General features: G+C 37.5%; 3 protein-coding genes across 6 annotated transcripts; 1 reads left to right on the forward strand and 2 right to left on the reverse strand.

Annotated features, from left to right (window-relative positions):
• Positions 1-2,770: 2,770 nt before the first annotated feature.
• Positions 2,771-3,172, reverse strand: GLYATL3 (glycine-N-acyltransferase like 3). Its single transcript, XM_036868144.1, is given in 3 exon segments — positions 2,771-2,919; positions 2,922-3,046; positions 3,048-3,172. Coding segments are annotated over 3 exon segments (399 nt in total).
• A 1,572-nt stretch (positions 3,173-4,744) lies between these two features.
• CENPQ (centromere protein Q) lies at positions 4,745-20,519 on the reverse strand. 2 transcript variants are annotated; one of them, XM_036867715.1, is made up of 9 exons: positions 20,431-20,519; positions 16,187-16,327; positions 15,370-15,424; positions 14,187-14,307; positions 13,533-13,601; positions 12,853-12,982; positions 7,420-7,539; positions 7,191-7,265; positions 4,745-5,670 (listed from the first exon to the last, which is right to left on the reverse strand). In XM_036867715.1, the coding sequence occupies exons 2-9, from the start codon at positions 16,286-16,288 to the stop codon at positions 5,539-5,541; spliced, it is 804 nt and encodes a 267-aa protein (XP_036723610.1). In that variant the 5' UTR covers positions 16,289-16,327; positions 20,431-20,519; the 3' UTR covers positions 4,745-5,538. The 2 variants fall into 2 exon arrangements, with proteins under 2 accessions (XP_036723610.1, XP_036723611.1); XM_036867716.1 differs by having other exon boundaries at positions 7,429-7,539; positions 20,431-20,518.
• Positions 20,520-20,594: 75 nt separating this feature from the next.
• Positions 20,595-48,542, forward strand: MMUT (methylmalonyl-CoA mutase). 3 transcript variants are annotated; one of them, XM_036868848.1, is made up of 13 exons: positions 20,595-20,773; positions 24,458-24,882; positions 26,085-26,452; positions 29,944-30,101; positions 30,618-30,789; positions 32,068-32,316; positions 35,380-35,491; positions 36,579-36,694; positions 38,555-38,670; positions 40,270-40,401; positions 41,556-41,703; positions 44,088-44,255; positions 48,065-48,321. In XM_036868848.1, the coding sequence occupies exons 2-13, from the start codon at positions 24,498-24,500 to the stop codon at positions 48,191-48,193; spliced, it is 2,253 nt and encodes a 750-aa protein (XP_036724743.1). In that variant the 5' UTR covers positions 20,595-20,773; positions 24,458-24,497; the 3' UTR covers positions 48,194-48,321. The 3 variants fall into 3 exon arrangements, with proteins under 3 accessions (XP_036724743.1, XP_036724744.1, XP_036724745.1); XM_036868849.1 differs by having other exon boundaries at positions 20,622-20,797; XM_036868850.1 differs by lacking the exon at positions 20,595-20,773 and having other exon boundaries at positions 24,873-24,973; positions 48,065-48,542.
• The last annotated feature ends 23,547 nt before the right edge of the window (positions 48,543-72,089 follow it).

Raw genomic sequence — 72,089 nt, forward strand, 5'->3', positions numbered from 1 at the left:
CAGAAATTTAATTTATAGTTCTTTCATGTTTTTTTTCTCAAAATTCAAATCACCCAACAAAAATCCGTGATGAAAAATGCAAAATGAGTAGAAACAAAACTTGTGTTATTAAATGAGATTCTATTCTAGAGGATGTCTAAATGTCCTCCGAAACTGCCCTGCCTTGTCCTGCTCCCAAAGTTTGAGCAGACTGAAATCTCCATTCTTCCTCTGTATTTCCCCTCAGTGAGTCTTAGGCAGAGTGAACATTCATCCTCACTAAATACAGACAATTGCAAAACCCAGTTCGCATCCACCCAGAGCCGACAAGTACATGTCTCTGGAGAGTTGAGCATGTTGCCTGTACTGAGTCCTCAGAGAGTTCCTAGCTGCCTGAGAGGCCAATTAGCATAATAATTCAAAGTACAGGCTTCAGAATCTGACAAACTCAGGCTCTGATCATGACTTAAAATCTGCATAACCTTTGAAGCCTCATAAAACCCCCGAGCCAGAACTCCGACAATAAGATAAATCACACACTCACACACACACACACACACACACACACACGTACACAAAAGTATATATAAAATTTGGCACAGGGCTTCCCTGGTGGCGCAGTGGTTGAGAGTCTGCCTGCCAATGCAGGGGACACGGGTTCGAGCCCTGGTCTGGGAAGATCCCACATGCCGCGGAGCAAATGGGCCCGTGAGCCACAACTACTGAGCCTGCACGTCTGGAGCCTGTGCTCCGCAACAAGAGAGGCCGCGATAGTGAGAGGCCCGCGCACCGCGATGAAGAGTGGCCCCCACTTGCCGCAACTAGAGAAAGCCCTCGCACAGAAACGAAGACCCAACACAGCCATAAATAAAAATAAACAACAAACAAACAAACAAAAATGGCTCTAAGAATAAAGTCTTAAAAAAAAAAATTTGGCACAATTATCAGCATGTAGTTAAATGTTAAGTAAACAGTAGGCACATTATTATTAGTAAGACAATAAGGCACAGGGCTATAATAATGATGCCATGTACCACCTGGGAGTAACCCTCAGTTATCAATGCTAAAGATAATGAGAATCCCTGGGGCAGAAACTAGACCACATTCTCCCAAGAGATTTATGGACTCCAGTTACTTAGACCTCTTCCCTCTGGCACCAAGGATAAGTCTCTAGGTAACAACTGGCTCATGGTGACCTAAACATATTGTCACTCCCAAGGAATCATACTTTTTTATTAAAACAAAGCTCTCCTTCAGCCAGTTTGTTTACTTTTCTAAGAATAAATACCTAAAATTTAGATTTCCTCTAATCTTTGTAGTTGGGATTTTTGTGACCTCCATGGGGTAAGAAACCAATATTTTCTATATGGCTAAGTCAACTTTATCCAGACTAGATAAATCCAACCATTGTGTTTGTGTCTGCTTTTATTGCAGATAGAAGAAAATAGCTTGTGATGTTTATCTCTTCCTTTATTGTCCTTGAAAGATATGCATACACAATCAATTGGAACCCAAATTAAAACAAAAATTCTGACAAGGATAAAAGACTAATAAGAGTATTGATTTTAATCATTTAATCAATTTAATCATTTAAATTTCCTTTACGAAAAAGATACGTGACTTAGAAAAAAATAGGTTGAAATCAAAATAACACTGTTCTGGCTCGTCCTCTAGCACTGATTATCTATATGATCTCGAAGAAGTCATTTATTTTCTTTGGCCCGTAAATGTTCATATGTAATGAGAGAATTAAAGTTTATCTTATCAAAATTCTCTGAGTATGTACATATGCATACAGAAATATGAAATAAATGTAAATATATGTGTATGTATGTTTACACGTGCATTTGCATATCCAGATTCACACCTACATATGCATCTTAGTTTCCCATGAGAAAGCAGATTATAAACAAGGGGGCTGGAATAGGTGATAGGCAATGTCCAGTCCTATGCCGACATCATCTGTTTTGAGCTTTTTTAAAAAAATTTTTATTGATTTATTTGTTTTTGTTGTTTTTTTGTTTGTTTCTAGCTTTTAAAATGCCCATATCTTCATTCCTCCATCCAAGGCAACTGAGAAATGGAAACTTGTTAGCAGTACAAATTCTCAGGCCTGACCTCGGACTTACTGAATCAGGGGCTGTGGGGAGAGGTTCAGCCATCTGTGTTGCAACCTGCCCTCCGGGTGATTCTGAAGGGCACTAAAAGGTGAGAACCACTGCATTCAAACATTCCCAGGGAAGAACTACAGGCTACAGTCCTAGGCAGAAGTGGAGAGACAGTAATTAAAGGGAAAAAAGCAGGATATTCTACAGAGAACTTGAGTCACAGGTGGTAGGAAGAGTTTGGGGAAACAGCAGTGGCAGGCACAGGGGAGCATTATTTTGGGTCATAGGGAACTGGCGTGGTAGTGGGAAAACCAAGCAGAAGCCCAAGCAGCAATAAGGAAGCAGTAGCCACATGCTCCCATGTTAAACCACTTGTTCTCATGCAGTCATTTCTGCTCCTTTGCGAAGACCCGCTGACTTTAGAACCTTCTTCCTACAGTGGATCGCAAAGGAGGATAATTATCTTGTTTTTAGCCATAGCTGTCTCTGACCCCTATAGTCATTACTGTAGAAACTTGAGACAGGGAGAGTTAGGCATTCCCAGCCTAACCCTGCTTGTCTTCTGGTCCTTTTCAAAAATTTAAGGTTCTCCTGATTCTAGTTTTAATTTTTCCCCTCATTGACAGCTAAGGAGCATGTGTTATGTTCAGAAAAAGGAAGAAAATTCCTGGAGTTCTAATGGGCTAGGGGTGAACTTGCCCAGAGAAAGCTGCAGGGGTGAGAACAAGCCTATAGAATCGACAAGGCAAGAACTCGGCTTGGATGCTGTTTAGGAGGCTAACGGAGAACACGTTGTCATCCAGGACATTGCCCTGAGAGGGGAATCCAGCGTGAGGGCCACCAGCCAGCTGTAACCTTTCCTGCGAAGCTCTGGCAGGGTGTAGCCATGGCACATGGTGGCAAACTGGTCTGTGACAGACCAAGACACGGAGTTCCCCTTGTCATCATGGACACACACTCGGGAAGCAGGAGAGGAGGTTGGCAATATACCAACGACACTGTTCATTGCCGCCCCAAGACCAAGTCCGGTTGAGTAGATAAGCATCAGCAACTCTCAGGTAGGTTAGTCGTGGGGAAGAACTCATTCTCGAAGAAAATGACATGAGAAGAAATATGAACTCGGTATCACGGGACCACAAACAACTACTTCTCTTTTTATACCGACTCAAACTGAGAAATCATCCTCGAGATAGTGCCTTGCAAATACCAGAATATTTTCAATGAATTAGAATCAGTCACTCACCACTTATAAACATCTTTTAGGGTTTCATTTCTGATAAGACACAACACTCATTATATTAGATTTAAGTCTTTCGTTCGAATTTTATGCCCCTTTGTTATTGTCCTCAGAATAGATGAAGGTAAGTATTTCATTTTTCTGTAAAACAGATCTCAGACTTGATCTTATTAACTCCTGAAACTGCTGACACCCTCTCTGAGGGCCTTAAACAAGTCCAGATTCTTGGGCCCCTAATCGTTTCCTTGGTAAAAATAAACGTTTTAGGATAGAATTTCTATCTTTATGCATCTGTGACCAGAAAAAGAAATACAAATTTCTTAATATTCTAGGCATACGTAGATGCTCAAGAAATGCCAGCTCTTCCAGACCTTTCCCTAAAAGGTCTGGAAAAAGGTTTAAAAACCCATGACATTAAGATTAAAAAAAAAAAAAAAAAAAAAAAAAGAAAAGATAGAAATTGGTGCAATTTCTGAGAACTGAGATGGATTACTTAGTTGCAAGTCTCTGGGGCTGGTTGTGCTTCCGAATTTGCTTTCATTCTTGAAATTATCAGTATCCTAAGACCATCCCCACGTAAAAGACTGGTAATGTCATTCTCACTATGTCCTTCTTTATAAAGAACACGTTTGTGTTTTCTTTTTATTAGCGGTTCTGCAGTGTTAGCTCACATTCCAGGCATTCCGTGGACTCTGGCACTGGGTCACTCATCTAACAACTAAGCAGGGGGAAAGAATAAATAAATTAGAGCAGAGCGACTAGGCCCATGAGCCACAACTACTGAGCCTGCGCGTCTGAAGCCTGTGCTCCGCAACAAGAGAGACCGTGATAGTGAGAGGCCCGCGCACCGCGATGAAGAGTGGCCCTCACTTGCCGCAACTAGAGAGAGCCCTCACACAGAAACAAAGACCCAACACAGCCATACATACATAAATAAATAAATAAATAAATAAATAAATAAAATTAAAAAAAAAAAAAACACAAGGGTTTTTAAGTTTTAAGACATTTTGTGAAATCTTTTTCCTTTAGTTGCTTTGCCTGGCATGTAGCAGACAGTCCAAAGTATATACTGTAATGTTCTCTTTAAATGTTGCACTATAGGTTTCCTTTCTCAAAGACTTTCTTTCCCTTAAGATCCATTAATGTCCTTTTTGACCATTATTTCCTGAGACCTTTTTTTTGACCCTTTTGCTGAGCTGCCCAGGGTTCCCCATGACGTGTGGTCTCCCTCACTGCAGTGAGCACTAAACCCAACTTATTTAACCGAAGCTGTCTTCCTGGTGGTCTCAGCCTGGAGGGCATTAACAGAATTATAGCACTCTCTAAATTAACTGACAAAACATTCTAGGTTAGACAGAAAAGTAATTATTTTATTTTATAAACAGATAAAAGCAACCCAGACAATATACTGTGGTTGGTTAGAAATGATTTTTAATATATTTAAGTGATAATTTCTTCACGTGTATATGCTTATTATCACAATGAGAAAAGATTTAGAAAGGGATTTTTTTTTGGTTTGGTGTTTATTTTAAGGGAATAAATGAACTTGGGTTCGTTTTTAACAATTTTATGAAATAAAGGTATGCTCTGATGAGAGTAGAAAATAAATATTCAACATCTATTCACTAACCTAACCAAAGAAATAAAATGTTCATGCTACCTCTAAAGTTAAAGACACCTGGCAAATCTTAATTATGCCACAAAAAGTCTAGGGAGTTATGTAAAAGAGCAAAGGCATTTGGGGACTTCTAGAGTTCCACATGACCAGACAGAAAATGCAAGTCATCAGCCAAAAAAACAATACTGATACCAAACACTTACATTTTTATGTGCTAGGCACTATAAACACTTTACGTATGTTAAGTCACAGTATCATATTTCCTCTGCACTAACCAACAAATGAACTCTATTCAGCCATTATAAACCATTACATTGTGGCTGTTCTCATTTTACGGTTTTAGGCAAATAACTGGAAATACAGCAACATAAATGTGAGTTCCTACACGTGGGAATTGATAAAAACAGTTTTCAAGGCCTACGTTAGATGTATAGAGGTTAATGGTAGATTTATAGAGGTTAATTTTAAAGCGCATATTAGGAGAATCCTGAAGAAGCCTCAGCCCCGGCAATATCACGTAGAATAACATTTCTACAAATTCATAAACATTAAACTCATATGGAACAATCTACAAACAAAACAAAACAATAAACTCTTTAAGAGGCATCCAGTCTTTTATAGACTTCTTCAATGAAAGTTAACATGTTCTTCATCTGGGGTGAATTATGGAGAACATCTAAGTCTTTCAGAAGAGCGTTCTGGTTTGGAATTAGCATCAAAATTTCTTTCTGTGGGCATGACAATAATTCTTTTTTAAATTTTATTTTTATTTTTTTTGATATATAATTGACATTAACATTATATTAGCTTCAGGCACACGGCATAAGGATTTGACATTTGTATACACTGCAAAATGATCACCACAGTAAGTCTAGTTAACATCCATCACCAAACACAGTTACAAACTTTTTCTTCCTTGTGATGAGAACTTTTAGATGTACTCTCTTAGCAACTTCCAAATATACAATACAGTATTAACTCTAGTCACCATTCTGTCCATTACATCCCCATGACTTATTTATAAATAACTGGAAGTGTGTACCTTTTGACCACCTTTACCCATATAATTAGTTTTTAATCTTTCATTATGAAAAATGTTATATGTATGTTATTTAGAGAGAATGGTATAATAAACCTCATATAATCTTCACTCAGCTTCAATTATCATCAACTCACTGCCATTCTGCTTTTAAATCTATGGTATTCTGGTTTCCCTCTGCCCATTCCCATTCCTCTCACCCTAGGTAGATTTGAGACAGGAAAATTTTGTTACTTTCTGGGGAAACGTAAAGGCTTTCTACCACTGTGAACACTTACACTATAATACCTATGGGGGTCCTTTGCAAAGGTAAGTTAGCAGTGTGCTGTGTACGCCCAAAAGGGACACAGTACTGTCTTAGGAAAAGTTGCACGCGCCATTATCAGAAGCACAAACAAAAGCAGCTGTCAGGATCTGCTTCCAGAAACCCGTCCTACAGCCATGACTGCACAAATGTGGACACAGCACTATCTTAGGAAAAGCTGCACACACCATTATCAGAAGCACAAATAAAAGCAGCCGTCAGCATTTGCTTCCAGAAACCCCTCCTACAGCCATGACTGCACAAATGTGGACACAGCACTGTCTTAGGAAAAGCTACACACGCCATTATCAGAAGCACAAACAAAAGCAGCTGTCAGGATCTGCTTCCAGAAACCCGTCCTACAGCCATGACTGCACAAATGTGGACACAGCACTGTCTTAGGAAAAGCTGCACACGCCATTATCAGAAGCACAAACAAAAGCAGCTGTCAGGATCTGCTTCCAGAAACCCGTCCTACAGCCATGACTGCACAAATGCGGACACAGCACTATCGTAGGAAAAGCTGCACACACCATTATCAGAAGCACAAATAAAAGCAGCCGTCAGGATTTGCTTCCAGAAACCCGCCCTACAGCCATGACTGCACAAATGTGTAAAGATATATGCGCAAGGGTGTTCCTAGCATTACCTGTACTAGCAAAAATTATATATTTCCATCATTTTCACAAATTATTACATCATGGCACATCCATACAATGGAATGCTATACAGCTATTGACAAGAATGAGATGTTCAAGTTATACTGTCAAATGAGAAAAATAATTTTGCCTTACAGTTTATATCATGGATTTTGTTTAAAAAAAAAAAAGGAATAGCATATAATGTTTTTACATATATACAATTCGTAACTGGTGATGCAGTTAATATGGTAAATTGGTACTTACCTGAAGTATGGGTGCTTTGAGACTCTTCTGAGAAAGTTCGGGAAGAGAGAGTACCTCACTACCTATTTGAAACATCTAAAGTAGAAAAAGAAAGCTACAGATTATTTCATAAAGCTAGATTATTTCAAAAGGCTGACTTCTCTTATTACATTCAAAAGCTGTCTGGGTAGAATCTAATCATGAAAAATTATATCCAGATTCTAGCGATACTTTTTTTAAAAAAAATTACCTGTTTTACCTTCCTTTCCTCTTCTTCTACCTCACTGCTCAGAACATGAACTTTGTTCTTTAAGCTGTGAATATCCCCAGTCATTGACTCTATGGTCTCCACTATTTTATCCGTTTCTTCCTGCATCAGAGAGAGAAAGCTAATGTTTTAAATTAAATATATTATTAAATGAAACCCAAACAGCTATTAATATATACATACATATTTTAAAAACACCTTATATATTGAAACACTTCTGGAAGAAACTGATAATTTTCATTTTTCTTTCAGAAAACAGACTCCCTAGAAATTGATTTACCAACGGAACAAAGATGTATGTGAAGCTTTCCTCAAAAACTTACGAGAACTGCAGGCATCAGATAACCTGGAAGACCTGTGTGAATCTAGCAGAGCCCAAGGACTGATGGCAGCAGGTACAGGAGCATTCCTTAAGCGGTATGTAACAGCAGAGAAACTCTAACTTTAATTTAGGAACATCTGAGTGCTATTTTCATTTGCCAAAAGAAAGAAATGCTGAACATTAGGGCAGAGATAGTAATAGAAAATGAGTGGCAGTTTCCCACCTAAAAAGAAAATATAACTTACGGGGGAAAACAAAGAGAAAATAAGAAATGAATGAAATGAGTATAATGATATCAGGGGTGTACTGATTGCAGGCCACACATAGAGTTAGCCAGCTTCCAGGTTTCTAAATGGTATTAAGTACTGTACTGCTTTCAAATCTAGTCCTAGCAACAGCCAAGGATAGCACTGCCCCTGGGGATCAGGGAACAAGTAAAGAAGCCACACAGAAGTCATACAGAAATAATAACTCTTAAATCCTGAGGAGTGATATGGTTGATACTTACATCTACATCATTCTCCAAATACTGGAAGCTGAATTTTTACCGTCAACTATAGTAATTTTCCTCAACAAATATATTATGGCTTCTAGTAACCATTAAAAAGGGTACCTGCAGAGGTCTGCAACTGCCCATAGGCTGTTTTTGATCAGTCCAAGAGCTGTGAATGGTTTTTACATTTCTAACGCATGGTTAAAAAACAAAACAAGACTATGCAACAAAGACCATACATGGCTCACAAAGAGTAAAATGTTTATCACCTGGCCCTTATAGGAATAGTGTGCTAATCCCTGAGTACCCACGACTTTGGGTCTGTGAGCTACACTTATTAGACCAAATAAGGTCACATTCATGGGTTCCAGGCATTAGGACTTAGACATATCTTTTGGTGGGCCACCATTCAACACACTACAAAAGGGAATGAATAATAGCACTGAATGAAGGAAAGGGTTAATGTAATAAGAACTAAAATTTTTCAGTATAATTTAAAAAATTAATTTTGTTTCATTGCTTTGGTTATCTTCTTTGGGTATTCATACCATATCCATGCTGTATCTTTTTTTTTTTTTTTTTAAATAATTTTTAATGAACGATCTCTAGGTGATTTTAGCATGTAAGTTGGAAAGAGTTTTTTTTTTTTTTTTAATTTTTATTTTTATTTATTTATGGCTGTGTTGGGTCTCCACCTCCGTGCGAGGGCTTTTCTCCAGCTGCGGCAAGCGGGGTCCACTCCTCATTGCGGTGCGCGGGCCTCCCACCATCGCAGCCTCTCTTGCTGCAGAGCACAGGCCCCAGACACGCAGGCTCAGCAATTGTGGCCCACGGGCCCAGCCGCTCCGCGGCACGCGGGATCCCCCCAGACCAGGGCCCAAACCCGCGTCCCCTGCACTAGCAGGCAGACTCCCAACCACTGCGCCACCAGGGAAGCCCTGCTGTATCTTTTTTGCCAAACTTTTATATTTGTCACTTTTCCTCAATACCTTAAAAAAATGTCATTCTTTCTTTTTGAGTCTTAAGATTTTCTCCTTACTTTACCTTTTATTTAAGTATTATTTGTTCTGTTCATTTGCTTATTGCTCCTTCTAACTTAGTCTGCATTACTAAAAGCTTTTTTTCTTTTAGCTCTAATTCTTTCCTGAATTCCATAACTTCATTTTTTAGTATTTCTAATATTTATGACTTTTTTCATACCTTCTATTCTTTTTCTAAATTTCTTTCCGCTCGCTTGGGAAATTAGGTTAGCATTCATCTGTTTTGTGAACACATATTTTTCGCATGCTTTTGTTGTCTGTAGAAATGTTACTTTTTGTCCTTCTTCTAATATTTTCTTATGCTAACTCTGGTTGTAAGATCAGAGAGATTAAAAACTATGCCCCAGGGCTTCCCTGGTGGTGCAGTGGTTAAGAATCCGCCTGCCAATGCAGGGGACACGGGTTCCAGCCCTGGTCCGGGAAGATCCCACATGCCGTGGAGCAAATAAGCCCGTGCGCCACAACTACTGAGCCTGTGCTCTAGAGCCTGCGAGCCACAACTACTGAAGCCTGCACGCCTAGAGTCCATGCTCTGCAACAAAAGAAGCCACTGCAATGAGAAGCCCGCTCACCGCAACGAAGAGTAGCCCCCGCTCACTGCAACTAGAGAAAGACGGCACGCAGCAACGAAGACCCAACGCAGCCAAAAGTAAAAAATTAATTAATTAATTAAACGAATGAAAAAACAAACAAAAAAAAACTATGCCCCAGCAGGTCCTATACCATCTTCTCGGTATCTCTGAAAGACTTTGTTCACCACTGCCTTTCCCTAGCAGCAGCAGCGAGAGTTCAATGAATGTGTCCTTATTGCATGAACACAACTTCTCTTACTGGTAACTGATACAGGTTTTGGAAAGTCATCACCAGCAGTAACTCTAGGCTGCAGTGGGAAAAAGCCATTCTAAGTAAGGCACATTGGAGAAAACTAATAGACACAGATAACACCTACAAACTCCTAGTTCAAAGACTCTTATGCCAATGAAGAACTCTTATGCCCAAAATGCCAACAGTGCTTCAACTGAGTAACTAACTGACTGTGAAGCAAACATTAGGCTGTTGTGATGTTATAAGAAATATACATTTGATTTTCATCCCTGATTCTTGGCACAGAGCTTCCAAATCCTTGGCATTTTCTGAATGACTGAGGTGGGAGGAGCACTTTTTGTGATTCATAATCAGCCCCTTTCAACCATACCTGAATTTATGCTAATGAATAACTCATAGAGGATGGAGGCTGGTTGCCAGAGCAACCAAAATCCTGTGATCAGAGGGTTGGAACTTTCAGCCTGGATCCTTGATCTCTGAGGAGGGGAGAGGGCCTGGAGATTTAGTTAATAATAGATATGCCTACATGCTGAGGCTTCCATAAAAACTCTAAATTACTGGATTCAGACAGCTTCTAGGTTGGTGAACACATGGAGGTGCTTGAACAGGCATGGGAGTTCCGTGCCCCTTCCCATATACCTTGCCCTATGCATCTCTTCCCTCTGGCTGTTCCTGAGTTGTATCCTTGTTAATAAACCTGTAATAGTAAATAAAGTGCTTTCCTGAATTCTGCGAGCTGTTCTAGCAAATTATCAAACCGGAGGAGGAGGTCATGGGAAGCCCCGATTGATACTTGGTTGGTCAGAAGTACCGGAGGCTTGGCCTTGCATTGGCATCTGAAGTGGGGGGCAGTTCTGTGGGACTAAGCCCTTACCCTGTGGGGTCTGTGCTAACTCCAGGTAGTTAGTGTTAGAATTGAATTAAATTGTAGGACACCCAGTTGGTTTCCACAGAGAAGTGGAGAATTGCTTGGTATGAAAACCCCACAAATTTGGTGTCAGAAGTGTTGCGAGTACAGAAAAACAGTTTTTTCCATTTAATTCTATTTATGCTTTTGGCACATGGAGATCCAGTTTTAGGTGTAAAAGAGAAATGCCTCCCAGTGTTACAAAAATCACACTATCATTTACTGTCTCTGATCAAAGACTATTTACTATCTCTGATTTAGTACTTTATGCAAATATTAAATGTTAAAATAACATTTACCATTATTATACTTTAAAACCTTTTAAAATAACCTTTAAAAAAAGTCAAACTCAGAATCAGAGAGTACAAAAGTGGTTGCCAGGTGCTGGGGGCGGTGGGGGAAATAGGGAGAAGTTGGTAAAGGATACAAACTTGCAGCTAAAATGAATAAGGTTTGCGGATCTAATGTAAAACATGGTAACTATAACTGATATTACATAATTGAAATCTGTATTATATAATTGAAAGAGAGTAGAACTTAAATGGTCTTATCAAAAAAAAAAAGTGAGATGACAAGGGGAATTAACTAGATGGGGGGAATCTTTTCACAATGTATAGTTATATTAAATACCATGATGTACACTTTAAATATCTTACAATTTTGTCAATTATATCTCAGACAAAGCTGAAATTTAAAAATTAACCTATATTGTTATCCAACTGTTCATTAAGTGGGGGAGCTAGTGTCAGTACTGAGAATATACTCTTGCAAAGTAATAACATTGGGATGAAAGTTAAATACAATCTCATACAATGAAGAAAGTGAGGCAACCACTAAAAAATACCACTCTCTAAATTTACAATATATGTAGAGCTGTTGCTCACACATAAATCCTTCCATTGTTATTCTCAATCATATGGAAAATCTGGAATGACCTATTTGTGAATGGTGAGTTATTAGAAATCGTTAGGGATGCATTCCTTGCTTAAACTACCACCACCTCGTATTTACTAACAAAGGTTAACAAACTTATTGATTTACAAAGTTGAATTGCTAACAAAGACCGTATCTACAAACTACTTCAAAATGGCAAACGGATATATGGTTCAATCTGTTTTAGTTTTAATAATTATTTAATAAGCCCCCTGAGGTTGCTTTTCTTAATTGTTCAAGTCCACTAATTAAAAGCCTGCAGTTTATCATGACAGCTAATATTATCTCCCACTGTCTTCTACAGAATAATGATTAAGAATCACTTGCCCTGAAATCGGACTAATAGGTTTGCATCATAACTGTGAGCAGTCTGTCTAAGGTTCAGCTAGAAATGCCCATATGTCTCTTTTTCACACTTGCAAAATGTGAAATATAGCACAGGTCTCTTTAAATCATTAAGGGCTATAACTGTAAAGTGCTTAGAACAGTGACTAGAACGCAGAAGGCCCTCATTACATGTTATCTATAATGACTATAACAGTAATGATGATGATTGTGTTCTTCTTTCCAATAAAGTAGCATATACAGGACAGAAAAACTAATATAATGTGTTTTGAAATGCTACAGCATTTAGTGATGAATTCCTATAATCTGATATTTAAAGTCCGATGAAAAGAATAAGACTGCTACTTAATTACAAATATATTAGAAATAGTCTTAACTTTAGAGGCCCAAAGTTCAGGCAAAGTTTTTGCTTTGTTAAAAAAAAAGTTAATGAAAAACCTGGTCCAAGATCTAGTATTTGTTATTAGAAGAATATCATGACAATTTTTAAAACTTTTTGGTCTTTTCCCCCTTCCCCTCTAAAGATGAACTCCCTGTTCAAACTTCATACCTGCAATAATGCCAGACCCTCTTCATTAGCTCTGTGCTGTGCCCTTTCCATTTTCAGTAGACTTGACACATGAGTTAAATCTTGCTGCTTTTTGGGAGGGACTTTCAGGGTTTCACACAGTTGCAGCAATCTTATGGATAGAATAAAAACATAACTTTATTTTTGAGTACCATTAGTATCATTTTTGTTTCTTGTTTTGAAATACTGTCATCCTCTCTTTTCTTCCCTCATACTCCCAAGGGCTGTAATGTTCTTTTATTTTAAATAAATTTATTTATTTTATGTATTTGTTTTTGGCTGCATTGGGTCTTCGTTGCTGCACGCCAGCTTTCTCTAGTTGTGGTGAGCAGGGGCTTCTTTTGTTGCGGAGCACGGGCTCTAGGCACGCGGGCTTCAGTAGTTGCGGCACGTGGGCTCTAGAGCACAGGCTCAGTAGTTGTGGCGCACAGGCTTAGTTGCTCCGCAGCATGTGGGATCTTCCCTGACCAGGGATTGAACCCGTGTCCCCTGCATGGGCAGGCGGATTCTTAACCACTGTGCCACCAGGGAAGCCCTGTAATGTTCTTTTATTAACAGTGGCTAATCTTAGCAATAAGTCGCCCCCCCCCAAATCCCTGACAAATCATCGTTTAACCTTTCAATTATATTTCAATCATTTTTTAATTGCATAACTGTATTACCTTTTCTTTAGGAAGTTCAGATGATATTGAATTTTTTCATTTTCTCTAACACTGTTACTCAAAACTGCTCTAGAAGAGAAAAAATAAGGATTGAATAAATATTAGTTTGAAACATAACTAGTATAATCTGTTTACTTTTTCTCTCTGATTTCTTTCAAGTACCCCTTTTTACTAGCCAGGCAGAATCAATCACTTTTTCTTTTATGTTAAATACATTTAAAGCAGAGGAATAATCTAAGTTCTTTTTATCACATTATATTGTTGTAATTAATTTATAGGCCTGACTCCTCTGATAGATTTCAGCTCCTTGATGGCAGAATCCTGTCTCTGTATTCCTTTTAGCATGTTAGCTTCCACATAAAGTGTCAGTTTGAGCTAACTTTTCCCTAAAGTATCCCTCACCAGAAAAAGTTGTAGATAGCAGATCAAGCAAAGATTTCAATTTTATTCCACTGATGAAATTCCAAGTTTCTGAAATTAATAAAGACATTTTTGCTGAATGCTAAGGCCATCAAAAGACATCAAATAAATCTTGCAAAAGAGAAAAACACCCTATCACCATAAAGTATATAATAACATTTAAAAGGATACTGTCTATAGGAAACATATAAGCAGAAATAAAAAGAGTGAAATAGAAAAAAATTTCATACTCACATTATTACTGATTCCATCATAGTTTGCAAATGTTCTCTGCTACTCTTCGAAAGAGGTTGCCAGGTTTTTCTCTTGTGGGTTGCGATCTTTACCTGCTTTAGATTAGTATGCTTTGCTTGTCCTGTCACCGGTGAAAGAAGAGACTCTGGTTTTTCTAGAAGTTTGTATGTTTTTACTTAAAAAGTGATTCAAATATAAATTTATCTAAAAGAGCTAATGGAATTATGAGAACCAATATTATGAAGCTGTATAAACTATTTAATTTCCTTTTTATTGCACAGCCATAACAGGCCAGGTATTGAATATGAATATGCTATTGTTATATTAACTAAAATACTACTAAGTGATATTGCGGATACAAACTCAAGACAATCTTAAATAAAGAACCAAGCTACAACTCTTAGGATTCAACATAAAAGTCTGGTTCTCAGAAATGACCTGAATTAAAGGGCTTCATTGAGAAGACTAGAAAATGATTTCTGCCAAATGCTGGATGGCAACTGAAACAAAGGAGATTAACCAAACCACAAACAGATAATCAGTGTCTACTAGGTTGTTGATATTATTCTACTTATAAGAAATAAACAAAGGAGATACACTATTGGCTCACATGAAGACTAGTTTTGGAGAGAAGGGAGATTAAATAATTACATTTCAGGTATGCAAAGCATTACAAAAGAAAAAGTACAGTGCACTATGGAAGTATAAAACCGGAGGACCTAACTTGGTCTTGGGTGAGGAGAGGTAGAAAATTCTTCCATGCTGAAGTGATGTTTAAGTAAAGATGACTACTCCAAACTAATTTACTCCAGACAAACTTAGTGGTTCCAATCTAATCTAAATAGTGGTGGCGAAACAGAAGCATATTTGTCTCAAAGAGAAATCAGTAGGTGTGTCTGTATATCACAAATCAGTAATAATTCAGACTGTGGTACACTTTGAATTTCTCTTGCTCCTTTCAACTTAGGACCCTACACAGTATTTTGCTACAGGTGGTAAGTAAAATTTCAGTTGACCAAAAGAACTGACCAACCCGTGCTACTTATTCTTGCAAAAATAAGAATGTAACTGTTTATTACTGTCTTTTGCTTATGCAGAACTCATAAACAAGATACTGAGAATTTTTTCATAAATATAGATAGCTTGGGAAAGATAGGTTAAACAAGACATAGAAAAGGAATACCTTCAGAAGACAGATGTTTTGGATGACTTTTATTTTTTTTCGCTGTGTTTCTAACCTAGAGGGAAAAACACATGTGTATGCACAAAGAATTAAGCATTAGATAAAAAGATACTGCTATTGCAATAGATTTGTCATGTATGTTGGAGAGAATTCATATACCTTCTGGCAAGACAGAAAAAAAGTATATTGCTACTACTACAGAAAAAGGATGTGTATTTATCACAAGCAGAGGATATACTAAAGCTACTCCTGAACAATGGTGATAAAGTATAATAGAATTTCATATGGTGTCAAAGAATGTTTTAAAGAAATCATACTCATCTTGCCTGTGAAATAGTGTTATATACTTTTCCTGAAAAACAAATATAGGCATTGTCTAATACAGGGTAAACAGAGAAAAATTGTTGATTATTTCTTTTATAGTAGGAAGAAGCTAATTCCTCCCAAACTAATTTTTCTCTATGTTAATAAAAATCTCCTCCACCAATTGACAGATTCTCTTGTCTTTTAACATATGAATGCCATAGAATCTGTATACTATATTCCCAGTCTTCCTATTTAAACACCTTAGCAATGCCCCATAGCACTTCTTCCCTAAAGAATTCTCTGATCAATATCTTTAGAAATTGAGGTAAACAATTTTTATGTGAGAATTTTTACAAACCATGTTGCAACAGCTCCCATATAACAATATATGTGGAATAAGAATTACTATAATTTGTAGTAAAGCTGACCTTTAGTCTTCACATACTGCTTTACATAGAACAGATGATATTTCTAATCAGAGTCCTGAATGATAAACTTGATATTTCATTACCTCTTTCTCTGATAACTCCGCTTCTTCATTATCAATTTTTCTTTTTGGATTTCTTTTTAAATGTTGAGACCTTTTCTTAGAAGGATTTGCTTTGCTAGACATCTTGATGTAAACAGAACAACTATAACTGTTTCAAAATGTCTGTAAAGATGAAAAGAACACTAAAGACTTGTTTTATTAAAAACATTTTGTTAAAAAGACTACCTATAAATGTTCCAAATTTGCCTTTAAAAAAAAAATCATAAAGCAAGCTTTGGGATAGTATTGTGTGTTTTTAAAACATTTAAATATATTTTAAAACAAATAACGTTGGTTCTCATTAGAGTAAAGATATCTAATTCAATTTCATTCCTAAAAATTTCTTCCATTTGTATGGCATTAAAAAATCTTATATAAAAACACTTTTACACCTCTTACTTTATATTCCCCCAGACAATAACGTTATCTCTATATTTAAATCCAAGAAGATGGAAATATATAGTGCTAAATTGTTTTACTCTAGTCACAGATAATGTCAACTCAAAGAATAACATTCAGGCCTTCTTATTTTAGGCTTAATGGATTTATCATTCAACTTAACGTCAAAGATGGGAGACGATAATTTTTAGGATTATACCATGAATCTACGTTGTAGACATTCATGTGGTAAATTCACTCATAAGGAATTAAGAATTAAAAAGTTAAAAAGTTAAGCTTTAACTTTTTCTGGGTTATGTGTATTTTAACAAAAGCACAGAAGTATACTGATTACTCTGTCTTCTCACATATTACAAAACAGGCACTGGAGTGGGGATGAGAATGTCAATGACAAAATTTAGAATAATTCCTTTTCCCCATTTAATAGTTCTTTATCACCAAACTCATTTCTGCTAAAAGAAACAGAGGGATAAAATATATATTCCTGCATTAGATCATAAAGAGCAGATAGCTAAGAAGTTACGTACATGTTTAGTACAGTACATGTGAACACAAACCCACATACACACACACACACACACAAGTATGTGTGGTGTGTACATTATATATACATATTTTTCTAGACATGTATAGTTAGATATATAGATAAACCAGTCACCATTCCTCTTCTAAAAATTCAGAGTTTATCACATTACTACAGTTTAAATACACACGCAGATTTAGAGACAGACAATAAAGTGGGTACTCTGGATAAATCTATTCTCTCAAATTTTAAAAGGAAAAGTTCAAGCTTTTCTTTTTCCCGTAAGACAAAAATAGTGGGAAAGAAAGAATTAACTGAAAGATCACAAACCATACTTGGAGACTACATGTCAGATCAGTTACAAAAAGCAGTGGAAGCTAAAATACACTTTACCCTGCTTTTGAACAATGTGGCACCTTATTCTACACCCAGTCTCCTCTGTTGCATTCCTGAAATGTCAAATTCTCTCAACTTGACATCCATGCCATATATTTCCCCTACTTAAAAACCAATCCATATGAGAGTTTTGCCTGTGGACCTCTCCTGGAAGGACTGCCATGTACAGTACAGTTGTTCACTGAAGAAGAGCATCCAGGTGAGAGAACAATTGAAGGCTGAGATTTAGTCCTCATTCCATTTAGGAGACTAAAAATGGTGCAAATTCCTTCTCACTCTTGTTATTGAGAGGTGAAGTATATGTCCCCTTGTCTTAAATCTTACAGACTGTGCAGCGGTTTGAGCAGTAGAATATGGTGGAAATGATTCTGTACCAGTTTCCTGGCCCAAATATGAAGAGACTAGCAGCTGCAACTTCCCCTTGCTTGGAATATTTGCTCTTGAAACCCAGCTAGCACTCTATGAGGAAGGCCAACACGGAGAGGAACTAAAGACCCAGGCAAAGGCCCCAGCTGAACTCCCAACCAACAGCTAACACCAACGATTGCCAGCCTCACGCATGTACCTGAGCCAATACACTGCAGCTGACGCTGCGTGGAAAAGTTATAAGTCAACCCTACCAAGCTGTTTCCAATCCCAAATTTTGGAACAAGATAGGTAATTTTTTTTAATTAAAAAAGAAAAATCCTTCCGTAATACCTACCTTATAACATCCCAACTCTTTACCATGACATTTATAGTCCTTAACAATCTATACCTGCCAAGCTTTCCATACTTCTCTCCCACTACTCCTCAACTGCATTTCCCTCTCCAGATAGACTGGATTTCCGGAACACACTTTGAGTAGTGCACATACTCTACCCGAGCTGCTCTCTCCTGTCTGTGCCCAACCTCCTCTCAGATCATGAGCCACCTGCTTCTGAAAGCCTTCCTAACCACTCCACCTCAACGCTCTACAGAAGTCTGTGGGCTCTTAATGGTCTCTTTCATTTGGCACTTATTTATAGTTTGGTTTTGTTCATCGTTTTTCTTGATATTCTTTATTCAGTAACATGTAATTCAGTGCTACTCCAAATTTGATTTACAAACTGTTTGTTACAGTCTTTTAAAGTATAGACATTAAAAGTATTCATTTAGAAACTTTTATGGCAATTTGACAACAATTTTATGTATGTTAGATCTGGCCAAAAAATAACTGGCTTCGTTTTTTCTTTTTAAGTTTAATTTTTCTAATAATTCATTAAAAAAGACTTTCTTTTTTAGAGAAGTTTTATGGTTACAGAAAAATTCAGCAGAAAGTACAAAATTCGAGCATACCCCCCCTTCCCTACTATCAACATCCCATACCAGAGCAGTGCATTTGCCACAGTCCATGAACCGACACTGACACATCCTATCACCCAAAGTCTATGGTTTACATTAGGGCTCATTCTTGGTGTTGTACGTTCCATGGGTTTGGCTAGTATTCAGTTTTTTTTAAATTGTATTTTACAAAAGTATCAGTTGTGACTGATTAAAAATTTTTTAAAAACCTAAAATTGGTCCTTTACCACAGACAGTCTGAAAAGCTCTGTTTTCATTGATACCTACTTGAGGCAATTAGCCATAGTGCAGAAAGTTCCTCCACCTCAGCACTATTAACATTTTGCATGGGATATAGACCAAAATTGTCTCCAGACAAATATCCGCTGGTGCAAAACTGCCTGAGGTTGAGAACCACTGCCAAGAGCCAGCCAGGGATGAGGACAAATTGCCCAGGTTCCAAATCCCAGCTGTCATTTAACTAGCTGTATAGCCTTGGGGAACTAAATTTGCTCACTTTCCCCACGGCTAAAAGTATCAACATCAAAGGCTTTTGTAAAGCTAAAATTTGGTACAGAATACATAAAGTGCCTATAACTTGGGACATAGTAAGAACTCAATAAATAAAATAATCTACTGTTACTGTTGGGCTAGTTGTAGCAGATACAAAAAGGAAGAGTAAACTTTGGCCTGTTTTGGATCCGCAGGAAACCACAGGCTAGTGGTAGTAGCTACAGACACGTGAAAACAATTCCTATGTATATTCAGTTATACACAATGCGACAAATGTTACGAGACAAATGAGTGAATATCTCAAATTGGTGTGGGTATGGGGGGGGGACATACAGAATTCAGAGAAAAAAGTAATATTTGAATTACATTTTGCAATATTTAGCCAGAAGGAAGGTGAGTAAAGCATTTGAGAGAAAAAAAGCCCGTTGGCAAGACACTTCAAAAGACACTGGTCTGTTCAGGGGCAGAAAAAATTCAGAGAGGCTTTGACGTGTACGGGAGGAATGGACAGAAAAAAAGACTGGGACTGTAGTTTGCAGCCAGACTATATACTGCAGTAAGGAATGTATTCTTTACTCTGTAGGAAACAGGGAAGTATTCTAGGTTGTCTTGTTTTCTTTGCCAGCGTGCTGAAACTCCTGGAAGCCACCAAGCTAGACCTCTGTATGGGCACAACAGGTGAGCACGACGTCTGGCAAAACTGCAAATACACAATGTTTACCTCTTGACAAATGAGGCCTAGGTGTAGCGACGCTGCCGACCGCAGCTTCCTTAAGGCTCAAAGGCACTCATCACTAAGGCCGCACTTAGCCCCACGACTGACTGCGGGAGAGGTTAAGGAGGGAGAACAAGGATTACGATGATTCGGGGAAACGAGGGAGGAACCATGCGTGGCTTCACTCACTCCTTGCGAATCAAATACCACTTTTTCAATCACTGGCTCCGAAGGGCACACCTGTTCGGATCTCCCTGCTCTTTGAAAACCACCTCAAGCTCCTCAAACACGAGTCGCCGAGTTTGCCACCAACGCGCCGCACACAAAACTCATCCCCAAACTGGAGCCAGCGTCAGGGAAAGCGCTTTCACTACTCACCAAAGACGCCTCTTGAATCCTTCCAGGTGCCGCGCTCAGAGCAATTCGCGCCCAAACCTTCCAAAGCCGCGGAGACCCGGAAGTGAACCAGTAGAAACCGGAAACACTTGTGGAGAGAGGCGGGAATCTAGCCGCGCCCCTAACGTCATCGGGAGCGCTCCCGCGAGAGCGCAATGAGATTGGCTGGAAAGAGGGTGGTGTCGGCCTACGCCCACGTCCCGTCCCGCTGGCCTTTGCGTTTGCTTGGTCGCAGGCCCAGCTTTGGGGACCTTTTACTTGTAGGGCTGGGGCGCCGAGGTCCAGCCGTCCTCTCCCGCATCCGCGGTCCGAGATAGGCCGACCCGTGAGTAAGACCGTGCACCTTGAGGCACGTCAGCCTTTCAAATCCCTCCATTCTTCAGACTCCTCTCTCCCCCCTTACCTGTCCTCTGAGCCTCGGTCCTTTCCCTCCTCCCAACCTCCCAACTTTCTCCTTCTTTACTTTACGACCGGGAAGGGATCCCACTCTCCTCTACTTGCTTCTTAGGTTTAGATTCTCCACCGACCGCTCTCTTTCAGCGAGGGGGAGTCCGGAGGTACTGCAGGATAGAAGGTGCCTTTAATGTCCCAGAGGCCATGTCGCCATCTTCCTTGGCCCCCCCAGGCACCCCGAAGTTTCTCTAGGCCGAGGGCGATTGTAGATTTCACAGGGATGTGCTGGCTTCACAGCTGCCTCGCGTCTAGGCCGCGGTGATTGTGAGGGTTTTTTTGTAAGAGGTGGCGGGAGTGGAAGTGTCTTTCTGTGTACAGATGAAGGTAAGGTTGAGAGGGGGAAAGACAGGTCTAAGTTGACATGAAAGTGTAAATTACTAACTTGTTCTCATTTTTATCTTGAAAGTGCAATCCTTCATAAGCTCGAAACTCAATTATCTGTTTGTGAATTTGTGTCGCATTTAAAATCATTTGATGATTTTCTCCCAGTATTTTCTTATGGTTAATGATTTATTTATGCTAATAGTACATTTAATTGGCATGCTGTATGCTGTCCTCTCCAAGCTAGCTTTTCTTGAAGTATTAGTGCGGAACCACATGTAAACAAACTTGGAAGTTATTTGATTTAGAGCTGTATGTAGGTGTTTTACCCATATTTTTTGAGGGTGTGGGGTCAGGCTTGCTTCATCGTTGCTCTTTAATACATTCTAACCGTCAATAACTTATTATATTTGCTTTGCATGTTGCTTCTTTGGATGCTGAAGCCTCTCTTGATGGATATGAGAAGAATGCAGAAATCCTGTTGCCATCAGCAGAAGTTGTGTTCTTATCTAAAAGTGATGTCTATTTCCAACCGTTACCAATTTGCCATGCGATTTTAGGAAGTCACTTATATAGGGCTCTTTCCTATCATTTATCCAGGTTTAGAAAAGCCCTACCTGTATTTTGTGTGAAATGAGTTTGATATTATCTGTCTGCAATCTAGTCTCAGGCAGTTTTCAGATTACTTTTTATATCATTACTACCCTAATGGTTCAGTTATAAATTAATTATTTTTCTCACCCACCTTTTAAGCTGGTACCTGTAGTTTATGGCTCACAAGAACTTGGATGACAAGGACCCCATGGATTTAATAGAATAAAAATCATTATAGTTAAAAAAAAAATAGGAATTGTTTTTGTTGTATTTCTGTTTCGACTTTGTTCTATGCACTTTTTAACTAGTTGAACACATTGCATGTATAGTTTTTTATCTTTCACTTAATACTTTTTGAGCCTATCTCCTTTTTTAAGAAACCGTGCATAACATATTTTAAATTTTAACTTACGTATAATATACTTACAGATAAGTGCACATATCATAATTGTAAAATTTGAGGAATTTCCACAAACTGAACACATCTTTGTAATAGGAATTCAGATCAAGACCATCACCCCAAAGCTCCTTTCTTGCTCCCTTTCTCTCCTAGTCACCATACGTAACCACTCTTCTGACTTCTGACATCAAAGATTAGTTTTGCTGAAGTCCTAAACATATTTTAATAGCTATATAAAATTCTGTAATTTGTATATACTGTAATTCACTTATTTCTTCATTGTTAGACAGTAATGATTCTAAGTTTTCTTTACTACAAGTAAAACTATAGGGAACATGTATTTTTTTTTTTTAATTATTATTTAGTTATTTATTTATTTATCTTTGGCTGTGTTGGGTCTTCGTTTCTGTGCATGGGCTTTCTCTAGTTGCGGCAAGCGGGGGCCACTCTTCATCGCGGTGCGTGGGCCTTTCACTATCGTGGCCTCTCTTGTTGCGGAGCACAGGCTCCAGACGCGCAGGCTCAGCAGTTGTGGCTCACGGGCCTAGTCGCTCCGCGGCATGTGGGATCCTCCCAGAACAGGGCTCGAACCCGTGTCCCCTGCATTGGCAGGCAGACTCTCAACCACTGCGCCACCAGGGAAGCCCCGGGAACATGTATTTTATCTAGTAACTTTACCAGGACTGATGGCCCTCAGTGGAATGGCATAATCATTTCAGAGACTTTTTGTGCATATTGCCAGTTTGCTTTTGGAAATAGTTAAATCAGTTAATACTCCCACCAGTGGATTGTCTTTTGTTTCACAACTCCCTAACAAATGTTGGTTATTCTTATTTTCTTTTAAGCTCCACTAAATTGATAGGTAAGAAATAGTATGGAAAATAGAATTTTAGGCTCACTTTGCTGTTGCCTTATCTACTACATGGCATGATGACTATATTGATAAAATTTGCAACTCAAAATCTTTTAAAATACTAGGCTCTACATATTGAGACTATATGACTCTGACAAGGATTTAGTAATTCAGGTGAACAGTTACTGCTTTTCTGTGTGGAATTTTGATCAAGCCACTTTATTTCTGTATTTCTCTGGACTTTAATTTCTACATCTGTAAAATGATGAAATCGGACTTAGTTACCTAAAATGATGAAAAAGACTCTGCTAATTATCAGGAATGTACAACTCTGATGTTGGATCAGTTTATAGAATAGAGGAGAATATATACAGTATATGAAATTTTATATACGTGTGTTTTGCATAAACATAAAACATATATAAAGAAATATGTTTTATATGAACATAAAAAAAAACAACGTTCTAATATATTGTAGTGTGGGAGATGATAAATGTATAAGGAGGGAAACAGAGCTCTGTGGTATGGATTACTGAAGAGGCCATTTAGCTGAGCTTGTAGTTTCAGGGACAGGCTGTGAGTATATTAGTTAAATGCTTCCTAGGTTTAAATGCTAGCTCTTCCGTGCCTCAGTTTCCTCATCTGTAAAATGGGGATAATATTAGTACCTATTTCTTGGTGCTGTTTCGAGGATTAAAATTGCTGCTCTACATAAAGTCCTTAAGGAGTGCCTGTCACATAGAAAGCCCCGCATACTGGAGGTGATGCTTTAGCCAAAGAAGAGCATCTAGGTCGATGGAAGAGCAAGAGCATGTCACGGAACTTTGACGTATGCAGGGAACTGTAGATAAGCCAGTATTTCTAGAACACAAAATGTGTAGAGGTCAAAGACAGAGGTGATTCTGAGAGATAAGCGGGGATCAGGTCGTGGGGGCCTTGAATACCTGTTTCGTTCACCACTTTTTTCTCCAGCGTCCAATGCTGCCTGTCATAAAGTAGGTGTTAAATGAAAACCTTTTGAATGAAAAAGTTAGTTAGGAGGCTATGCTCAATCCTCTACGTGATGCAGAGCCTTTGAAAAATTTTAAGAGAAGTGTGATACATGATCATGTTTTCATTGGCGTCAGTGTGTGGAGTGGATGAGAGGTGGTAAGGTTGGTCGGTAAAACCAACTAAGAGTCTCTTGAGGAAGAGGACTAGAACTAGAACAATGATAGCAGTTATGGAAAAGAGGGACCAGAGTTAAAAAATATCAGGTGGAGGGAGCAGCAGAGGAGAAGAGATGAAATCATACTAATATACCCTTTCTTTTTCTTTTCCCTTTTCACCAAAAGCTCCTATTTTACTGCTCTCTTATAAATACATATGCACTGTGTTTCTTTTTCTAGGTCAGTCCTTGTTCCTGTTGGGTGTTTTCCATGCTCCATCATGTTGAGGGCTAAGAGTCGGCTTTTTTTGCTTTCACCTCATCACCTGAAGCAGCTGAAAGAGTCATCAGGCTCCAGGCTTATATGGCAGCGACTTCTGCATCAGCAACACCCCCTTCACCCAGAATGGGCTGCCCTGGCTAAAAAGCAGCTGAAAGGCAAAAACCCGGAAGAACTAATATGGCACACCCCAGAGGGGATCTCCATAAAGCCTCTATATTCCAGCAGGGATACCAAGGACTTACCTGAAGAACTTCCAGGAGTAAAGCCATTCACACGTGGGCCGTATCCCACCATGTACACCTTTAGGCCCTGGACCATCCGCCAGTATGCTGGTTTTAGTACTGTGGAAGAGAGCAATAAGTTCTATAAGGACAATATTAAGGGTGAGATTTTAGTGAGACGTAATATTTATGGTCAAACATACACTTCCTCATCTTGGTTTTTTTGAAGGGAGGCTGGTTAATCTCTATAAAGGTAATAGTCACTTTATAATTTTGTAGTTAAGGCTATACTCTGAAAAAAATGTTTTTCAACTTCCATGGTCAAAAAGATAGATGACCCAGAATAAAGTGCTAAATTCTTGAGAGTAAACAATACTTACATGCACATTGTGTAAAAGGAATTAGGTGAAGTGAAGTTGTATGAAGAAAAGAGACCTTGGCTTTCTTTGCCTTTGAGAAGCTTTTACTTAAAACCGTCAGGATAGGAATTGGAGGGGAAAATGGTTTAAGTGATGGCCAAAGAAAGGAATAAACAAATGATCATGTACAAATTTCAGTTTTTTGCATGGTTTTCATAATTCTATTTCCCATAATATTTGAATGGTCAAGACAAGAACAAAAATAAATAAGCGAGCATACAAATACTAAATTATGTTAACTATATACAAACAGCCATATGTTTTCGTGAATCTTAAATATATTTCTATCAAAAATTGTTAAGATAGGGCTTCACTGGTAGCACAGTGGTTAAGAATCCACCTGCCATTGCAGGGGACATGAGTTCGAGCCCTGGTCTGGGAAGATCCCACATACCACGCGGAGCACAACTAGGCCCGTGCCCCACAACTACTGAGCCTGTGCTCTAGAGCCTGCGAGCCACAACTGCTGAGCCTGCGTGCCACAACTACTGAAGCCCACGGGCCTAGAGCCTGTGCTCCACAACAAGAGAAGCCACCACAATGAGAAGCCTGCGCGCCGCAACGAAGAGTAGCCCCTGCTCACAGCAACTAGAGAAAGCCCGCGGGCAGCAACGAAGACCCAACGCAGCCAAAAATAAATTAAAAATAAAAAAAAAAACATTAAGATAAAATCTTGAGATGGACATGAGATATATGACATGTTTGGTTCCATCTATCCTTTATTATAGTGAAGTCTGGAATTCACTTTGTGCATTTTAGCACATGGGAAACAGCAGACTTTTAGTAAGAAATAAAGTATTTTATTTAAGTTTGTTTTGAGCATAAAAAATGTTTATTATAAAAGTATAATGTGATGAGATGAATCAACACTAAGTAGTGTTAAAGAAAATCAATTTACTTTGATGCCAGACTCTAATCCTACATTATTTTTCTTTATATATTTAGCCGGTCAGCAGGGATTATCAGTTGCCTTTGATCTGGCAACTCATCGTGGCTATGATTCAGACAACCCTCGAGTTCGTGGTGATGTTGGAATGGCTGGAGTTGCTATTGACACTGTGGAAGATACCAAAATTCTTTTCAATGGAATTCCTTTAGAAAAAATGTCAGTTTCCATGACCATGAATGGAGCAGTTATTCCAGTTCTTGCAACTTTTATAGTAACTGGGGAAGAACAAGGTGTACCTAAAGAGAAACTTACTGGTACAATCCAAAATGATATACTAAAGGAGTTCATGGTCAGAAATACTTACATTTTTCCTCCAGAACCATCCATGAAAATTATTGCTGACATCTTCCAGTATACAGCAAAGGTATCCTTTGTGGTTCTTATAGATTTTGCTGTAGTTCTTTGAATGTAGGAATTTTTATAAAATGCCATAGCCTAATTTGAATTTGGTAATTGAGTCAGAGTAATAGTTGTAGTATAGAGTCAGGGTGTGGGTTTTGTGTTTATGTGTGTGTATTGTTAGTTTTTAGTTTTTGGTCTTTAATGTACTAGTTTTATGGTCTGTCATTACCTATGGGACTCTGGGCAGTAGACATTTATTGTATTTTCTTTATTGTTAAAATTTTTATTCTCTGATATTTGTTAGAATCAGGGAGGGCTTATAATTTACACTTCTTTTATTTCTCCCCAAAGTTCAGATTCAGCTGTGAATAGACACTGGTGTCAGACAGATGGGGATCAAAATATTAGCTTTATTTCTGCAAAAAACTGGATTAGAAGATAACGCTTATATCTGCAACCACAATGAGGTCCCTAATATTTCACCCCTGAACTAGGTTCATTTTCCCAAGATTGGTGGGAAAATAAGGTTCTTGTAGTATCCCTATATTAGCAATCCTTCTACAGAGAAACATAAAGCTTCTTCATTTCCTCTGAGTAATTCATTTATATTTTCCCCCATCATTCCCATTTTACTTTTTGCTGGCAATGCTTTCTTCTTACCTACCTTAAAATTAGACCATTATTTCATAGCAAAGGGCAAATCTCTTCTCCATCATCAAACCTTTTTTTTAATCTCTTTACCTCTTGTAATTGCTGTTATCTCAGAACTCTTGCTAGCATTGCCTGCTCTCCTCATTTGATAAACTTTATACTTTTCAATTTTATTGCTTTTCATAGATTCCATCTGCTCACATGAATTGTATAGAATACACGCCTATCACCTTTTTCAATTTCAAGAACACATGCACAGGAGGATTGATTTGAGCAGTATATGACAAACACACACACATACACAAATAGCAGTAGCTTTAACTAAATAGGAGTCAATTCTGTTTCAACTAAAAAAAGTTGGAAGGTAGACTCAGGGTCTTGGTTGTATGGAAACACTGCAGTCGTGAGGATTCCAGCCTCCTTTCATTTGGCTTCTCTATTGTTTGTGTGCCAGCTCATGATTAAGGAAGTAGGTGGGCCGGCTGTGTTTGTGTGGGGAGAGGGACCTAGCCCCTCTGATTAAAGGTGAACTTCCAGAAGGAACAAACCAAACTTCCACTTATATCTCAGTGGACACAAAGAGAGAAGATTGGAAATGTAGAACACTTTGGCACTGACTGTATGGTTCAGGTACAAGAGGAGAGTGGAGAATGGCTATTGGAGTGGATAGTACCAGTCTGCTGTTATGTACTTGGGCATTTAACCTTGTGAAACACTAATGTCATCTGCAAGTTCAAAATTGCTTTATATAATCTTTCATATAAGTGATAAAAGTGCCAGTTTCAGATATTGATCAAGTATGTTATTTGAAGTAACTAAACTTTTATGTTGTTCCTCTAAAAAATATTTAGTTGTGACAAAATACACATAGCATAAAAATTACCATCTTAATCTTTTCCAAGTATACAGTTCAGTGGCTTTAAGTACATTCACATTGTTGTGCAACCATCACCACCATCCATCTCCAGAATTCTTTACATCTTGCAAAACTGAAACTCTGTACCTATTAAATAATGACTTTCCATTCTCCCCTTCCTTCAGCCCCTGGCAACCACCATTCTACCTTGTGTTTCTATGAATATGACTACTCTAAGTACCTCATATAAGTGGAATCATACAGTATTTGTCTTTTTGTGTTTGGCTTATTTCACTTAGCGTAATGCCCTTAAATTGCATCCATTTTATAGACTGTTTCAGAATTTACTTCCTTTTTTTTTTTTAATTTATTTATTTTATTTATTTATTTTTGGCTGCGTTGGGTCTTTGTTGCTGTATGCGGGCTTTCTCTAGTTGCGGTGAGCGGGGGCTACTCTACATTGGGGTGCGTGGGCTCCTCATTGCAGTGGCTTCTCTTGTTGCTGAGCACGGGCTCTAGGCACGCAGGCTTCAGTAGTTGTGGCTCGTGGGCTCAGTAGTTGTGGCTCGTGGGCTCTAGAGTGCAGGCTCGGTAGTTGTGGCTCACGGGCTTAGTTGCTCCACAGCAAGTGGGATCTTCCCAGATCAGGTCTTGAACCCATGTCCCCTGCATTGGCAGGCGGATTCTTAACCACTGCACCACCAGGGAAGCCCAGAATTTACTTCCTTTTAAAGGCTGAATAATATTCCAATGTTCCCAGTGTTTCTACTATTCTTAAAAAAATTTCTGCTATTAAACTCCTCTCAGTAGAGAAGCACATGTTTGTTTCCTTCTCGTTTGTAACTCCAAATATATTCAAGTAGTCTCTCAATTCCATGTAATTCAATCCCCTTATTGCTTTTGTGATGAACATTTTTCAAGAACTCTTGGTTAGTTATAAATAAAATATTTGCAAATGTAAAATACAGATAATCCATACCATACACTAACAACAGCTAACTTTTTTTGAATACTTATTGTGTACTGGCATAATACTGTACTAAGTTGTTTAGATGAATCGTTTCTTTTAATCCTGCAACAATTCCATGAGGAAGGTAGAGTTATTATCTATTTTATAGTTTAGGAAACCAAGGGACAACAAGGTTGAGAAACTTGCCTACAGTCTTCTGGCTAGTTAAGTGACATGACTAGAATTTGAGCACTCTGACTTGAGTCCATGTTCTGAACCAACTGTAATGAGTGTCTGATTTAGTTTTTATTATTTTATCTTTGGTTAATTCTTGGAAGGATAATAGTTTTTTGGTTCTGCAGGTTCTGTGTGATATGTACCCCACCTAACGTGACATTTTAGGGGGATAGTGGATTAGTGGTTGTGGTAGAAGGAACCTGTCTGAATTATCCTTAGCATTAAATGTCACAGTAAATCAAACTGAAATCTTTGATTTTTAAGTCATGCATTTTTTCCTGTTTTGATATACAGTACTAGCACTGAATCATTTTCTTTTTTTACCCACTGTGTACTTATGCATATTCAATGAGTTCATTCAAATAAGATAATTAATAACTAGTTAATAATAATTAAATTTATACATCTTCAGCAGATTCTCCCAAAGGTTTGAGGTCTTAGGACCTCTTATGAGGTCGAAGTCATGAGTTTGGAATTAAAGATGTCATCATTCAGTTCTTGGGCCAAAGGTTACATTCCTAACCTCAGCCAGCTAATTTCAGAGTTTAACTTTTGGTGCTAAATGATGGTTGGTGATTCTTTTTCACTAGAAAAATAAAACAGGTACAGTCCTTACAGTGGTTCATTGGATCAGCCATTTTAATTGGAAAGTGAATTGAATGTAACTAAACATTAAATATTTTCAGTTAATATTATGAACTAATTAGTATATCTGAATCGAATATCATTTTAAAATAATATTGTCTTTTAGAAGATAGATTTAATAGAACCTTTCTTATACTTTTATTTACAGTTGTATTTTTTTTATTATTTTATATAGCACATGCCAAAATTTAATTCAATTTCAATTAGTGGATACCATATGCAGGAAGCAGGGGCTGATGCCATTCTGGAACTGGCCTATACTGTAGCAGATGGGTTGGAGTACTGTAGAACTGGACTCCAAGCTGGGCTGACAATTGATGAATTTGCACCAAGGTGAGTAAATTAAACTCCAGTATTGCCTCAACATTAAGGAAGTTCACAGGACCATTTTATGAGTGTATAGCAAAATATATTGATAAAAATGAATTTGTATATATACATATACCAGATTTTTTTTTTATGTTTTATCTGAGTGATAAAGAGGGAATAAGCCAATACTGTTTATAATTAAAATTCAGAATTAAATTTGACTGTACTTCTTGGTAAATTAGAGGAATTTTGGCCCCTGCTGTTCAGAGAACACAATTAACCGGCACATTTGACAAATAATATTAAAATGTAAATATGGTTTTCAAGACAGATTTGCTTTTGTTCTTTTAATATTTCCATTTTAAAATACAGAAGTCATCTATTATTACAGGTTTAAGGTTACTGAAGTACATATGCTTTGATTTTAATTCAAACTAAGTTGTTTGAAATTAAAATCTGAGCTTTTTGTGTGTATGTGTGTGTGTGTGTGATACAATTAATTTCCATTTTATAATCAAATTCTGGACTTTACTATTTTAGGTTGTCTTTCTTCTGGGGAATTGGGATGAACTTTTATATGGAAATAGCAAAAATGAGAGCTGGGAGAAGACTCTGGGCTCACTTAATAGAGAAAATGTTTAAGCCTAAAAACTCTAAATCTCTTCTTCTAAGAGCACATTGCCAGACATCAGGATGGTCACTTACTGAGCAAGTATGTATAACATTTAAAGTGTAGAATTTTAGTAAAGTCATATATTTTCTTCTAAGCAACTTGGCATGGTCAAGAAACAGATTTAAGAACTTATCTGCTAATATTTGAAAATCATAATTATTCTGAAGTGTAACTCATATTTGTTTTTACACAAATTATAATAAATAAATAAAATTGGCCCCCTCTAGTGGTTAACAATATAAAATCATTTAAATCTTAGCTTACATATAAGGCTGTGTATTTTATTTTTTTAAAAGTAAAAAAATGTGAAGATGAGGAAGAAGTACAAATTATAATTTAAGTAATATTGTCTTAAATAATTTTAATGGTTAAAATTCTTAACACAAAACTTCCTCATTAAAATTTGATTTTATACCTACAAATTTTTTTACTATAGTTGTGTTTAAATAAGCATGCATGCAAACAAGCCATTTAAAAACTATTATCACTTGGGTAATCTATTTAAATTTCATTTCATTAAAAAATTATGTGGTGGTGATCTTTTTTAACATGCATTTTCTTTCCATATTAAATTATTTTGATACATTAAAATAATTTATAACTTTAAAGTTACATTGCTTTTATAAATTTAAAACAAATATAAACTAGTAGTCTCCCTATTAAATATGATTTCAGTTACTTATAATGGAGAAATATAGATTTCAGAGTTGGAAAGAACTTTAGTAATTGTTTTTGACTTAGCCTCCTCATTTTTACAGCTAAGGAAGCTGAAGTTCAGAAAGGTCCAATGACTTGCCCAAATCACAGTTAGGAACAGAATGAACTAGAAGTCATATTTCTTGTCTCATAGTCCATTGTTCATCTGTTTTATTAATCGTTTATTAATAAATCATTGCCAGTTTTGTGCACCTCATTAGGGTAGATACTTCAAGGTATACAATAATTAGGAGATAGTGAATTATGAAATGAAGTATGTTAATTATCTAAGTAGAGAAAGTATACACTCATGATGCACATATAGAAGACTATTTAGGCAATACAAAAATAAGCACAACAAATACTTCATTTTTCAGATGATTATAAGAGGCGATGTTTTAGTGCCTAAGCACAGACTAGATCCTTTGGCTCTTAATCCTAAGTCTGGTTTGTTTACTAATTTGTCTAAATTTATTAGATATTCTGAAAACTAATACAGACTTTGGCAAAGAAAGTATGCATCAGCCACTGCTTAATCATTGTCATCTTTTACGGCTGCAATATATATCAATTGTTGGCCTTGTTTTGTTTTGGTTTTTTGCCTTTTACTAAATGTTTTAGGATCCTTACAATAACATCATTCGTACCGCAGTAGAAGCAATGGCAGCAGTGTTTGGAGGAACTCAGTCTTTGCACACAAATTCTTTTGATGAAGCCCTGGGTTTGCCAACTGTGAAAAGTGCTCGAATTGCCAGGAACACGCAAATCATTATTCAAGAAGAATCTGGGATTCCTAAAGTGGCTGATCCTTGGGGAGGTTCATATATGATGGAATCTCTCACAAATGATGTTTATGACGCTGCCTTGAAGGTCAGTTTCTCCTCTTTGAAACTTTGTTTATAAGATTTACAGATTTATAAAGATTTATAGATTTTTGATTTATAAATCAAATCATTTATAGATTTATATCAAGATTTATAAAGTGTTTCAGAGAAAAGGGAATTTTAGATTTGACTTTATAGTATTTAAAACTGAAACTTAATTTAAAAATACATTTGTATTTGTATTAAAGTATTTTATTTCAAAGAGTTAAAAAGACAACTAATGTTAAAAGACTATAACAAAAAAGCAGTCCTTTCTCCTCCACTTGCTTGTTTTCCTGCTTCCTTGAGTCAGCTACATCTTTTTGTTTGTTTTTATCTCCATGTTTTAAAATTACATGTATATACTGTTTGTTCTAATTCAATCAATTTTAGACCTTATCTACTGCTTTGCTAGTATGGTAGCTTAGTATTTTAGCTGGATCTTGTCCCTTCTTTCCTTTGTCCCATATTACCAATATAATTATATCTCAATGTAAATCCTTCCTGAAGTCCTCTATATTCTCATTTGATTTAGACTGGTTTCTCTCTAGACCATTGCTGTCCTTGACCTTCCCTTTGTCATTATTGTCAGAATCCTTTTCACCTCTGCTATGTTGTATCTGTGTCCTGAATCCTGTCTCTTTGTTGATTATCCCTTGTTATTTTGAAACACATCTTATGGGAACCTCCTAAAAATGGCGCATGGGAGATGAATTAGTTGAAACTTTGGATGTTTGAAACTGTCTTTTTTCTACTTTCATATTTAATTGATAGTCTGGGTTTGAAATTTTTCATTTGGGAGTTTGTAAGCAAATTTGTAAGCATTCACCTACTTTTTATTCTAGCTTTCAGTATTTCTGTTCAGAAATCTGATGCTATTCTCACTCAGGATGTTTCTTTCTGAAAGTTTCAGGATCTCTTCTTTATTTTTGTGTTGATGTACCTTGGTGTGTGTATTTTTTCCTGCACTGTCCCCTTTGGTGGACATTTTTCACCTGGCCCCTTTTTCATGTTATCATAGCTCTGGGAAATTTGTCATGTATTATTTTTTTGATAATTTCTCTCCACTCATTATCCTTTGGTTTCTCTTTTTAGAACTTATGGTTATCAGGTAAGGACCGCCTTAAATGATTTCTGACATTTTTATCTGTTCTATAATGCATCTTTGAGTTTTTGTTCTGGTTTTTTGGAGAGTCATCACCTTTATCTTTCTACTTAAATACTTTAAAATTTATATATCGTATTTTTAATTTCTGAGAGCTCATTTTTGTTTTCTAATTTTTCCTCTTGCATTCATACTAGTTGTTTCATTATTACAGAATCTCTTCCTCTTTTTCTGAGGATATTATATTTTTTGAAGTTTTCTTTTATATCCTGTATTGTCACTGTTTCCTCTGTGTGCCTTTTTGTTTGCAGTCTTATCATTCAGAATGTAGGTTTTTGTTTCAGTAAGACATCTTATTCTTGCCTCTCCCTGTACTTGATGTTTCATAGTCCATTGCTTCTCTAGTTCAGTAAATTTTGGTTTTCCTGACAAAATGGGAGAGAGGTAGTTGCAAATTCTCAAGTAGTCCCCTTCTTTTTAGCTTCCTAGAAGAGTCTTGGCTTCTTTTGAATCTAGTACAGGTTCTTCTTTCTTGAATCCATCAGCAGAAAGCCAGTTTGACCTTGCTCCTATCTACGAAATCGTATTCCATTCCACCATCCATTTTCCACTGTCTCATGTATATATGAGGCTGTGATTGAAGGTTTAGGTGTTTCTTGATGTCAGTAATGCTAGAGTTATATCATTACTCTGCTGCTCAAATTGAAAAATAAAATGGCATTTTGAGATGTACTTTTTAGAGTATTTATGTAACCACAAAAACTTTATTTATGTAATTAAAAATAAAAATTACAGAATTAGTGTTATCATTAGTTGGCTTCTAAGACTTGAGCGAGAGATTTTTGTGTTTTCCAAAATATGCTTGTTAGTTTTTCTGTTGTCTTTTTAAATAATTTTAAACACAGAATGTCTTTTTTCTTATTGATATAATTGGCATATTAACACTGTATTAGTTTGTATACAACATAAGGATTTAATATATGTATATATTGTGAAAGGATTATCAGAATAAGTTTAGTTAACATCCATTACTACACACAGTTACAGATATTTTTTCTTGTGATGAGAACTTTTTTTTTTTTTTTTTTATTAATTTATTTATTTTTGGCTGTGTTGGGTCTTCGTTTCTGTGCGAGGGCTTCCTCTAGTTGTGGCGAGTGGGGGCCACTCTTCATCGTGGTGCGCGGACCTCTCACTATCGTGACCTCTCTTGTTGCGGAGCACAGGCTCCAGACGCGCAGGCTCAGTAGTTGTGGCTCACGGGCCTAGTTGCTCCGTGGCATGTGGGATCCTCCCAGACCAGGGCTCGAACCCGTGTCCCCTGCATTAGCAGGCAGATTCTCAACCACCGCGCCACCAGGGAAGCCCCATGAGAACTTTTAAGATCTATCTCTTAGCAACTTTCAAATATATAATACAGCATTATTATTATTATTACTTTTTATATTTCAGCTTACTTTTTTTTTTTTTAAACTTTGGTTTATTTATTTTATTTATTTATGGCTGTGTTGGGTCTTCATTTCTATGCGAGGGCTTTCTCTAGTTGTGGCAAGTGGGGGCCACTCTTCATTGCGGTGCACGGGCCTCTCACTGTCGCAGCCTCTCTCGTTGTGGAGCACAGGCTCCAGACGCGCAGGCTCAGTAATTGTGGCTCACGGGCCTAGTTGCTCCGCGGCATGCGGGATCGTCCCAGACCAGGGCTTGAACCCATGTCCCCTGCATTGGCAGGCAGATTCTCAACCACTGCGCCACCAGGGAAGCCCCCTAATACAGCATTATTAACTCCGCAGAATTTCTAATTAATGCTCTGTTGTTAATTCTTTTCTTATGAAACATTAAATTTACCACTAAAATAGTTTATGATTTTATTAACATTAGTAATTATATAACATAACACATTTGTATTGTTTATTAAAATATTTTTGTCTTCTCTTCTAGTTTTATTAATCTGTTTTTCCTTGTTAGCTCATTAATGAAATTGAAGAGATGGGTGGAATGGCCAAAGCTGTAGCAGAGGGAATACCTAAACTTCGAATCGAAGAATGTGCTGCCCGAAGACAAGCTAGAATAGATTCTGGTAAGATAAAGTAGAAAAGTTTATATGTGAAATCCAGTATTTAAAAAGAAATATTAATTTCTGTTTGAAGATAACATATAAAGTTAGTAAAACAAAAATTATAGAAAAATGAAACTTGGATAAAATGTTTCTCATGAATCTGTATGTATCTATCTCTGTGTTTGTATTTTTGCATGCCTGGATGCACATGAGCAAACACATGTAGAAAGTATGTGTGGAGGTTTGCCCATTTATTATGTGTATATATGTGGGTAGATATCTCCACCATTTTGAAGATGACATTATTATTGGTCATTGTGCTCTGCATTGGACTATTCATTTATTTATTCATTCAATCAGCCAGTACTTTTTTAGTCTTTAGTATTTGAGACACTGTGCTATGTCTGGGCATACAACTGTGAATGGGACAGACATGGTCTCTACACCCTAGAGCTTACATTTTGGTAAGAGAGAGAGAGAAAATGAACAAGTAAACAAATAAATAGACAAAATAGTTATGGATTATGGTAAGTTTTATGAAGAAAATAAGAAAAGAGGTATATCCTGAGGTAGGATATACCTCTTTTCTTGGCGAGATGTCTTTAGCTAGAGTAATAATCTAGTAGTTTGAGGCAAAATATATTTATAGTGTTAAAGAAGTATAATTTGTAATTCTGGTTTATCACTTATAGATTTTAAAGGTATTTTTTGTTTAAAAGTGATTGGCTGTAAGAGGATTCAAGAAAATATTAGAAAAGCCATTGCATGTTTGTCTTCTACCTCATAAATCTTAGTTGGTAGCTGCTACTACAGTTTTAATTTCGTAGTGTTAGAAGAGAGTTTATCAGAAACTCTGGGAAAGCATATAGTTTGGGTGAATAATCAAAGCCCTCCCTTACAGAGATTCTGATATATACCTGTCTTTTCCCCTCCTATCCCCATTCCATATTGGTATTCACTGATCTATATTGAAATTTCATTAAGAGTAAGAATACTACTTAAAAATATCAAACTTATAAGGAAAATATGTGTGGTGATCAGAGCATTACTGTTAGACAGTTATTTGTGAATAGAATCTACATATTATTTTCCTCTGGGAGATTAACAGGTTCTGAAGTAATTGTTGGAGTAAATAAGTACCAGTTGGAAAAAGAAGAATCTGTGGATGTTCTGGCAATTGATAATACTTCAGTGCGTAACAAGCAGATTGAAAAACTTAAGAAGGTAATAACAGCTATCATATTTTGAGCGTTTTCTGTGTGCTGGGCACTGTCCAAGCCCTCACGCTGTCCTGCTGCATTGTTAGAACCACCATATGAAGTGTGTATTATTTCCCAACATTTTAAAGGTAAGGAAACTAAAGATAAGGGAGATGGAGTAACTTGCCCAGGATAAATAATTAAGCATCCAAGACTCAAATCTCTAAGTCTGTTGACACCAAACACTCATGTTTTTAATCATGATATCTGCCTCTGTGAAACTTATACGTTCTTATTAAAAACCACACCATAATAATAATGTCTCCTATAATTTACACATTTGAAGTAAGGCTTAGATGATTATATAACTCACTCAAAGTTAAAAACAAAATTAAGTTCAGAGTCCATATTTGAACCCAGGTCTTCTCACTGTAATTTATTTCCATGTTCCTGATACTACTATGAAAGAATCATTTGCTTTCAATTTAAAAAAAAAATTCAAATATATTTGAATAGTGCTTTAGTAAGATACAGTTTAGAATGAAAGATATTTAGATTGAAACTAGAGAACTGTTTTAACTTTTAATTTCCAGTTTCTCACTGAGATGAACCAAAGTATATAAAATACTAAAATAGATAAAACATATTAATTCTTACTGCTGTAACCTATATATTTCTATTGTATGAATCTACTTTGGTCTCTTAATCTCTGGCTTTAGTAATTACTGCTATTTCTAAGGCAGGAAAGTTGAAATTCCTTAATGGTTTTCTCTGTTAACTTTCCCTATGATTGTTTAAGATAGGACTTTTTTCCCCTCAGTTCAGATGTTCTTTAAGAATCCAGTAGACTTTGTCCAGTTAGACTGTATGTGTAACTTTCAACTTCCATTTGTTTTTTCTATTAGAGTTAATGGCAGATGTTTAATGATATTATTTCCTTTTTCACCCTCATTCAGGAGATAATGACTCCTCTCCCACATTTTTGTCATTTTTTAAAGGGTCCTATTTAGGATGTAGCATTATATTTCCAGTGGTCACAAAAGTCTCAATATTTATTGTATTTGGAAAACTGCTTTTTTCCTCACTTGTACTTAAACTCTCTTAAACGCACAGCTTGAGGGCATCCACTTACCATAAATGATATCTACCTTATTTTGGGTAAGAGTGAGAAATTCAATAATGATAATGGATTTGGGTTCCTCCTTGCCTTTAATATAAATTTTCTAACCCACCTCTGCTTATAGATATGATATAATTTTAGTGGCATCTTAGGCAGTATCATATTTTAGACTTCTTTACAGGTGGTGAAAACTTGTAAAAAATTGGATTTTAGGTAACTTTGTTTAGGCAGGTTGTTAGCAGAGCAGAATAGAGCTAAGACCCAAGGGAAAATGTTTTTGACTACACTTTTCATTGTCTTTCTCTCTCTTTTGCAGTATTTCTCATTGTCTCTGTCTCTCTTTTTCTCTCGGGATTATTTTTAAGTAGAATAGCGATATACATACATATTATTACCAGTAGACTATTAATTAGCTAAGGGAAACTTAAAATATAACTAAAATATTCCCTAAGTTGTAATCTATTAAGTAGCATGTACTACTTGGGAGGGTCAGCACTATTATTTATTATTGCCCTGCTTGTTTCTGAATTATCAGTGTTATACAGAATTTAGTATTATTTTAGGAAGTCCTTAAATGTTGAGGGAATGAATAAATGTAATGAATATCAATGCTAGGATACATATTATTCTCTTCTATTTTTTTCTTTTGTTTTTAAAGTTAGGATTATGGAACAATTTCCATATGATATAAATAAGAGTATAATCTGATCTCTGTTTTATTCCCTAATCACATAAATGGTCCCTTTCCTTACCCTTTTCTGTAAGGTCAAATCCAGCAGGGATCAAGCTTTGGCTGAGCGGTGTCTCAGTGCCCTGACTGCATGTGCTGCCAGTGGAGATGGGAATATTCTCGCTCTTGCAGTAGATGCAACTCGTGCAAGGTAAGGATATGTAAGTTTGGAGATTTCCAAATCCTAAAAGTTGACCAGTTTAGTTTTTCAGGGTGTACTTAAATAAAAGCCTGATTCTATAAACCATGTGAGCCTAAAAGAAAATATTGGAAACCAAAAAAAAAAAATTCTTGTTTTTCTTAAACATCTGTGCATTTAAAACATTCATACATTTTGAATGGAGTGTATTAATATTCGTGTATTTCCCTGTGGCTCAGGACATTCGAAGCTATTATAATAAACCTGTGTCACTGATTTGCAGGTTGAAGTTTGATATACTTTCAAGGATAGGGAGACATTATTATGTTGGACAGTAATCAAACCTGCCCTTTGTCCAAGCTGGACAGTATCTCTGTCTTCCAAGACTGTGTACTATGTAGACATCTCTGAAAAGATAGTCCAGCATAAAGGCAGTCAGTGCTTTGCCTTACAGAACATGCAGAAAAGCAAGTGACACAAAAACTTTTCTCCCAATATACGATAATGTCACTAAATAAATTATTTTTGCTTTTATTGTTTATTGCTTAATATAATGGACTTTTAAGTTGTTTCAAGTGCTTAAGGGATGGAGTGAATAGTATATTGGTTGTTTTTTTGTTTGTTTTTCAGTTTTAATTTTTTTTTTTTTTTTTTTTAGTTTTAATTTCTTAAAAGAAATAAGATGACTTCTCTACTTAAAATCCTTCAGTGGTCTCCCAGTCCTTTTAAATTAAAACCTAATCTTACCATGGCCTGCAAGACTGCTGGATATGATCCTTGCCTACCTCTCTGACCTTGTCTTATCCTACTTCCTTTGTTATGCTGTGTACCAATGTCCTTCTTTCTATTTTTAGAACATAAAACTTGTTTTCCTACTTCTCAGAGCCTCTGCATTTAGCATTTCCTTTTCAAACACTTTTCCCTCTTAAGTTCCCTTGCGTGTCTCTTTCTCATCATTTAGGTCTTAGTTCAGAAGCTGTATCTTCATATCTTCAGTATCCCTAAAACATTTTTCCCAAACACCTCATTCCATTTTGCCTATTTTAGTGTCTTTATAGTACTTATTACCATAAAATTATCTTATTAATTTATTTGTTTGTTAGTGCATTATCTGTATTCCCTGACTAGATGATAAATTCTGCAAGAGCGGGTACTTTTGGTTTTTTTTTTGGTCTTACTTATCACTGTATCTCTAGCACTTAGCAGTGCTTGGCCCATATTAGGCACTCAAGACATGTTGAATGAATTAATAACCAAATGGAATATGCTAAAAGATTTACTTTTTATCAAAAAATATCAGTAGGAATATTGCTCTTTGCCCATTTGTATTGTTAAGCAGTGAATTATTCAGTAACCTTTAGATACTTGTCTATTAGTAGTTTTTAGGTCATTCGGTCATTTTTCAGTAAAGGCATTCAGAATCATTTTTTTTATAAGTATTCTGAGGAAAGATCCTATCATGAATGCAGTAGAAAGCATTCGGATTTAGATTTTTGACAGCCTATTTTTGACTTAGGTAAGAAAATATGTCTAATTATATTGAATGTTAAGTTAAATAAATATTTTTATCCCAAGTAATGATGTTAACAGAACTTCCATTTAATATTTTAGATGTACAGTTGGAGAAATCACAGATGCCATGAAAAAGGTATTTGGTGAGCATAAAGCTAGTGATCGTATGGTGAGTGGAGCCTATCGCCAGGAATTTGGAGAAAGTAAAGAGATATCATTTGCTATCAAGAGGTAATATGTGAGATTTCTTAAACCAGAATGTCATCTTTTCTGTTAACACAATCCCCATGAATCGACGGAGGGCTTAATTTTTTCACATACCACTGGAAAATATTTGACTTGTACTTTCCTCTTAATCTGTAGCTTTACTAAAATAATATTTTGAACTTTCACCACAGTCCCCTTTAGGAGTTTCTCATTTCAAGCATATGTTTGTTTAACTAACATTGATATTGCTTCATATCCTCCAGGTACTTAGATTTCAATCTCCTTACGATGGTACATTTTCATATTTTCTGAAGTTTTATTTACATTGTTTAATTGCTCAAATAATTATAAAATCTTACTTTTCCTATTTGAAAGTAAATATTTGGTTGCCATCTGTGCATAAATTAAAATCACTCGTCACTGGACTGACAGTAAATAACTGTCAAACATGATTTGGAAATATGAATTAATATAAATTGATCATGCTTCTGAAGTGTGAGTAGTAGCTTCTTGATGATTGGTTTTCTCAACCACTGTAATAAATTTTCCATGAAAAATATTATGTCACTACTCATATATGAGATAAATATCAAAACAACCAAGGTGAAAGTCATCGAAATGGAACATTTTTTTTTCTTTTAACAAAAATAAATTTGTTTCTTCGTGCTTTTTCATCTGAGGCGTAAATTTATTGATTTAAGCAAGCAAGTATTTTGATTATACATTAAGATACCACATTGAGGTCACCTTGGGGGAGTTCACACTTGTGAAGGGTAAGTGAGATATGGACAGTTCAAAACAGCTAGGAGTCATGTATATGTACAAATACTTCTGAAGGCATTTTTTAGTTTATATTTAACTATTTCTGCATATTGTACTCTGGGGACTATCTTAAGTTGTAACGTTGTTATTTCCTTATCTTGCTTCACTGTGATGTTCTCAGTGTTACAGGCTTACAGTCTGTGCCATCTTTCAAATTTTTTTCTAAGGGGGGAGATGGTAAACATACTCAGGCTTTAATGGAGTTCTTAATGTGAAACAGAGATATTAACAAAATATGAGTAAACAGATTAGATGTTTTAAATAAACTTGAAAGATTTACTGCAAATAAATTAGAGTCTTATATCTTACCTTTGGACAATTAATATATAACTGTTGTATTTTAAAATGTTCCTTAGGGTTCAGAAATTCATGGAATGTGAAGGTCGTAGACCTCGTCTTCTTGTGGCAAAAATGGGACAAGATGGACATGACAGAGGAGCAAAAGTTATTGCTACAGGATTTGCTGATCTTGGTTTTGATGTGGATATTGGTCCTCTTTTTCAGGTATTGAAAATTGTTGGGAGGAATTTCAAGTACTATTGCTACATACTGCGGATAGGTCAACTGGAATGAAGACTAAAGAGTATTCATTGCATTTTCACCGGGAAAGAAGTAAATCTTCCTGAAGAGGCCCAGCCTTTATAGAGTCTCCCATAAGAGTTTTCCCATTTGGGATTTTAAAATACTACTCTAGAGAGGCTAGAAGAAATTGTTACTATAAAGAGTTAGCACAGACTTCTGGAAATATGTCCTGAACTGTGTTGGTAGATAAATATGTAAATGTGTTTAGAGTCTTAGGCGTTTAAGGTGGGTTTTGTTAAGAATCTCAAATATGTTTCAGATTAAACAAATAGTATACACTGTATTTAGATTGCTTTCAGTCTTCCTCTAAGTTGAATACTTTCCCATTCTACTTTTTTACTTACATTTTGCTGTCCTTTTGCTTTAGTTTGTTTGTGTGTTTGTTTTAAATAGTGATCAAATATAATGCATTTTCAACATTTAGTGGTTAGCTTTTGGGAAATAATTTTTCATAAAATAAAAGAATTTTTAAAAATTGTTGTCAGCCATTGGCATCTAAAGGAATTTCTCAAATAACCAAAAGTTTATTTCCCCATTATATACCATCTGCAAAAATATAATTTGTCTTTTAGTACCACCAACTTTGTTACCATAATTCTGCATCATTAAAATAAAAACTTATCTGTGGCTGAAGGTACAATCATGCAGTTCTCTGATGACTGATTTAATTAAAATTAGATTTGATGTTTTTAAAATTGCAACATTTGATCATTTAAAATACAGTTTAATTTATATAAACATAAGGCATGGAACTGAATTGTTTAAATGGAATTTTTTAATATAAATGTATTTATTTATTTATCTATGGCTACTTTGGGTCTTTGTTGCTGCACGCGGGCTTTCTCTAGTTGCAGCGAGCGGGGGCTACTCTTCGTTGCGGTGCACAAGCTTTTCACTGCAGTGGCTTCTCTTGTTGCAGAGCACGGGCTCTAGGCACGCGGGCTTCAGTAGTTGTGGCATGCGGGCTCAGTAGTTGTGGATCTTGGGCTGTAGAGGGCAAGCTCAGTAGTTGTGGCGTATGGGCTTAGCTGTTCCTCAGCATGTGGGATCTTCCCAGACCAGGGCTCGAAGCCATGTCCCCTGCATTGGCAGGCAGATTCTTAACCACTGTGCCACAAGGGAAGTCCCTAAATGGAATTTTAATCTAATCAATTTTGGTAGCATGGATGATATGAGTAACAAATCATGCTTAAATTAAATGTCTTACCTCTAAGAAATCAATAGCAGGAATATGCACATTTTTAAAGGTTTTAATTTCGTGTGTTAATATTTTTCACAGACTCAAGGTTTTACCAATATGTTGTGTGACTTACCTAGAGATCTTCTTGAATGTGGCTCCATTACTGAGTATAGAATCTTTTGTTTCTGCACTAAAATTATGAGCCTTAAAATCTTGCCAACTCAGAAAATTGACAGATTTTGATAGTATTTTTAGTGCTTATAATTTTGCAGTGGTTTCTCAGGTGGCCTTATCCTTCCCAGTTGTCTCAATTTACATTATATTTACAATGAGAAACTTGTAGGTACTTTTTATATGAAATGATTTAAATACATGTGTATAGTATCAAAGCAATGTCACGGACTCATTACAGAGCAGATATTATCTTTGGTAATTCAATTCATAATTGAATGTTTGAAAACATCCTTTATGATTCTATATCCCAATGGTTAAATTAGTTAATAAATGAGAGGCATGCCCTCCTTGGCACTGTCCTTTCTCTTGTTTATGCACTTTCCTGGGTGCTGTAGCCCCTTAACTAGTTTCTATAGTTCTCACCTTATTTTGCTCCATATATTACTGTTAATTCCGTGTTTCCATGGGAGAATGAGGTCCTGGAGCTTCCTAGTCCACCATCTTGTTCTTTCCTATTCTATTTTAAAACCTAAGGCTCACTTTTTCATGTTGCATTTTATTTTCAGTCTTTTACTTCTTTATAAACCCTATGCCATGTTACCTCTCAGTAAATGTTGATAGTGAAGACAACAGATGTATTTTTTAAAAATTATAATGAAGAGATAATATATATTTTGCCTATATTTCTACTTTATCTTGAACATTTTGGGGGGGACTATATTTTGGTGTAACTTAAATCTAATTGATAGTTTGTAGTGCTAGAAGCAGATATAGCCCTGGTGTTTATTATAATAATTGGATGAGTTAGTGTTTGATGGTGAAGTATGAAGTTATATTCACTTCAAGATTTTTAATGAGGAAAATCTTGGAATGTTGATTGAAGTAGTATAACACTTTAGAAACACATTTAGGGATAAATAATGGTTTGTCTCTTTACTTTTGAATTGTTCAGACTCCCCGGGAAGTGGCCCAGCAGGCTGTGGATGCAGATGTTCATGCTGTGGGTGTGAGCACACTCGCTGCTGGGCATAAGACCCTGGTTCCTGAGCTCATCAAGGAACTCAGCGCCCTTGGACGGCCGGATATTCTCGTCATGTGTGGGGGGGTGATACCACCACAGGTATTGTTCATCGCCTACATTTTCTAGTACCATGATGGGAAACCTGAGTAGCTTATTCATAGTTCTTTAATTTTCTATATACTTTCTCTAAAAATTTGTTGCAGATTTAGAGCCAAATCATTTCCTAGGTCAGTTACTAAGTAAATTCTATAAAAGTGATCCATGTTGTTTTCTATTCAGACTATATTATAATTCAATATGCATAATTTGATTTAATAATATATAATGCTGTATGAGAGAGTTGCCTCCCTACAAACTAGTCACCTAGTTAGAGATCTATCTTCTTTATATTCAATAAGCAATGATGGAGAAGGAACAGGATAAAAGTAATAAAATCTCACAACTGGAGTAGCGAAAAATGGTGAACACACAGTGACTATATCAGCCCCTCCCAAGAGATAGAGTGAGCACCCCTTGTCCTAGCAGTGGAGCCAGTCCTTTAGTCAGTCAGTCGGTAGCACTTACTTCTGTTGTTTTAGAGTCACTGCCTTGTCCATTTCCTGCCTGTTCCCATCCCTAAATGTTGCCTTAACTCAGCACTGTATAAATTACATGGTCCTGTAAGAGCCCCTTTTTCATGAAGCTAATTTGATTGGGGTATAGTTTTCTTAGAGACAAAAATACCTAATTCAGACAAAAATGGAGTCAGCCTGTCCTAAAAATTATTGGCTGAATGGGGCAGAGGTGGATTCTTGAACAAAAAGGTAGATCCTCTTAGGAAAGGAGAAATGGATGCTAGGTAACAATAATGTCAATTAATTTATTAAGGGGGCAGGGACACCTTCCTGATAAGTTAAAATAGTTAAGATATAAATTGAGTCTATTTCCAATTTAATTTTTAATTATATCAAATTTTCTTTTTCTACTAAGAATGGAAAAAGTATTGAGTTACAAGAACTTTACATGAAACTGCTCCTAAGTAAATGATTCATACATACTATAAAGGCCTCACCACTATATAGCAGGAATCTGTCAGTGACATGTGACCTTGTGCCCATGTCTACAATTGTTTTCCCTCCATTACAACTCAGAATATAAAATAATGAATTTATACACTACTTAGGAAATGAAAAAATACACATATGTATGAGGTTGTGAGATTGGTGACAATGTGGGGCTGGCGACCAAGCTGTGTATTACTTATTCTTTCTAACAACACAATACTTAATGTGGTACAGTCAACACAAAACTGCTTTTGTTAGCACATTTGCTCTTATCTTCATAAATATAGTTTACTATTTGGGAATATAAAGGGCTTTTTAGTCTTTATTGCTGTCTGTCTGTGGAATACTTCTATCTATATTGCAGTTTTAGAGTCTACAATCCCTAAGCTCTTGGGCATGATATTAAAATTTAAGAACCAAAATAATTAGGCAGCACAAAATACTGGCATTGAAATATGAATTGAGAAGAAATGCAGGCCTGTTATATAAGTGAGCTGACATTTTCAAGAAATATATTTCGTATAAGTCTCTGGATATTTAAATTACCTAGAACATCTGTAGGTGTTTGCCATACTTTTTTCCCCATGAGTTTAAAGACTAAGGATCATATTCTATAATGACACACTTGTGTGTTAACATGGGTATCCTTTATAATATAATTATATATCAGTTAACACCCATGCATTTTTCTCATTATTTGTTTTCAGTAAATATATAAAATGTTGCTATTATTCAACTGAAAGTCTCTTAGATTTTAGATTAGAAAGCACTAATATATGGCGGTTAATCAGAATGATTGAGCCATTGCCATTGTGGAGCTTATAGCAGTAAGATGTTAAGTGCCATTGCAGAATTATGGTATTACAAGAATATTATAAGGAAATAATAGAGATAGAAAAGAAGTAGCTGGGGGATAATTAGCATGACCATGTAATGAATCATCCAATGTGATCACTTTTAAGAATGAAAATGAGTACTACTAAAAAGGGTGCTGCAAAAATAATCCAGTTAAAAAATGGACAGAAGATCTAAATAGATGTCGACAGGTGCATGAAAAGATGCTCAACATCACTAATTATCAAGGAAGTGCAAATCAAAACCGCGAGATATCACCTCATATCTATTAGAATGGCTATCATCAAAAAGACAAGAAATAACAAGCATCGTCAAGGATGTGTAGGAAAGGGAACCCTTGTGCACTGTTGGTAGGAATGTAAATTGGTGCAGCCACTATGGAAAACAATATAGAGACTTTTCAAAAAGTTAAAAATAGAAGTACATATGATCCAGCAATTCCAATACTGGATATTTATCTGAAGAAAACAAAAACAGTGACTTGAAAGATATATGCACCCCCATGTTCATAGCAGCATTATTTACAATAACCAAGACATGGAAATAACCTAAGCGTCCATCAGTGGGTGAATGGGCAAAGAAAATGTGATACACACACACACACACACACACACACACACACACACACACGCACACACAGAGGAATATTATTCAGCCATTAAAAAAAATGAAATCTTGCCATATACGACAACATGGGTGGATCATGAGGGCATTATGCTAAGTGAAATAAGTCAGACAGAGAAACAACAAATACCACATGATCTTACTTATATGGAGAAGAACAGGTTGGTGGTTTGCCAGAGGCAGTGGTAGAGGGTGGGTGAAATGGGTGAAGGGGGCCAAAAGGTACAAACTGTCAATTATAAAATAAATAAGTCTTGGGTATATGTGTACAGTATGGTGACCATAGTTAATAGTACCGTACTGCATATTTGAAAGTTACTAAGAGAGTAGTATGTAAGTAAGTAGTACCTTAGAGACTAAGGACATAGTACTGAGTAACTAAGAGAGTTACCAAGAGTAACCACAGTTACTAACCACAGTTAGTTAGTAACCACAGTTACTCAGTGTGTTACAGAGTTTTAAGTATAAATCTTAAAAGTTCTAAACTCAAAAGTGCACACACAAAAAATTGTGTAACTAGGGTGACAGATGTTAACTAGACCTACTGGTGATCATCTTGCAGTATATACACATATTGAATCATTAAGTTGTATACCTGAAACTAATATTATGTGTCAATTATACCTCAATAATAAAAAAAAAAAGACTCATGGGAAAAAAAAAAAGCTGTTGCAACAGTAAGCACAAACCAGAATGTCCTGGAAATATGATCACCCTAGTGGATGAGGATCAGGACTTTAAAGCACGTCCTAAACTTGATACAGCTACAAATATTCTGCTGTTAAAACAGTCTAAAGCCTGGAGCAGTATTTGTGCCCTGGGAATCTTTTCACTCAAACTTTGTATAAAACTAACAAACAGCAGCAGCAACAACAGAGAATTTTTTTAAATGAGTTAATTTTCATTTCTAGAAAATCGAATTCCATCATGAAGCCAAATTCAAAGTACTACACCATTCACTAGCTGTAGACAAAATTACCTTGGAGGAAATAAATAGCCTTGTAAATTTAAAGCTATAATGTGTTGCTAAATTTAACACAAATAATGGCAAGTAGTAAAAATTTAGGTGAGAGAAAATTATGGTTTAGGGCTCAGAAGTTCTCAGTTGGTGGACCATACAGCTTCCCACCACGAACAACACACTGGGGTGTTTGGAAAATGGGCGGGATGTCTTTTGTTCTTTTAATGTCTTGGAGTACTAACGGTGGTGCTAGTGGCAGTCCCAATCAAGGAAGAAGTTTTCAGCCCCAAATGCCAAGAGTGTATCGGATGAGAAAGCTTGGGGCGTTGGGGATAAAGAAGAAACGACAGCATTCATTGTCCTTTTGTTTCATTTTCTTGAAATTAGAAATATTGTCTGTTCTACTAATTAAATTCTTTCAACAGGATTATGAATTTCTGTTTAAAGTTGGTGTTTCCAATGTATTTGGTCCTGGGACTCGAATTCCAAAGGCTGCCGTTCAAGTGCTTGATGATATTGAGAAGTGTTTGGAAAAGAAGCAACAATCTATATAACATCCTGTTTTTGTTTTAGCTTTCTAAACTGTTCTTTCACTAATGATCAAAGAAGCCACATCTTCAAATTATTCAACACCTAATATGTGCTTTCCTGAAAGCTTTACATTCAAGTACCTGACTTATAAGAATGTTGTTATGCTATAAGGGTGTATGTATAGTTTCACTTTAATTTTAATTTTAAAAATTAAAAAAAAATCCTTAAAAACTCTCTATAAAATTATCCTTAAAAACTCTCTATAACATATGCTCAATACTTTGTCAGAAACTCTAGACAAAGGTATTATTTTTTTTAATTGTGATATTTATTTGAAAGATTTCTTATAAACCTATTTACTTTTTATTTTAAGAATTAAACAATGCCTAAAAAAAAATCTGACTAGTCCCATTCTTTAATTTAGTTTTACATTGACTTGAACACCAGAAGATGTAATCCCTATATATAAAATAATTATACCTATCTTGGAAAAAATAATGGGAGTGTTTATGTAGGGACTATATTGTGATTGTAGTCCTCAGCCAAATTCTACCAGAATTACTTCTATAAGTGTATTAAATCAGACCCAAAGTTGGAATGGGGGGGCGGGGGGGAAATGGCAGAATATTCCTTCAGGTCTGACTTTACTTTCTTCCTGAACGTGAACATGTGACCCTGTTATTGCTAGGCTTGGCTTAAGACTCAGGAGAGTGGATCTTTATGAATAGTCCCTAAAATGAAAGTGCACAGGCTGTTACCATGGCTTCCTCCAGAATGATGATGTGAACCGGGAGTGTAAAAGGGCCATGGTGTCTGTATCTGAAAAGACAGTGGTGTGATTCAGTCTGAGTCTGAAGGCTTGAGAACCAGGGGAGCCTATGGTGTAAATCCCAGTCCAAGGGCCAGAGAAGAGATGTCTCAGCTCAATTAGTGAGATGGAAAAAAGTGGTGAATTCCTTCTTCCTCCAATTTCCTTCCTCCTCCAGGCCCTCAACAGACTGGATGGTGCCCACTCACATTGGGGAGGGCAGTCTACTTTGCCAAGTCCACTGATTCACATGCTAATCTCAGCCAGAAACACCTTCACAGACACACCTAGAAATAATGTTTAATCTGGGTACCCCATGGCCAGGCAAGTCAATATATAAAATTAACTATCACAGAGCCCTTTGACATTGCTGATGGGAATGTACAATTATACAGCTGCTGTGGAAGGTGATATTATTCCTCAAAAAAATTAAACAATTAACATATGGCCCAGCAATTCCACTTCTGGGTATACGTGCACAAGAATTGAAAGCAGGGAGTTACACAGATATTTGTACATTAACCTATGTATATTAATGTTAATGGCAGCATCATTTACAATAGCCAAAAGGTAGAAGCAACCAGGTGTCCACTGACAGATGAATGGATAAACAAAATGTGGTATATACATACAACAGAACGCTATTCAGCTTATTTCTAAAAAGCAAGGAAATTCTAACACACGTAATAATGGATGAATCTTGAAAACATTATGCTAAGTGAAATACGCCAGTTACAAAAGGACAAATATTGAATGATTCCACTTACATGAGGTACCTAGAAGAGTCAAATTCACAGAGTCAGAAAGTAGAATGGTGCTTGCCAGGGCCTGGGGAGCGCAGGGGACAGGGAATTAATATTTAATGGGTATAGAGTTTCAGGTGGGGAAGATAAAGTTCCAGAGATGGATGGTGGTGATGGTTGCACAACAATGTAAATGTACTTAAAGCCACAGAACTGTACACTTAAAAATGGTTAACATGGTAAATTTTATGTTTTATATGTTTTACCACAACAAAAAAGTATTTAGGACAGCCCTGGCATATGGTACCTGTTTTATAAATGTTAGTTGTTATTATTAAACAAGAATGAATGTTAAGTCATGAAACTGGGAAGGTAGGCAGGGACCGATTTTGTACAGAGGCTTGTACAGTTCAGGGATTTGTACTTTATCCTGAAGATAAAGATAGAGATTCATATAAGGGTTTTAACCAGGGAAATAATCTGATGAGATTTGTTTCAGCATAACAGCTGTGTGGAAGATGGCTTTTAATGGAGTCGAGACTAGAGATAAGAATTGAGAGACTGTTAATATAATACAGAAATTCTAAGTATCAAAGCTTATCTGCTTAGGTGCTGCTCAGAAATGGCAAAGATGGAGAGACTATGATCTTATTTTCGGAAGACTGAATCGACAGAATCTGGCTTTTGTCTTAAAAAAAAAAAAAGGCTCTTGATCCTTAGGTATTTGCTGTGTGGAATCTGCTCTCCCCTCACCCATTTTAGTTGTTCTTTTGTGGACCTTTTTTGATGTGCAGTGATTTCACGACTAGATACACTGGCATAATGTCAACATTAGGAAAAGGCAGAATTACAGGATTTGTTTTCTAATGATTTTTTGGTCAATACCAGAGCTTTAGAAGCTTTTCTGGCTTTGGAAGTATACTAGAATGATGTCTCTAGGCATCTGAAGATGTCAAATCCTTTCCTTTAATGGAAATATAAGTGTTATATAAATACTAATATTATAATAGTAATATAGGCAGTGGAGGAGAGCTTCGAAGACGCAGCCTTTCTGAGCAAAACCTGCATAGAAGTAGGAGGGATAAGCAACAGAGGAAAACCGGATGAATTCTTCTGATTTCCATTTCAGGGAGTGGGGATTCATTTAACGGGGTGGGGATGGGGGGCTGGTAAACAGCTCTAGGTCTCTATTCACAGACAAGATTATGCTATTCGTCAGCATCACTCTCCACTAGTATCTGTATATTCCTATGCACTCCATACTACTCAAAATTCTTTTCTTTAAAAAAGAACCTAATAAAATCACCTACGTTAAGGCATAAAAGTCTGCTAGCATTGACCATGTTTGTTCTATCAGGAGTATTTTTATTTTTATTTTTAAAAATTAATTAATTTATTTTATTATTTTTGGCTGCGTTGGGTCTTCGTCGCTGCGCGCGGGATTTCTCTGTTGCGGTGAGCGGGGGCTACTCTGTTGCGGTGTCTGGGCTTCTCATTGCGGTGGCTTCTCTTGTTGCGGAGCACAGGCTCTAGGCGCGTGGGCTTCAGTAGTTGTGGCTCACGGGCTCTAGAGCGCAGGCTCAGTAGTTGTGGCGCACAGGCTTAGTTGCTCCGCAGCATGTGGGATCTTCCCAGACCAGGGCTCGAACCTGTGTCCCCTGCATTGGCAGGCGGATTCTTAACCACTGTGCCAGCAGGGAAGTCCAATCAGGAGTATTTTTATTTTAAATGAGGAAAGAAAAACTTACTGAAGTGATGAATATCTAAATATACTTGTTGCTATTTGGTAGACACTCGGTAAAAATGATGATGATGATAATAGTAATGGTGATAGCAACTAATGTTATTTCCACCAATAGATAAATCCTGACCCATTTCCAACAATTATGGACCATGCTTTAGACCATTTGACGAAGTTTGATTTTTATAAGTACCTTAAAGTTGAGACATAAAATTAAAAAATATATATATATATATTTGCTACTAAGATATTCTTATCTAATTTGTGCTTATCATTATGAAAAATGCTCTCAGCATTCAAAACTATTTTCAAAGAAAATTATTTTGGTTTTCGTGATTAAACATAATATTATTGTTTTCTGGTTCTCAGATCCTCCTTTTATTTGATTTGATTTTTCTATTCTACCTGTAGGTGTCTCCCTAAGTTCAGGATTATTCTATTTCCCTGAAAATATTCAAAATGATGCCCATTCTGGCGACCCATAGGTGCTATAAACACTCTCAGAAAATTTATTTAATAATCTACTTAGATGCACCTAATGTCATCCTTTGTGATTGTGATCTATGGTTGATAAAACAACATGTTGATAATTGTTCATGAACTGTACTGCATTTGTGCTAAAATGAGCAGTTCATTAGCAGTGAAGCTAGAATATGTCCTTGGATATGAGATTGTTATTGAATTCTATTCAGTAAATCCATCCCTAATTCACACTCATTTTAAGTTACTAATTCTTCATGGCATGTTTCCTCCCTCTGCACTTGAACCTCTTATTGTTATACTGATCTTCTCTTTCCATTTACCATGAGATCAGAGAATGATATTAGGAATATTTATACACAACGCAATATACAGATTCCATTAAAGTCCTTTAAAAAAGAGAAATGCAGAATTTAATAACTTCTTTCAGGATTACTTGAATATCCTTTTGATTCTGAGACCATGGACAAAATATCAATTCAGATAAATGCCATGAATTCATGTAATGTGTACTATTGGTTGACTCTCAGGTGTTAAATTCTAATATGCTATTACTTTTTATTTTTATTTTTTATTTTTGGCTGTGTTGGGTCTTCGTTGCTGCGTGCAGGCTTTCTCTAGTTTCGGCAAACAGGCTACTCTTCGTTGTGGTGTGCAGGCTTCTCATTGCAGTGGCTTCTCTTGTTGTGGAGAACGGTCTCTAGGCGCGCAGGCTTCAGTAGTTGTGACTCGCGGACTCTAGAGCACAGGCTCAGTAGTTGTGGCGCACAGGCTTGGTTGCTCCGCGGCATGTGGAATCTTCCCAGAACAGGGCTCGAACCCGTGTCCCCTGCATTGGCAGCCGGATTCTTAACCACTGCGCCACCAGGGAAACCCTAATGTGCTATTACTTTTAGAAAATAAAGACATACAAGATTTTATTATGTTTTAGCAGAGCTCCACATGGCCAGTACGCATTACATATGTCTATAGAAAAGAGACATTTTCATGTTAAATTATTACCAAAATAGCCTAAAACTTGTAGTAGAGTAACATTGATGATATTCTCAGATTTTCTAGACTATCTTTACTTCAAACAGTCTGTCCTATTCTCTCCTTTAGTTTTCTCATTCTCGTTAGACCATATGGTCATCAGAGCAATGTTAGTGACAATTTTCTGTCAGAATAAATGGTTATCTGGACAATAAGTTTTGAAGGACACTAGGCAGATGGCTGTCTTTACCTCTAACATGTTCTTTGGTTTAAGGCATTAAGACCTCTAAAAATATTCTTCAGAATTGCAAATATATCTGATGAAAGCCTACTATTCAATTGAAAATTTAAATTTGATTCTAAAAGCAATGACTGAGAGGGCTGTTGCTAATTCTGCACGGTTGTGCACTGCCCACCTCCAGGGAGAGCCATTTACTTTGTAGTCTTGCACTGTCACAGCCCTGCATACTTTGTGCTGCTGTTTTCCACCTTGAAGGGGGCATAACGGCAGACCCCATGTCAAATGTTTGTCTTAAGGATTAAATGAGATAGATAGTGCATGGAACCCACTTTGAATTGTGCAGCCTGCAGTGAAAGACCAATCAACGTTATCTATAGTAATTATTACACTTTATGCTAGCCTCACTTCTAGCCCTTGGAAATAAAAATAATGTATACATATGACATGGTTCCTCTCAAGGAGATGGTAGCCAGTTTGCAGGAGATGAACTCGCAGGAAGATTGTGACTACATGATGTGAAGGAAGTCTCCACATGATGCTGTGAGAATACAAAATTTCTGACTCTCATCAAAGTCACTGCTCAGTTGGACAATAAATTTGTAGACCAAGAGAAGAAATAATCAACTCGTATGATTTCAAAGATGCCACCCCCAAATACACTTTCTCGCATGCTTAGTTGTGCTGGAAATTCCTTTAACAGTAGACCACATCTTTAATTCTAGTTAGGACTGAGAGTAAACTCTAAATAACTCTGGGAGAAGTGTTGACAATTCATATTAGATCTTTTTACGCACATACATTTTGATCTGGGAGAGAGTATAAAGGAGCTAAGAGAATAAAAAGGGTATTTGTGTGAGTAATAGAATGGGGGCAGGGGCAGAGAAGAAGGGAAAATTGAGGCACATTCTTGCAATGGGTTTTCCTGAACAATGGGAAATTGGCAACAAAGTTTTTTTTGGTTGTTTGTTTTTTAAATTACCTGTGTACGACTTATGCTCTCATCCACCCTACTGTCCCACCATTCCCAATGAAAATATGGGTTTGCTGAGGCCAAATTTGGTTCAAGAACCAGGAGAGCCCAACATTTGTCTGATAGGACACTTTCGTAAAGAGAATGTCAACAAAAACTACGCGCCCCATAGAGAACCAAGGATGGAAAGAAAATAGTATGTATGCTAGAGAATGCTGCACGTACATCTCTTCTATACAGACATATCTCCTCTGTCAAACTATTTTCATTAAATAATTTGAGTATTTTTAACAGGTATGTATGTGTGTATTTGTGTGCATGCATGCATGTGTGTGCGTATGCATGCACAGGAAAACAATTTTCACTTCATATTTTTGCTGAGGGTCCACTTACTGGTACTTAAGATATGCGGGTGACGTGGAAGCAAACTATTGTGGGTATTGATGGGTATAATGCTTTCTATTTCTAAGATTTTTTTTTTTTTTTATTCAATACACATTTATTGGGCAGCTTGGGTATGCCCGCAACCTTTCCAGGGTCCCGGGAAAACGGAAAGTAATAAGAGACGAGAATCTAAGTCCCCTTGGCCTGTGTGCCCTGGGAGGGTAGGTCGGGGCTGTCTGGGTCCCCGCTGGGCCCCGAGGAGGGCGCAGGGCACACGGTAGGCCTCAACAATCGGTCCCGGAAAAAACGCGAGAATTGATGTGCCACGCCCTCCAGGCGGAAACAGACCCGACATTGCGGAGGCGTTCCGGGGCTTCTGGGAACTCCACCTGCGGCCCGGGAGGCCTAAGAAGGGTCGGACCCGCGTGCCTAGCGCCCTCTCCGGGGCCCTCGCAGCTCAGAAAACCGACTGAGGTGAGTGAGCCGCGTTTCGGTCCAGGCCAGTAGCTCCAAAGCACCCTCCATCCCCGCGCCTTCCACCCTTTTGGCTCCGAGGCCCTGTTTCTTCAAGATTCCACCCGCGAGGCCTCCCCTCTTCTCCATCCTCGACTCCTGCTACCTTTTGGAACCCTCGGCGCTCCCCCTGGACACGTCCTCTTGTCCGGTGACCGTGCTCCTCGTCAGGGCGCCTCAGGGCGCACGGAGACCCCTCCCCAGCCTGGCCGGGCGCCGGGGATCTGGTAGCGAATCCCTTTAGCCTTTCCCTCTAACCTGGAGTATCCCTTGATGTGCTGGTGCACGGCCCTTTCCAGATTCTTGGACAGCAATACCGTAGAAATGAATATCGCTTCCTTAAGACTCTTAGACAAGCAAAGCTTTTTATTAGAAGAGATAGAATGTGCACAACGGAGAAAGCAGGCGGGGGGAAAAGGGCCAGCTCCCAGGGGCAAGTTGCTTTTATAACAAAAGGTAGGATTTGTCTCATAATCACTGATAATTTCTTTGATCAGCAGCAGGGGGCTCCAGGGTGGCTGTCAGGAATGGGGAGTGCTGCTCTGAGAGGAAAGAAATGCAGGAGAATTTTCTGCAAGAAAGCACAGGCACGGATAAGGTGCAAATGTATAGTTGAGCTTTTTGTGTTATGGCAGCTAGATATACTCGTCAGTGTAACAGAGATAAAGTTAATCTTTTAAGCCTGTTTTTTACCCCCCTTCTGGGACTCAGGCCCCCAGGGCCTTTGTTCTTTAGCTTGCAAGGCCTGTTTTGCCCAAGGCGTTCCCTGGTCCTTTTCCAAAATGGCTGTGCTCTTGTCTTCCTGTCTCAGATGCGGTCAGGGGACTCTAGCAGAGCGTGGGAAGGAAACCCTCAACCCCACTCCGGGGACTAGGGCTGGGGAGGGAGCGGTGCCAGTGTGTTGAGGTCACTGGGGGCCTCTAGGTCTAAGATTCTGATTCCAATATGAAAATACATTTACTTTTTCTTCTTTTCATTCTGTTGATCAAGTGGCTTCTCTAGGCATGTGGTTTTTCAATTTATTTATTTTGAAGTATAGTTGATATACAGTGTACAATGTTGTGTACAGCTGGTGTACAGCGTATATATATATATATATATATTCTTTTTCAGATTTTTTCTATTATAGGTTATTACAAGATATTGAATATCTGTGTTATATAGTAGGTCCTTGTTGTTTATTTGCTTTATATCGATATGTAGTACTGTGTGTATGTTAATCCCAAATTCCTAATTTATCCACCCCCCATCCCCTTTGGTAACCATAAGTTTGTTTTCTATGTCTTTGAGTCTATTTCTGTTTTGTAAATAAGTTCATTTGTATGATTTTTTTTTAGATTCCACATATAAGTGATACCATTAGATATTTGTCTGACTTACTTCACTTAGTATGATAATCTCTAGGTTCATCCATGTTGCTGCAAATGGCATTATTTCATTCCTTTTTATGGCTGAGTAATATTCCATTGCATATACATATATATATCTCCTCTCTAGGTTTTTTTGGTTGTGCATCAGCTCAGCCTCTGTGAATCATGTCCAGTTGTGGAAAGAGCATGGACTTGGGCATTAGATTGACCCAAGTTCTAGTTCAGCCTTTTTCCAGATGTTGGATTGTGGGCAACTTCAACTGCTTGTCTTGCTGAGCCTCAGTTTTCTGTCACCCTCCTTGAATGTTTTGTATATGAATATATGTCTCAGACAGAGTAAACACTGAAGAATGTTAGTTTTACTTCCCTCAGGGAGAGAGAAAAATGTGTGGGTTATCCAAGAAGACAATGACACAATTTTTCACTCAGTTAAGACTGGAAGGGAAAAAAAAAATCAGATTTTCTACTTTACTTTGACTACTAAAGATATCAGAGGACACTAGTACATAGGATATGTTATTTATTTAGTCTGTTTCCAAGGTGTGGATTTGTGATATATAGAAATCTACAACAGCAAAGCCAAAGTAAGTTCTAAAAATGGATTTGATTTGAGTCACCTTGTCAGCTTAGAAACAATATTATGAATACAAGTGACAAAGTCCTAAGGAAAGGCAACAACATGCCACTTTGCTGGCTTTCACAAAACTTAATTTTCCATGCAATCTCTAGTGCATTAAAAAAATGAAATGTAACATCAGTGTTGAAGGGTGTCTCCAGATGGCCTTTTATTAGCTGCTGAGAAGGCTGCTATTATTCTCCATCAACTGTACACATCACAACAACAATTCTCACCTTTATATGCAATAAGCTATCACTGTTGCATGAGATACTAAATGACTCTTGGAAGACTGGTCCCTGAAATATTTTTTGAAAGGCCATGTGCATGGCAGAGTTCACATGACCACAAATCTGAATTTGTTCTATTTACTTGAAGGTCAGACAGTGTTGGTTTGCAACCTTGGGAGCTCGGTGGGTGAAATCTGAAATTGGCCTCCATACGCGGAGGGCAAAGAGAGAACGAGGAAAGAGGTAGATCACTCCAGATTGGTAGGTGGCAGTTTTAATAGGCAAAGGAACTTACATCTGAGGCTTGTCTTGGATGACTGTAAGATGAGTAGATCTCCACACCCATCCATCAGAATCTTAAAAGTTTATGTAGAGGCCTTGACTGGGTTCAGTCACGTATTCAGTCCAGATGGTCTCAACAAAACAGTGCTCTCTCAAGAATTGTCCTTGAAATGTCTCCGGCTATGGGAAAGGTGGGTGGGATGTACATTCCAAGGACAGGGAAGGGGGTGAGGCACCTCCTATTGCCTGGGTTCAGCTCTTGGGTCAGCTAGTGGTCATGTCCTCTTGATGACCTCCCCCAACAGACAATGCCAGTGAATACTTTTTGCTTGTTTTTTGTACTTTGAATAATTTCTGCTTTCTACCTCTCTTATGAGAGTTCCATTGATTGGAATAATCTCAGAAAATTTTTAAAGTGGAAAAAATAAATTATTATTTGAGACTTTATTCAACTGAGCACATCCCAACAGCTCAAGACTAGAAGTTTCTTTGTAAGGGCAGGTCAACTTAGTTTTTTAAAGAATACTGAGGGTAGGGAAAATGTTTAACTCCACTTTACATTAGCATACAGAAAAATTTTGTTTACTTTCTGAGCTTCCTGCCGCTTTCCAGCACCTCTCCCTGTTTCTAATTGCATCATTTTCATAAGGCTCTGCATAGAGCAAATTCATTCAAAGTTCCCTAGTGATACAGATTTAAGAAAAAAAACACAAAAAACCCTAGAAAGATGTAGAAAAGTTAGGGCTAAATAACTGTGTTTTAGGCGAAATTTTGGATGGAACCTGGGTTTTGACAGTGTGTTGATTTACATGGTTATTAAGGATGTGAGAGCCAGATCATGATAAGCCCTTGATCTGAATAGGAGAAATTAAGGGTCACCAGGAACAAAGTGTCTAGTGAAATGGAGGCCAAGGACTGTTGTGACCAGCTCGTTACTGTCCTCCAAGGGGTCTACACGAACCATGGGATGTGGCTCTCTCCACTCACACTCTTACCAGGAGCATGTAGGGCATTAAGAATATGGCACCCTGGCCAACATCCATCCTGGCTGGTTGATGTTCATGTCAAATGATCTGGGAACCAAAAATAGTTGCGTAGGAAGAAAATAAACTCTCATTAACAATGAACATCACATGTGGAGGGAGAAGAGAGCTGAATAAAAGACTGTGGTGTCCTACTCTCTAAAATCTGCCTACGTTCTTTTTTCTTCCCTCAACTATTCATGAGATATTGATTGAGTTCCATGTTTCTATCAGAGCATTTACTAATTGGTGCTACATTAGACTCTGCTCTTAGAGCACAGAGACTAAGTCTAATTCACATTGATTTTCTCCACAGTCTAAACTTTGCACCAACAGTAAGTGCCCAATAAATACTGTAGAATTAAACTTCTCAGTAGGGCTTGCATTCATGACCCCTGTCTTAGATTCACCTATTCACTGGGTATTCATTTTTTCTTGTCTGCTCATTTCCTCTTCTCCTAGACTATTGGCTGATTTTTGGTGGCGATCTGCCTACCTGGTTCCAATTCCAGTTGATCCCTGTGATTTCTAAGTTTGTATACTACTAGACTTACAAGGTTGAGGAAGCTTAATTTGTACTATATTACTAGCCTTTTTCCATACTGAGATTCAATTCCCTCTTTAAAAATATGGAAAGGGTAATTTAATCTATTTTGCAGGGTAATGTGAAGATTAAGTGAGATAATTTATTCAAAAGGACTTTGTGAACTGTCAATCACCATACAAAATGATGTTATTATTAATAGTTAATTGTAGGCTCTTTGAGAGTAAAATGTACCTTGTACTGTGGCGGATTGTGTTGACTGCTGAAGCATCCTACAAGCCCCTTTGTGTTTCCTTGCTGGCAGAATCCTCCTCCTGCCGTAGAGGCTGAAGATGCCTAAATACTCTCTTTGCTGCATCTCTGGCAGCTAGGACTTGGGCAGGGGACCCAATTCTAGCCAATAAGACCTAAATGAAAATCAGCTCTGTGGTTTCTGGGAAATATTTAACTCTCTGAATTGAAAAATGCATGAAAACAAAATATCCTGTTTTCTGCCTCGCTGTGGTTGTCTGGGACGCTGATGGTGATCATGCCACTCCAAGGAGAAGAGCCAAAAGTGAGAGTCACTAATTTAAGAGTGGCAGAGTGGAAAGCTGTATGGAACATGGGTCTCTGATTCTATTGAGCGACTACTGATAAATGGAATATTTATAAATGGAATATTTCCTGCCATATCAATAAACAAAGGATGTCACAGTCACCAATGATTGCAGCCCTCCAACGTGAGCTGGTGAGCCCTGAGGAAACTCAAGGCTGAAAAGAATACCTGCCATCTAGCAGCTGTCAGATTGCAGCCACTTGAGCCCTGAGGAAACTCAGGATGTGAAAACACAAGCTACTGGCCCCAGATAGCTGAGGTGCATATCACAGGAATGATTTCTGTGAGCCCAGACTCTTGCATCTTCCCATACATAGAAAAGCGCTAAATTCCTTAACTTGAGATGTCTGGTTTTCTTTATTTAACAATATAATCTTTTGACTTCCCAATTACCTGCTCTTTGTTGAAAAAACTCCTGTATAACCTGGCTCCTCCCCTCGCCTCCTCAAAGGAGCAGTTTCTCAGAGTTATCCGAAATGCTGTCTCCCGGGCTGCAGTCCTCATTTAGTCCCAGATAAAACTTAACTTGCAACTCTCACATTGTGCATACATTTTTTTTTAAGTCAACACTACACAGACCCTGGAACTGCCTGGCCTCCAGAATTTTTGTTATGGGGGAAAATAACTGTTCTGACCAATTAAACCAGTTTTAGCTGCGTATTCAGTTGCTTGCACTGAACGCATTCTAGCTAATATATATTTCTAATATATCCTTCACAATGTCAAGACCAAGTTTATGTTCTTTTTTCAAAACACTTTTTTTATTGAGGTGTAATTGGTGTACAATATTATATAAATTTCACGTGTACAACATAGTGATTCACAGTTTTTAAAGGTTATACTCCATTTGTAGCTATTATAAAATATTGGCTATATTCCCTGTGCTGTATAATATATCCTTGGTGGCTTATTTTATACACAGTAGTTTGTACCTCTGAATCCTCTATCCCTATCTTGCCCCTCCAGCTCCCCCCTGGTAACCACTAGTTTGTTGTCCATATCTGTGTAAGTTTAGGTTCTTAAATACTCCCTGTTTGATTATAATTATATTTCTCTTCATCACATGTTTGTGTAAAATGGGTACTCATGGTCCCAGTCTCCTTGCAAAGGCAAAGAAATTGCACCCTAAGAAAACAAAGACAGATTGTTCAGATTATACGACCTTGTCCACAGGCCCAAGGCCTGAAATAAACTTGACTTAAATTGAAAGCAGACAGGCTGTAGGCAAGATACAAAGATTCACTGGAAATGGAGACCATGATTGAGGACAGTGCTTCCAGCTGACTCTGCAGACTGGAAATGCGAAGCTTCACAGCCTCTTGCTTAAACAGCCCCACACTTGCTTCATTGTGGTGAGTGCTGTTTCTTCTCCACTTCTTCCTACTCCTCTTTCTCATTCCTGGGGTGAAATTTGTGTGATTTAGTGAGCCCTATAACAGTTTAAATTCAGAAAGACTGGTCACAGATATGCTCAGATACACTCAAAATCACGTGTATGCTTTCTTAAGGGAACGGCCCTTAGAAAATCCCAAGGCTATCATTGAAAATCTGTATCATCTAAAATAATCCATCTAACATATTTGTCAGGCTATAACCATAATATAAATGGCATCGGACACATTTTACCAGTTGGATAGTCTTCATTGTTAAAGCTTTGCTTTCTGATTCTATCCTAGCCAGCCATTAACTCTCAGCATGAAGAGAAAATATTGCTTGAAAGACTGACAAATGCCCTCATCAAGTGATTGTGTTGGGCTGGTTGTGTTGTCGGCAAGAGAGCCGACTGGTCATTAGTGGCTACAACAGTTTTATGACCCATTAGTTTGCTTGGTAGTGGAGTGATGACCATTAGGACTGACCACAATGAGGCTGTGTTTTCCACCACAGCTGGAGACCTGTGCAGCCTCCTTTTAGAGGTCAGGACACAGCTCCTAACATTGAGAGTTCCCCAGAGTGACAGATGGAATTTCAGTCATCCAAGGGCCCAGTCTTCCTTCTCTCATAAGTGATATTGCTGCCAAATTCAGCGGTTTTATCAGCTGCTGTGGAGACTCTTAATGATCAAAGCCAGTCATACTGTTCAGTTAGGCAGAAAGAGGACACAGACGTGAGCAGAAAGGCACAAAACCAGGGAACACAAATGAGAGTGAGAAAATTCAAATCAGTGATGGAAACCCTGTCTGGAAAAACTCGCTGAGTCTAAAAGTGTCCACAACAGAGAAGTCTCCAGTGCCCAGGGCTAGGTGGTGAGAGAGCTCTTAAGAATGCCCACCCAGGGTGAACTTGGATTTGGATAATGGCAAGACTGACACCAAGGAGGATTATTGGCAGTGGGTCTCCAGCAGCGTTAGCCTCTTAGGCACCTCTGGTCATTTTAGCTCATCTGCAACAGGTGAAGGGAACAACAGGTTGACAGCTGCCTCAATTGGAAGAAGTGCAGTATCAGAAATGGCCAGGAGAGGTCAGCATTCAGGAAGCTATGGGAGGACTTGGCTGTTTGGGGAAGCTGTGAGAGCCACAAGCAATCCAAAAGTGATGGGAATCTCCGACACAGAAAGGAAAGGTGTGGCTTTCTCAGGGACTTGAGCACGCAATAGGTTTTTGGTGAGTATAGCATGGTAGGATTGCATGGGCCCAATCTTTTCAAGGCCCAAGACTAGAGCTATTTATTGTCTTTATAATTGCCTATCTCCTGCTATTTCTCCTCAAATACACAATATACTCTTTTCTTTCCTTATCTTTCTGTTATTAATTCTTAGCACTTTTTATAATATTTATGTCTGTCTAATACATGTACACACATATGTAAGACAGACAAACACACATATGTCTGCATATCACATAATTGGATTTGTTTCTGACAGTGTTTATCCTAAAATTTGCAACTAATATCGTCATGTCATTAAATACTTTTGAAAGCATAACTATTAATGACTGTTTCCTATTCCATTGACTGCATATAAGTAATTCATGTAACTATTTCTTTATTGTTGAGTTTTTAATGTTGTTTACTGTGGGGTCTACTTAAACTCAATGCCATCCTCCTTAAGGAGAGGCCAGCTAACATGCTTTTTGTGCTTTGAGGACAGAAAATTAAGGAAGCAGCTTATTATAGTTGAAATTGCTCGGGATTTAGACTCAGCAGATCTAGATTTCCGTCTGAGGTCTGCCCTCTCTTAGACAATCATGTAACCTCTTTTAACTTCAGTTTTCTCACCTATAAAAATAAGATTAATCATATATGCTTTATGAGGTTATTATTATTAAGTTAGAATGTTATTGGGAAAACAATGGCACTTAGAAAGGGCTAAAAATATGTATATATTTTAGGAATTTTAAGGGCTTTTCCTTTTCTAAGGGAAATCTTTAGGAGAGGAGGAAAACTAAGCAGCAATAATACCCATACCAGTCAGGGTTCTTGGTTACAAAAAAATAGAAACCGATTCTGGCTAAATGGAATTTATTGAAAGGGTAATACACAGATCTCTGAATTTAAGGGAGGGCCGAAGAAATAGACGAAGAAAGCGGACCAAAATTTGAAGTCATGTCACAACCAAAATTTCATCCTGCAAATAGGAGCATCCCTTTCTACATTATCACTGGACTGGCCTCCAGGAAGTCAGTCCCTGTTGTCAGAAGCATCTTCATCCTTAGATGCTCTGGTAGTGCTTTACTCTTAACTTCACCACAGCTGCTCTGAGTAAACACATTCTTTTTTAAAATTTTTTTAGACAAATGAAAACATGTTTTATTTACAAGAAAAAAAGTCTGTACACTGTGTACACATAAAAATATACAAAACCAAATTAGAAAATATCAAAGTGTTAAAATGTGCACAGACACTTTTAAAAGGTGACTCCTGGAAAACCTCAAGCCTTAGTTCGTTTGAAGAGTACACATTTCAATTTTAAAAATTATCATGCAAAAAAATTCCCAAAGCTGTTAAAAAAGTTCACTGGTTTCCACCGGAAAAACTTCATAAGGATTTTATCTAGAGTAAAACAGGATATGTGGTATCATAAATGTTAGGTTTTAACACATTCGTTCTTTAATTGCTTTCAACGTTTCTATAGTTTTTATAGTGTATGTTCTATCCCTCTTCTGTTAAGTTTATTAAGAATTTGATCTTTAGGATGCTATTTTAAATGAATTTTTCAAAATTTTATTTTATAGCTCACTGGTAACGTATAGAAACACAGTTGGTTTTTGTATATTGATCTTGTACCTTGAAAATTTGCTGAATGCATTTTATTCAGTTAGCTTTTTAGTGGATTCTTTAGGATTTTCTATATGCAATATCATGTTATCTGAAAATGGAATAGTTTTACTTGTTTCTTTCCAATCTAGTTGCCTTTTATTTCATTTTCTTGCCTAATTACCATGGCCAGAACCTCAGTACAATGTTGAATAGAAGTGGCAAGAGTGCATATCCTCATCTTGTTCCTGATCCTTAGGGAAAAAGCATTAAGTCTTTCACTATTAAGTATGATATTAGGTCAGTTTTTCCATGATGCCATTTATCAGCTTGAGAAAGTTTCCTTCTCTTCCTAGTTTGTTGAGTTTTTTGTTTTTTGTTTTTGTTTTTTTATCATGAAGTGGTATTGGATTTTGTGAAATGCTTTTATTTTGCACCTGTTGGGATGATCATGTGGCTTTTGTCCCTTATTCTACTGATATGGTGTATTACATTGGTTGATTTTCAGACGTTAGACTACTTGGTCATGTTGTACAATTCTTATATATTATAGATTCTGTTTTCTAATGTTTTATTGAGGTCTTAATTTTCTCTGAAATTTTTTGTATTATTTTCTCAAGGTTCAAAAATTCAGTTGGGACATCTGCTGGCTAATGTTATGTCTGACAGCCATGCCCCAACTGCCAGAGGTCTGGGAAAGACACTTTTTTTCCTTTTCTTCTTAGGTAGTAAGAGATGGAACCCCACCTCTACTCACTCAAACAGAAAAAATGTTTGCATACTAGACATCCCAAAATGACAAATATTCATTTTAACATTCCATACAAACAGCCACATTTTGGAAGTCATTATTTTGTGTTGTGTATTCATATTCATATTTATAAGCATATATAGAATTATACTGTGAAAGGGGCAAGTTTTTTTGATTTCATAAGGTGAACTGAATCACACCCTGTTTTGCATTTTCACTTTGATGTGCAGCCTCTTTGGTGCCTCTGGGGTAACAATGTAGGCAGAGGAGAGGTTTACTACCTAAATTACAGGATGCCAGTGTTAGTGCTGAGGGTGACTTTTGGTGGCATGAATATATTTCAAGTGCTAAAGAGTTTCTCTTTCTACTTTTCAAAGCCATTGCCTGCTGCTGGTTGAGGATAGTAACAGTCCATCTCAGAAAAGTCAGAGGTCCCCTTTTATCCTCACTGAGTTCCAGACTTCTGTATTAATTCTTCCTCTTTACAGCACCCTTCCACTCTCAACACACATACCCATGTGGACTGGGAAAGCGAGTGTGGAGATCCTCCCAGCCCCAGGGTGGGATTTGGAAGGTGAGTCAGAGGGAGGTACAAATTTAAGCTCTTCTAGCACAGGGAGGAATCAGCAATCGAGGTATTCAGTGCATGCTTGTGAATGGATTACCTTAAGCTCCATGATTTAGCACAGTGAAGCCTTCCCAGAACACTAGGGAGAGAGCTGGACATCTCATATTGTGCTGATCAGAATTCGCTTTTGAGTTTAGTTCGCGAAACCCTGGCCCCAGAGCTGAGGAGCTCTCCTCTGTTACTTTTCAGGTTATACTCTACTGAGGGCAAGGTGCTGCTGATAATTGGACACATTCGTCTTTTGGTGACAGGGTGATATTACTTAACATCCAGGCTGTCTCCCAGTGTGCTGTTCAGAGTGAATGAGCTCATTCTGTGATTCCAGAGGAATGCAGGATAATCGTCCTCTCACATCTTAAATCAAACCCTGCATTTTTTTTTTCTTGGAAATTTGAAATGGTTGGATATGTGTTTATTTGAGAGAGGAAATGCTTCTGAATCTTGCTGGAGGGCCATTAAATGAGGATTCCATTATTAAGATGGAACAGGGGGATCCTGAATTGAACCAGGAAGCTGCTAGTGAGAGCTGGGTGATGCTGATCAAGACACCCTCTGAGGATAAATGCTGCATTTATGGGCACCATCACATTCTGAAGTGAAGAACAGGGAAGTGGGAGACTGTGGGGGAAAAAAAAAAAACCTTCTAAGGTTATTTACAGTTTTTTTTTTTTTTTACAAACAGAGCCAAGTTCATGTTCAGGCCAATAGGAGAAGACTATTTATGGAATGGGATTTGAAAAAAGAGAAAATTGGTCTCTGAACTCCATGAAACCCCATTAGCTTATCAGGCATAACTCTTCAGTGATGCTCTTTTCATTTCAAATATTCCTGGGAAAGGAAACATGTGAAACCATAATTAGCTTTTCTCCACTCAACTTGAGACACTTACTCTTTTCCCCCCTCATTTATTTAAGACACTATTATTTGGTATCTACCGCATAGGATTTTCTTGGGGGGTGTGTGTGCGCGCACGCGTGTGTGTGTGTGTGAGAGAGAGAGAGAAGGCGGGTGGGGGGGGATACATAGAGAAATTGTAGAATTTTTCCTCTTTAGAGCTTACAGCCTAGTTAAAAAAATGACGCATGTGAATAAATAACTTTAATATAACACACACAGTGACATATACCTTGAACAAAGTAAAGGTGGATTTCAGAAAGGAGAAAATTTCCTTTATTCTTTTATCCATTTACTGATTTTAAAATTTTATCCAGTCGATGTGTCTTAAGCCATACTCTGTGCCAGGCACTATGCTAGGCACATGTGAAAAAAATAAGGACAGTCTTTTTCTTCATGGAGCTTAAAGTTCAGCTAGGGGACAAAATTTAGAGACGTAAGCCCATCACTGCACACATAGTTACACTGCGTGTGTCAACTCTAGCCAAATAAAACAGATTGCAACAAATAGGGGTGGGTACTAAGGTGGTCTTATTTAATTTGGGATGTTGGGAAAAGCCTCTCTGTCAAAGTGACATGTAAGCGAAGATCCAAAATTGAGGAGGAATTAGCTGGACGAGGACCAGGAGAAGAGCCGAGGCAGCAGGACTTCTAAAGCTCAGAGTGGAGGAGAAAACAAAGAGACGAACAAAACTCCAGTGGCACATTGGAAACTGGAAACTGGAAAGTTGGCCAGTGGAATATAGGAGAGATGAGAGTAAGATGAAGCACAGGATAGGACGAGTACTGATGGGGTGAGCAAGATATGATAGAATGTCGTGGAAAGTGATCGACAGGAGGAACCCTTCCCTTAATGACAGTGCGGTAAAAGCATGAGCTTAAAAATGGAGATTATGTTCCTAAGAGACTTTCATGAGGGCTTAATTAATTAAAGAGGGTCAAGTACCTACCAAGTGTCTTGGTGCATAGTAGCTGCTCAACAAATCTCAGCTCTCTTTCTTTCTCCCTTCCCATTTCCTGCAGTCCCTTGTTCTCATTTTTCTTTCTGGAGAAAAGAGGTATAGCCATATGGCTTAGTGGGCATCAGATGTTGTTGGTCACCTAGAGACAGGGAGGTAAACAAAAGTGGGAGCCTGGAGTTTTTGGGGGGCTGTATACAGTAGACCCCCTAGAATGGAGCCAAATCTGAACAAAGAGAACAAAGTGGTGGATTCTCGAGATGTCTTTTGAATTCTAGATCAAGCTGGTGCCTGAAGTCAGATATCAGACTTGGGCAAGTGAACCGCCCTTTTTGTTTGTTTGTTTGTTTAAAGGCTGTCACATTCATTCATTCATACCTGAAAGATTCCTAAATGATACAGGCCCCAAATTTGTCCATAACAGAAGGATGAATTATGGGGAAAAGGAGAAAAAAAAACCACCATGAAGGTCACCATAACTGAAATGAATGCCTGGCATGTGCAACACATTCTGCTGTGCAGACTGCTGGGACAAGGCTAGAACACCCTAACACCTATATGTGCTTTGCACGTCATCTCCCCTCACCCATGGGGGAAGAAAAGAAGATTGGTGAAACCAATTCAGTAAGAGCTCAAGAAGCTCGAATACCAGGTATTGGTGCAGAGGGACTGCTGCTCGGATTCCATAAGAAAAAAATACACCCACGAGTTACCATATGTTACAAAGCTACTGGAGCAGAAGTGTTCCCCAGGTTACACATGTAAGCATCCCTGAGGTGGCTGAAAATATTTTGGGAATAAAAACCCTAAAAAGGGAAAGAATATATGTTTCTTAGCAGGGTGGGCATTGGTATTTTTCCCTGAGAGAGCCTGGGATAGTGCAGTCTGGGGCATAATCATGGTGGTTTCCCCAGATACACTCCGTGTTTCATCATTTTCATGCTTCAGAGCATTCAGTCTCCAGAGAAGAAAGACAGTGCATCCTCAATGTTGAAATGTCACTTTCAATCAATGTCAGGAATGCTCTTTGGAGATGTTAAATTTGTAAGTCTATCAAGGGATTGGATATTTATTTGAGCCCACTGTTGTTGCCAACTCAGGAACTTGAGTTTTATGTTGGGTTCTGCTTGTAATTAGCTGGTCATCTGGGCTCCCTCGGTCCTCCTTTGTCAATAACTATAGATACTTCGATAAATTTTTAAACCTCCTTGGTTTATTTTTATGCAAAGTGTAATAAAAAAATATCACAACAGCAAGATCCTTTTTGACCCACCTCCTAGAGAAATGGAAATAAAAACAAAAATAAATGGGACCTAATGAAACTTAAAAGCTTTTGCACAGCAAAGGAAACCATAAACAAGACGAAAAGACAACCCTCAGAATGGGAGAAAATCTTTGCAAATGAAGCAGCTGACAAAGGATTAATCTCCAAAATTTACAAGCAGCTCATGCAGCTCAATATCAAAAAAACAAACAACCCAATCCAAAAATGGGCAGAAGACCTAAATAGACATTTCTCCAAAGAAGATATACAGATTGCCAACAAACACATGAAAGAATGCTTAACATCATTAATCATTAGAGAAATGCAAATCAAAACTACAATGAGATATCATCTCACACCAGTCAGAATGGCCATCATCAAAAAATCTAGAAACAATAAATGCTGGAGAGGGTGTGGAGAAAAGGGAACTCTCTTGCACTGTTGGTGGGAATGTAAATTGATACAGCCACTATGGAGAACAGTATGGAGGTTCCTTAAAAAACGAAAAATAGGACTACCATACGACCCAGCAATCCCATTACTGGGCATATACCCTGAGAAAACCATAATTCAAAAAGAGTCATGTACCAAAATGTTCATTGCAGCTCTATTTACAATAGCCAGGACATGGAAGCAACCTAAGTGTCCATCAACAGATGAATGGATAAAGAAGATGTGGCACATGTATACAATGGAATATTACTCACCCATAAAAAGAAACGAAATTGAGTTATTTGTAGTGAGGTGGATGGACCTCGAGTCTGTCATACAGAGTGAAGTAAGTCAGAAAGAGAAAAACAAGTACCGTATGCTAACACACATATATGGAATCTAGAAAAAAAAAATTGGTCATGAAGAACCTAGGGGCAAGATGGGAATAAAGACACAGACGCACTAGAGAATGTACTTGAGGATATGGGGAGGGGAAAGGGTAAGCTGGGACAAAGTGAGGGAGTGACATGGACATATATACACTACCAGTGGGAAGCAGCTGCATAGCACAGGGAGATCAGCTCGGTGCTTTGTGACCACCTAGAGGGGTGGGATAGGGAGGGTGGGAGGGAGGGAGGAGATATGGGGACATATGTATATGTATAGCTGATTCACTTTGTTATAAAGCAGAAACTAACACACCATTGTAAAGCAATTATACTCCAATAAAGATGTTAAAAAAACAATATCACAGAGATGTTGTGAGGGTTGAATGCAGTAACTTAGAACAGTGCCTGGAACACAGAATAAAAAAAAGATCTCAAATGAGTCTACACATACCCCTGAAGTTATGATTTTGGGGTAGGAAAAAATATATGTGAACATTTCTTATTATGATACTTCTTACAAGTGAAGAGTCCAAAATCCAATAATCTTCAGCCTCCCCAGTGTATCCCTTAAGTGTAAGACTTAATCAGGTTATCTTCATAAGAAGGAGGTAACAGTATTCACAGCACTAGACTCCAAGCGGAGCAGTGAGAGGTTGGGACATCTGTGGAAAGAATGCTTGAATATAGAAATGGTGCATTTCATCATTTCAACATATATGATTTAGCTCCATCTGTATTCTGTGTATCCATTGTAGTGTCCTTGTGCTATCCTTATCTTGTAACTGAATGAAAGTGTGAGGTGTCTGGAGGGATGGACCAGTGCTAGGGATGTAATCATTATTTCTTAAAAAATTAGAGGATGAGAGCAAATGTCAAATCATAATTATTACACCTGAAACTAACGTAATATTATACATTAACTATATTTCAATAAAAATAAATAAAAGAAATTCGGGTTTGGTAATACCACTTGGTTGCTTTACATCCTTCAGTAACTCCACAAGGATAAACTCTTTCATGTGTGCAAATATCCTCATCTATGATCTGTCCACTGCCTAACTGCATCCCCCCATATCTCTTCTTTCTCTGCTTCATAATTTACAATCTGTCATTTTAGAGCTATTCATAGTTCCCCACTGTGTTTTCGTTCATATTACCCCTTCTACCTGGCATGTCCTTCCCTACTCTTCTTCTCTCCACTCCACCCTTCTGCCTGGTTAACACCTACACACCTTGACCTCTGCTCCAGTAGCTACTCAGGAAGCCCTTCCTGTACCCAATGGCCTGCGTTAGCGGTCACATCCTAGCGAACATACAATGCATGTCCACATCTCCATCAGCATACCTACCTCAGAATTTTATATTTGTCTGTGATGGTCTGTATTCCTCACAGACAGTAGGTTCCTTGTGAGAAGAAGCTATTTATTCATCTTTCTATACCCTGAGCTCAGCAGAGTGCTTGGAATATCAGTTTAGTTCATCCTTTGTCTCCCAAAAAAAGACTTCTTCAGAGAAATCACCTCTCTTTGTCTCATTTTGGCAGAACTTTTTGAACTAGAAAACTGTTAAATTCTATCAGATACATTTATTTTGCGCTACTCGTAAAGATTAAAGGCTTTGAGGCTACAGATAGGGAATGAGAGATTAGGTAAAAAATAAGATAGGCGAAAGATGTACTATTTTCTATGGATACATATCATGAGAATCCAAGATATTTGTTTTCCTTTGGAATGCCAAAACTAACTGTCATAACATAGTGCCATTTCTATTTGTTAAATACTATAGGTAGTACTTCTAATATTAATATCCATGTGGTTCATGGTATAGGAAAAAATATCAAGTTCCATTCTTTGAATGGAACACTTTTCTTTACCCATGTGCCTGAAAAACATTCAGGGAACGAACAACTTGGATTCTCCCATTTTTCATCCCAACCTTCATACCTTAGGACTTACTTCAAAGTCAGGGCAAACTTGGGACTAACTACTTAGACAATAGGTAGCTCTAAATTGCAATATTTGTTAGGGCTTTTTAATTCATATCCACATTCTTGAGTTATATGGTAACTGGTTTTATCAAATTTATTCTAAGCCCCTAAGAGGAAATCAGTTACTTCCTCTACACTTTTGGATAAACTGAGCCTGTCCTACTTTCTGAGTATGTCCCAGCATTTACCTATGGGTATATCTTCTTTGATTAGAGCTATCATAAAGTCAAGCATAATGCTCCAGAGATAGCACTAATGGATTAACTTTTAATTATTAAAAAACTCCACAAAACCCGTGGGACTGCATTTACATCCATGATTTTTGTTAATGCATTGAAGCAAAGGGCCTGTCTCTTGTGATTCATTAGAATCATAATGAATCTCCTCTGATTGCTGTTTCTTTCAGCAATGCTTTTGGGATGCATTGCTGCCAAATGAAAGAGGATGTCGGAGGAAAGGAACAAGTTTCTGTCCTTAAAAATCACCTGGGACCTTCATTAAAAACTTGAGAGGGACTTCCCTGGCAGTCCAGTGGTTAAGACTCAGCACTTCCACTGCAGGGGGCACGGATTCGATCCCTGGTCAGGGAACTAAGATCCCACATGCCACGTGGCACGGCCAAAACAAAACAAAACAAAACAAAACAAAAATGAGAGACTGACCCTAATAAAATACAGGAGAACCAAGATGGATAAGCCCGGATGTTACCTAAAAGCATCTGCCCTCAGGACAGCAATCTCTACTACAACTTTCTCGAGTGCTAGTAATTCACTTCCCATCTGGATATATCAGCCAGGGAGCACATTCTTGCTCACGAGATGCATATTTTCTATACATATTTTAAACAATTGCTTATTGTAAATTTTGTTTTATATTCTATTCATTTGCTTTACATTAATAACTTTA

The sequence above is a fragment of the Balaenoptera musculus genome, chromosome 11, assembly GCF_009873245.2.
Source record: "Balaenoptera musculus isolate JJ_BM4_2016_0621 chromosome 11, mBalMus1.pri.v3, whole genome shotgun sequence".
Classification (NCBI taxonomy): domain Eukaryota; kingdom Metazoa; phylum Chordata; class Mammalia; order Artiodactyla; family Balaenopteridae; genus Balaenoptera; species Balaenoptera musculus.

Coding starts and splice junctions, on each gene's coding strand:
- MMUT (XM_036868848.1), top strand. CDS start 24,498: ATGTTGAGGGCTAAGAGTCGGCTTTTTTTGCTTTCACCTCATCACCTG. Junction 24,883..26,084: donor CTATAAGGACAATATTAAGG/GTGAGATTTTAG, acceptor TTATATATTTAG/CCGGTCAGCAGGGATTATCA. Junction 32,317..35,379: donor TTTATGACGCTGCCTTGAAG/GTCAGTTTCTCC, acceptor TTTCCTTGTTAG/CTCATTAATGAAATTGAAGA.
- CENPQ (XM_036867715.1), bottom strand. CDS start 16,288: ATGTCTAGCAAAGCAAATCCTTCTAAGAAAAGGTCTCAACATTTAAAA. Junction 13,602..14,186: donor ATGATGGAATCAGTAATAAT/GTGAGTATGAAA, acceptor TTTCTCTTCTAG/AGCAGTTTTGAGTAACAGTG. Junction 7,540..12,852: donor AGGGTCTGGCATTATTGCAG/GTATGAAGTTTG, acceptor TCTCTGATGCAG/GAAGAAACGGATAAAATAGT.